A 72,089-nucleotide genomic window follows, 5' to 3' on the forward strand; every position below is an offset into this window, starting at 1 on the left:
ATGTTGACATCATAGAAGAAATTCTTTACAATAAAGAGGATACTGAATCTTGGATTCGAAGATCAAACATTGAGGTTCCTCATTACTACCCACTTTTAGTGTTAAAAATGGTAATGATGGTTGCTTTAGCTTGTCTGCAAGAGCCGGATTATTCTAGAGTTCTGTTTAATTTGCTCACGTGAAGCAACAATGTTGCTAGTTTGCTACCAGAGAAGTTTGTGAACCATCTTTTAAGCAAAAAGAAGGGTCACAACTTGCATTTATGTCCACAGATGGTTGCAGAAGCATTTTTGAGCGTAGAAGATCCTCTCTTTATTGCGAGTTCAGGAAAACTGGATCAAGAAATTAATGCTCCTGATGCTATATTTGTAGACGTTAAGAAATCCAAAGAGGAGATAGTGAGTGTATTGTTCCCAAGGAAAGCTGCAGTTTTCTATCGATTTCCTTCACACAACGATGAATGTGGGGCGATTCTTGAGGCACCATCTTCTTCTAACACATCACCAAATGCAGACGTTCATGCAAATCCCATTGGTGAAAGCAAAGAGGTATTGCAAAAAACAATTGAAAAGTTCTTGTAGAAATTTTTTAATCTATAAACGGGAATAAAGAAGTCGCATAGTGTAAGAAGGGCACTAATGCATTAATAGGTGATGCATCAGTGACCTTTTTTTTTTATATAATATTGGATTGTGGATGTTAGTTTTATTGTCATTGATCTGACTTTGATGCCTTCTGGTTGTTTGTCAAAAAAAGTCGGATGACAACGACGAATGTGGGATGATTGTTGAGGCAACTTCTTCTTCTTCCAATTCATCACCAAATGCAAACGATCCTGCAAATCCAAACATCAATGCTCATTTTACTATAAAACTTGACAGTAAGTCAGATGACCAGAAGAAATTACTTATGAGCTTTTTAGAACAATTAAAACCACCCTCTGCGGTTGAGGAACTAAAGAAGTTGCTGTTTGACACCAGGTTAGCAATTAGCATTACACGGTTGTGCTCAGTTCCATTTGACTTTGAATGAGATGGTTGTAGAAATCATAAACCCAAACTGAAATCCAGATCGGAAAATACATATCCTTCTGTGTGATGTTCATTTGACTTATTTATATACGTCCATTTAAATTCCATCTAAGGATCATTTGGTGGTTTGGCTATCATTTTCAGTGAACCTGAAGTGAAGAATCCACCTGTCAAGGGTGGAAAAATGAAGGTTGTGCAACCGGTTACTATGAGTGGAGCGAGGAAGAAGGATAAGCAAGCGGCACGGGAGAAGAGGCTGATGAATGAGGCATTTGTAGAAAATGTATCTAAGACGTTTTCGGGGGAAGGGAGCAGCAAGACAAGTGAGGTTGACGAGGAAGAAAAAGGCGTTCAGGATGCAAATAACACGAAAGGGAAGGGAAAGAGCAAGAAAAAGAAGAGTAAAAAGAACAAAAATAGGAAGAATTAACTTGGTGAATCAAATAGATAGTGTAGTAATGTTGGCTTATAGGTTTTAGTGTAAGTGAAAAAGTCCTTGTTGAATTGCTTTGCAACTATTCTGCAATTTTTGGAATTAATGGGTTTGCATCTCTGATTGTTACAAGCATCTTGGTTGTTCATTATATCTGACAAGTTTGTAATATTTATAAATTTTAAATGTCTATCAATCATTTAATCTAATGGACTTAACAAGTCATGCCAGGTTTGTGCGCCTGCACTTCGTACAATATAAAAAAGTACCGACATCGATCTTGTCAAGAAATGACAGCCGCGTAGCCTTAAAGATCTAGCTGCTGCTCGTCTGCTCTTAAGGATGGAAAATCCTTTGCTGGAGGAGATACAGGGTGCTTTCTTCTATTGCATTTGATATGAGGTTAGACTCGGTGCATTGTAAAATTTGAAGTGCTAGTTTATTGTTTAAGCCAATTTAAACTGAAATGTGTATCACAAAACTGTTTCTTTCATCAGATTTGATGTGTTACATACTTTATTATAATATATACATTAAGATACTTGCAGTATTAAAGATTTGATGTGGTGAATGGTGATGCTGCAAAGTAGTAGGACAAAGATGCATGATTTCTTGAAGCAGGGTGTAGCCAAAGAGGTACAATCTGCAGATTTTGAATAAAGCAAATGAGACTCGTATGATGGTATCTAAGAAATTTCTTACATTGTTTAGGGGGGAAAACATGGCCCATTTGATGATGTTCCTATAGTCCCTTGCAATTCTCAAATCTCCTAAACCTCATCGATCCCTTTTAGTTACTTTCTTTATGTTTTTTTTTTTATTGTAGGAATGTAACATGAACCCTGCATATAAAGGATTGTGGAATCTGTTAGATGCATTTGAAGTCTTGACATTTGTTGGCATTTCCTCTTCTGGAGCTCTAATGTCCACACGAGAAAACCGCTGGGTCTTAGCGATCACTGTCTGCTTACGCTTTAGCCTTTAAGGTATATTTAATAACTATATGTATTTTTTTCAAAAAAATGCAGATACCAGACATGTATATTGTTGTAACAAGATTCTTTATGAAAGATAGTATCTGCAATTTAGATAAAATAGTTAGGTGGTTGTGTTCATCCATCGACTGTGTGCATAAAATGACATATAACAAGATTTTAGATAAAATAGTTAGGAGGTTGTAGTTATATTCGTCGGAGATTATAATTCGACTGTGTTATTACTTATTTCCTACTTTTATGAAAGATATCAGTACAACTTTTGGGAAGTGATTGGCGCTGCAAGACCAACTAGATAGGGAGATCATCGATGCCTCAATGGTGCTAAACTTGATGGCATTATTAGACCATCCCCATGAGGAATTATTAGGGGGTGTTTTGGTACAATGGAATGGAAATGGTGGAAATGGAATGAGAAAAACTTCTCATGTTTGGTGACAATAGAGAATGAGAAAGAGAATCGATTTCATTCCTTTCAATTATCTATAAAATGTAGAGTGGATGGGAATGGAATTTTTTTTTTTTTTGGTTTTAGTGATGTTATAAGTATTCAATTTAATTATTATTTAAAATTTTTTATTTTTTATATATTCATTCTCTGCTTGTACCAAACGACGGAATCTATTCCCTTTCCAAATACTCATTCTTTTTCCCACTATATTCATTCTCTATTACATTTTCATTCCATTTGATTCACTTTTACCAAACACCCCTTTAATGTGGTCGGTCACAATATTTAGGTGGGCCCCATCTAAAACTTCACCAACTTGTTCGTTCGGTCCAACATAAGTCGGCCCATATTCTATTAATTTTGTTAGGTACTTTATGCACTGTTCCATGTAATCTTGTCTCATTTTCCAAGGATGTGAGTTTGTATTTGTAAATGGAAATTAATTAATCTTCCTAGTTTATTCTTTTAAAAAATTCTCTTAAAAATATAATCATGACACATAGCACGGATAGTGTAGTCAAATAGGGTTGGCAAGCTCCGCTGAAAGTATTAAGCTTATAAGTTTTACTATGATCTTGGTGTATAAAGTAATTAACCCATAAAATTTGATTATGAACAAAAACATTGAAACAAATATTTGGCTTCGTCTATGTGTGAAATCCCAAAGGATAGTATAGTCGCCAGTTAACAATTCTATTCAGCATGTTACTTGTCAATTTCTTCAAAATAGTAATAAAACTGGTAAAATCCCATATCACAAAAAAAATCGTCAAACTTTGCAATAACTTTGTTGATGATGTGAAACCTCGACAGTTTTTTTTGTTAGATTGTGAAAATGTGTCTAGTATTTGACACTCAAAAGTCATTTGTCAGCATTTAAATATACACTTCTGGAACATATATCTATTAGAAAAACAGAATCCAAATAACGTTTTTTAATGTATATAAGTTTAAGAAAATGAAATCCCGTTTCCACTTTGAGTTCAAGATTGCTGACTGGCGTGCTTAACTAAAGCTTCCAAAACATCGCTATACCTTTAATTTCGGCTTTCCGTCTATTTCCTACTTTCACCTCTTGGCGCGTAGCATGCACTCGTGCAAAAAGTTTTCACGTATGACAAAATAACTCATCATTTTTTCTTGCATATATTTTCGTTTGGATTTTTCTTGTTTATTATGGGTCAAAAATTTCAGCATGGTAGGTGCCCTTTTACTCTTTTACAACTTTGTTTAATCATACTTAATTTAATGATTAGGGAGTAATCCAATCCTTGATAACCAATGGTATCTTATCTATACAAGCTCTTATTGCAAATTTTAGCTTTTATTTTTATAAAAGACGATAATACTATGCATAAGTTAGTTATGTTTTTAGCATAAAATTTATGTTTTTAATATGCAAGTTATAAGTTTTTTATGTATGTTTGAATAGCTTTTTTTAAACATATTTTGCAGACCTCACGTGACAACTAAAGAGATTGAGTCGCTCTTTTTAAAAAAATGTATTTTTGAATATCAACATAGCAATATGTAACGTTGATGTTAAATAGTTTAATTGACATACATCTATAAACATCTTATATTTATATCAATCATCAAAATGTTGCATATAATTAATATGAATTAAGATATTATAAAGTTGTTTAAATATTTTGGATCCGAGCTTAAGATATATATATTTTTTGAAAAGTACGGAACGAATATCACAACAAAGAGTATAGATTATGTTATCTTAATCGGGTTCGCGCTAGCAAGACCCCTTTCCCAATACTTAATATGATGAAAACCTCTTAATAGTTCGCCCAAAGACATGACAATATGTTAGGTGAAAACCTTTTTTTCTAAGACTTAAACCTATGTGTCCCAAAATCAAACCTTCCATGCTTTTCACTTTCCCTCTTTCAGTTTATAGAAAAAAACAAGTTTTTGACTCGCGATTATGCAAATAGGACATTCTTGTAATAATTTTTAAACCTTTTCGTATGTTTACCAAATGAGATATGAATTTGAGAAACTTTTTGCAAAATTAAAAAGTTCTAACTAATAGTTACACAATATAAATATATAATGAATAATATAATGAACAATCCATTTTAAGAAAATTTTGATTCATTAGACTATTGGAGACTTTGGAGTACCTGAAGCATTCCCACAAAGGTTCGCACGCCAAGTGGCGTCACCAGATTTTTTTTTAGGGCAAAATTAGAAAATTTATCAAATATAAATTTAAAAGGGAACAAAATGTTAGAAACTTATAAAAAAAATTTAAAAATTCATAAAAAAATTTTTAAAATATATGACAAAATCTAAATTTAGAAGGAGGCATTACCTCCCTTGCCCCAATGTAGTACCGCTTCTACTTTTAAGTATGAGTCTCCATATATGATTGGTTGTTGCACACTGAAAATTAAAAAAATACATTGTTGGAGGGGTGGCGATCTCAAGAGGGCGCCCCATGTCATTTTGAAGGTCCAAGGCACCTATGTAAATTAATGATATTGATGGCGTCTTTGAGCCGTTCAAAAAGAGGAGACGCCTTATTTTGCGTAGTCTTAATGAGATATAAAAAGTTAATTAGTTTAGTTAGTAAAGTAGTTTTTAAAGTGTCTTTTTTTTTCTCTTTTATTAAAAAGAAAAAAAGAAAATGGAAGTGGCAAATTTATATTTAATATTTATTATCAAAATTGAAATAAGAAATATGATATGATGGGATGTGATGAGCCTTCATATGTTTTGAAACCAGAGGGATACCCGCGCGTTGCAGCGGCACATGTGAAAAAAGAAAGGGGGTTAAATACGGGGGTATCATGAACAAAAAACAATGGGCTATATTGAATAGAAATACACGTGATGCAGCTAATAATTTTAATCAAATATAGAAATTAAACTGAGATCTTGTTTTTTACATCAACTAACTCTTATCAAACCAGCGTTATAAAGATTTAAAATAAAATTGAAAAAAAACTACTTTCAATCTACATGACTATACATAGTGAACAACCTGCAAACATCAATATACCACAATATCCATTACCTAAACGCACAAACATCTCTATTCCAAAAAAAATGAATGATAGATACGTAGATGCATAGGATTTTTCTAAGGGTATTTTAGGAAGTTCAAGAATAAAGTGTTTGGGAAAGTATAAATTATAAGGGTAAAATAGGAAATTTAAAGGTAGAGTGTTTAATTTGAGGAGGGGGTAGTTTATTTATATAGGGAATATAGATGTCAGAGAAGTCGACAAACAATAATAGACGATCGAAGTCCTTATAACCAAACACGCAAAAACACCAAAATTTTACATGGAAAACTTTTATGGGAAAAAAACATTGACACACCAGAAGATTTCACTATATGGGAAAGATATATATGAGAAGGTAATTTAGGAGCTAGGAATTTATGAATGAGTGTGTGCCTAAACAACCATAGGACTATAGAAGGTATCTTAATATATATTAAAAAACAACTGACCTAACCTCAATTAACCAATCACAACTCTCAATTTCTCTAAATTAAAATTTTAAACATGTGACTAATTTATATTATTTTATAAAGATTTAAAAAAAAAATAGTCAAACAATACTTGATCAAATATAAATATAAACTTTTATATTTATCCCTTTGAAACTCTCGGTCGAATCCTAATTTAATTCTTTTAGAATAATAAATGTTATTAATTGGGGCTACAACAAACAAAGAAAACCATAACAATTCTTTGCGTCGCTTTTATCCGATTCGAACGACTAGGAACAGAGGTTTTGAGTCGAATATGCCACAAATATAGCAATACGCAAGCAATTCTACAAACTGAAACACCATCAAAATTTGACATGATATTCACGACAAGCTTTTCACATTTTTTAACTTTAACAACATACTTTAAATATCAATTTATCGGTTTTTTCTTTCATATTATTTACATTTTATTTACAAGGTTTTTAATTACATAAATTTAAATTTATCTTGAATATATCGTAAGTAACCCATGTATTTGAAACGAGATATTAAAAATAATTCATTTACATTTTTGGTTTTGCATCACCAATTTACATTCTCACCTAATTTAAAAATAATTAATTTACATTTTTCGATTTTTCATCACCAATTTACACTTTAATCCAACTTAAATATAGTTAATACTTTATTACATAATGGCTATCTAATAACAAAATATAAATAAAACTTAGAGATGTTACAACATTTGAATTTAATACGATTTAATTTTTATATCATTATTTTATTTTATATATTTTTATTGTAAGGTTTATCGACATTAATGAGAACTCAGTCAATTGTGTAATCAAGGTTAAGATATTGCTTTTCTGGAAGAGTTTGTATAAAAGAAACCATGCTACACCATTTAGCGTTGATATGATTTAGCATTCAATATTTATATTTGAATACTTCAATTCTACTTTAAGTATATTTTTACATTTTAACGTACAAGTAATTTTTTGTTCCATATAATAATTTTTATATTAATCATGTTATAAAACTCGTGTATTTGACACGGGTCTAAAATCTAGTTTATAAATATATATAATAATATGGAAGTACGTTTTTTAACTAATCAATGCTTAATCTTAACACACATTATCAACTTTTTGCTAATTGGTCACTTGTTGAATGTTTAACGGCTTATTGATAAAAAACGATCAAAGAGTCGAAAAGAAAAGGAAGTTAGATGATGTACGCTTGTGTCGATGGGTTGATAGCCCGGTGGAATTACATACCTCCAATAAAAGTTTGTTTTTCAAGTAACCATAGTTCGAATCCAACGGGGCACAAGTTTTACCTCAAATGACATTCAATGTCGTAGGTACGGTGTTGTGCCGTTTGACAATCTAGCCGAAGGTTTTCCCTGTGAATTACCACGATAACATCCTACCAATGGGTATACAGACCACATTTGTGATAAACAAGTTTTGACTAAAAAAGAATGTTCAAAAAAAGAAAGATAATATGCTCTTTCTTTACATACATTCAGCACGTGAGTCCTTGCTGAATTTTTATAAAATTTATCTTGTTTTATTAACTAATCAAAACAATTTCCTAAGGCTATATTCAATGCCAGCTACCACATTATATTCTCACAAATCTTTATACATTCTTATAAATCCTTCAAATCCTATAATTTTATCTCTAACCATATAAACATCCTTACATATCATTTTACCTCTAACTAAAAACAAAAATATATTAGCCTAATAAAAGTTATATAAGTTATACTATTCTTATAATTGTATTACTTGTAATTAGCTAATCTAATAAAATTGTTTTTCTAAAAAAATTTTATGATATATATATATAATAAATATATATACTCGTCGTCGACTGAAAATCGAGAGTTTGGCTTATTGAGTTAATTTGACCAAAGGTGCCATAGTCACGGTCGTACAATGGCTCGACCATAGTGCCACTCTCTCCATGATCTAACTTCCCTTTTCTTCTCAATTCTTCATTTTTGATTCGTGTTTAACTTTGTCTATCCAAAATTAAAAAGAATAAATGAAAACCTTTGGCTAGCTAGTTATATCGATCAATTCCCCTTTGCAAAAGTTTTGGTCAAAAATATACGCACATATATTGTTTTTCTTTGCAAGCTGAAATATATAAAAGAATATAGAGACTTGAGATGGTGAGAGTCAAAAGAATACAAAGGAACACTCGTATAGAACACCGAATATGTTGATCATAACCATATTACATATTTTTTTAAAGACAAAAGAGCTGACAACACCTCTTGAATTTGATGAACCCATTTCAAATTCGAATTCTAATAATGTCTTATTATTAGAATGGATTATGGATGTAACCATATTATATATCGCAAACCATATTATATTTCATCCACTTCTACATTTTAGCAGTGTGTTTCTGAGTTTCGTTGATGATAGAAAGGAAAAGAATACAAGTAATTCTAAAATAAATTGTATTCTTGAGTTTTTTTAACAATTAAAAGGAAATGAAATGATAAGATTTGAGAAGATTTTTTATTTGATTTTGTTTAAAAAATTTTTCTCCTATATTTAGGATGATTTGAAATGATTGAATCTCTTCTATTCTTATTCTAATCTTATCATTTTTTTTCTTTTTTATTAAAAAAATACCTAAGAACATAGTGCAAGGTCTTGATCTTGAGTCTGGTGAATGTGTCTTTCTTTTTAAATGTGTATGAATGTTACACGTGTATTTATATAAATAGTTTATTATCACCACCTCGATTTTTTGGTCATAAATAGTTTATTATGACTTTCTCCGATTCTCTGTTGATTCTTTTGCTTTGTAAAGTATAATGAAAATTTCATCCATTTCAAAGAAGCCTATTTTATACTGTAATTAATCTAGGTCCAAAAATTTGAATAAAAAGTATTCTAACATAATTTTTCATATACCTATATAAGAAAATATTCATTTTAACTTAAGTTCATGAATCTATTTTATATGCATATAGAACCACTCGATCTTGTATTTAGTATATTTTAAGTTCAAGATTTATTATTCATTATCTATACTTACATTAATCTTAGAGTAAGTTATAATCAACGATAATCTTAAAGGTCCTCGTAAGCAAGGCCCGCTCAACCTTTTTGGAGGTTATAAGCGAAATCAAATTTTGGGGGTGTTTTTACGATATTCAATCGAAACTCTAACCCTCAACTCTGTTTGAGATTCACAAACGATAAACTAAAAAACTTATAAATGTGAGTAATAATCACTCGTTTAGAACATACATGAAAGTAAAGCATAAAACTAAAATAAATCTTCACATTTAAAGATATTATGATTAGTCACAAAACTGATATGGTGACTATTCATATGTGTCTTTTTATGTGTTTGTGTGTATACCAATGGACAAATGGATTACAATAGCAACTATCGTGAATTTGAAAGAAAAAAAAATATAGTAGAATATTGATAAAACAACTTATTTGAAAATCTCTTTAAATAAAGAGTTGTGATCACGGATTATGGAATCATGGAGTGGAGTGTGGCCTAGGAGGGTTTTTTTAATCTATTTTGCTCTATGTTTATTTTTTAAGCTTAGTAAAGATTTTAAGTGGGTTCAGCTTAAAAGTAAACTTATATTAAAAGGTTCACGGTAATTAAAAAGATAGTTACAACTTAAAGTGGAGTCCTAATAATTGGGGGCCTTAAACAATGGCCTAGCCGTTGCTCATAAGACGTGTTTGGTTGAGGCTATTAGAGGAAAGGGATGATAATGGTAACAATTTATGATACTCCATGATTTATGTTATGAGTCATTACTCCAAATGAATAGTAAGGCACAAACCAAAAAATTAAGAGAAAATCGCGACAGTAGCCAAATTTCGTTGTGATTATACCAAAATAGCCAAGTTTTTTCGGATTATCACAAAATAGCCATATAAATCGCAATATTTCTGGAAAATCGCATAAAGAGTCACAAAATCGCAATAAGATTATAAAAAATCGCAATATCGCAATGCTGAAATCGCAAGATCGCAATGCGAGTTGGAAGAATCACAATGTGAAATGGAAGATCACAATGCGAGAGAAAGATCGCTATGCGATTATGCTTTCACCATTACAGTGTATTCAATCATCGCTTATAGCAAGTATACTAGTATACTACTACAAAATTAAATAAAGCATTCTTTTTCACTCTTACATTAACTTGTCGGCTTGTTGCATTCTATCACACCACATGATTCTCATATGCCCATTCACATTGAAGCTTCTACCAATTAATCTCGTCCATATGTACACATTACTATATATACACGTGTTGGTAGTAACAACTAAAATATATTACTGATAACAACTAAAATATATATGTTGGACTCACGTAGTTGTGACCTTCACCGATCATATATCAGTCCGATATGATAATTGACAAATAAATGAAATCCTTATGTCGGTAAATATACGATGGGCGTATTTACCATTAATGACATAATATAGGGTTTCTCATTAGGTGATTGGAATTATAGAGAGTTATATTGCACACTCATGAAACACCAGGGGGCTAAAGTGTAAATGTTCCATTTATAAATAGAACCTAATTACACTTCATTAAAAAACTTAATCACTTCCTAATCTCTCTTAATTGTGTGCTTATGCTATCTTAATCACGGCCTAATTACCTAGCCGTATAACACCCCATCAAATATACAATCACCTTAATTTGGAAACCAATCTCAATGGCAAGAATGCTGAATCAACTAACAGGTTCCTCAGGATCTTCAGGTTAGTAATCTTAATCATGTTTTCATTATATTTATAATACGAATCATTATTTTTCCAACAATATACACGTAAGGGTACATATAGTTAATGAGAACGGTACTTATCAAACTCCCAAATTAGTGGGAAAAAAAACACAAAATACAAAATCGCAATATCTAGCATAATCGCATAGCGATCTTTCTCTCGCATTGCGATCTTCCATTTCGCATTGCGATTCTTCCAACTCGCATTGCAATCTTGCGATTTCAGCATTGCGATATTGCGATTCTTGATAATCTTATTGCGATTTTGTGCCTCTTTATGCGATTTTCCAGAAATATTACGATTTATATGGCTATTTTGTGATAATCCGAAAAAACTTGGCTATTTTAGTACAATCACAACGAAATTTGGCTACTATCACGATTTTCTCAAAAATTAAAAGTAAATTATAACGATAAACATTATCTCTAATTTCTTTTTAACTTGAGGAATTTAAGTTTTTTTTTTAATATTCAGTCGGTATACGACATTTAGAAAATCTCACTGTAAAATGATGAAGTCTTGCACGTACTCTAAACAACGAGATATTTACCATGAGCCGTTACATGTATTGAGAGAGAAAAATCCCAATGTTTGGTCATCCCTAAGGATCGAACTCAAAACTTTGGATAAAACTGAGAGTATCTTTGGCCTAAGAATTATTATTTTCCAACTTAACTAGTATAAATCTAAGAAAATCCCCATCCTATAATGGTATTAATCAAAATTACCAATTTGACATATGTGAAAACTAAAACAATATCACCAAATTGTTGTATTTGAAACAAAGTTATCTTTCTAACAAGCTCAAAATGAGAAGTTGAAGTGTTAAATGACATTTTTTCTTTTTTCTTTTTTATTTTTTTTTTTTTTTTTTTGTTGTGGATTCGTAATACGAGTAATAAATTTTGTGTGTCGTAGCCACTATGGTTGATATACGCTAATTATCTGATGTACTTTTACAATTTGACATTTCATTTTTAATTTGTTGAATGCCTTGCGATTTTTTAGATGTCAGTTGTAGTTCAAAAAAAACCTGTACTAAATTATTACATAAAAGTTACCTGCATATAAAGACACTGATAATACACGCACATAACAACTAAAAAAACCTATTAATTATAGATATACATGAATAGAGATGGCAAACAAACTCGTACCGATGGAGAACACCAAAACCCGACATTTGGGCCGGGTATGCGGGTCTAGGACCGGGTATGGGGATGATTTTAATTTTTTTTAGCGGGTTCGGGTCCGGAGACGGTTGTAAATGAAAACCCGCATACCCGACCCGTATACCCAGCCCATATATATTATATCACCTAAAAATAATAACTTGGATACATCTAAAGCATACTCTTAGTTCTTCGAGTAAATCGGTGGTTTTTGCATTATTACAAATCTAGAGTGAATGGTAAGATTGTATTGTACTTTACAATTGATATTTTCCTTCGAGTCAGTCATTTGTCCACCACTTTTAGTGTGACTTGTCTGTAGTTAATATAATTCAGTGTTTAGATTATATGCAATTTGTATCTTGCCATAAGTGCAGATCATAAATATGGATAACCAACAATATATTTTTCTGCATATATGTTTCTTTTCTATCATAATAATGCATAAGTTCATATATATATCATAATTCTGGAGTTGTAATGTATGTTGAGTTATAATGTCATGACTAATTCAGATTTCAAAAAAATAATACTTCTAATGGATCCCCGATTACCCGCGGGGAAACCCGTAACCCGACAGTTAGTAAGTAAACGGGGACTCGTCGGGTCCGAATCTGGGTATGGGACGGTGATTTATAATCAGGTCCGGTTCCGGGATTAGCTAAACCCGACCCATACTCGGTCCGTTGTCATCCCTATACATGAGTAATGTAACTCAGGTATAATTTGACTATTCTTACAACTAGAGAAGAATATGATAATATTAAGAGTGATCAACACGAATCGTCCTTGTGGTTTTGTCCTTTAACTTTAAAACTATCTGATATCATCCTTTATAAATTGAAAATGATCACGTTTCATCCTTTTCAAAAACGACGTTAACTTAAATCCATTAATCCCTTCACGTGCATTCCACGTGAGAGTACTTAGTTCATTTCCTATCTTTAAAGGACAAAATTGGACTTTTGAGGCAAACCACAAGGATGATTCGTTTCGATCAATCTATAAGTATATAACTACTTATTCTCTCTCTCCCCCCCCCCCCCCCTCTCTCTCTCTCCCAATCCGGCCACAAACCCGTCGGAAAAATGTAACCACCACATCCATTTAACCATATCAAACCCCAAACACCCCCATCACTTTGTATATTGCAAAACTAACAAAACAACACAAGCACCATCGCCCACCACCCACTGCCGCCACCGTGACAGCCCCCATTCGCCAGAAAACATCACCAGCGGCGTCCCACTTTCACACCTTTCTCTCAACCGTCGCTTTATCCACCCTCTCTCTTTCTCAAAAAACCCTAATAGGTTTTTCTCTCTCTCTCCCTTCTTTCGGGTTTTTGGCCAGCCAAAGACAGCCGCTAAGCCGCCGCCACCATGCCACCACCAGGGAACCACCGCGAGATCACTCTTCAACATCACCATCTCATCAACAAAAACCAAAATTCTCTCTTTTCTTATCATTATTTTCGAATTAACGTACACAATACCCACCAAAAGCATCCATTTGGAAACTTTCAAAAAAACCCATTGATTTTGTTATACAAATACATAGATCGAGAAACAAGAACCGAAAGTCTCTTTTGTTCCTCTTTTGAATTCATCCATATTCAAAAACCCACAAAACACACCCATTTTCATTTCTTCGAGATCTAGCATTGGTGGTGGGGAGAAAGATAGGGATTTATGAGTTTTTTAAGTGTATTGGTTTGATCCGAAAATGATTTTTTTGGATGAGTTGTGCCTCTTTTGAATTCATCCATATTCAAAAATCCATAAAACACACCCATTTTCATTTCTTTGAGATCTAGTATTGGTGGTGGGGAAAAAGATAGGGATTGATGAGTTTTTTAAGTGTGTTGGTTTGATCCGAAAAGGATTTGTTTTGGATTAGTATCCATGTTATGTTTTTGTGGTTGATGAGTTTTATTGCATTTTGTGGTTTTTGATTTATTGAAGGGATGAACAATGTGTGTATGTAATAATGTATACACTAATTGTATATGTATTTGTCTGTGAAACTTATAGATTGATAGACACGAATTGTCCTTGTGGTTTGCCCAAAAAGTCTGATTTTGTCTTTTAAAAGTAAGAAATGACCAAAGTACCCTCACGTGGAATACACGTGAGGGGGTTAACGGATTCAAGTTAACGTCCGCTTTTGAAAAGGATGAAACATGATCATTTTTCATCTATAAAGAATGATATTAGACAGTTTTAAAATTAAAGGACGAAACTAAACTTTATGGGTAAACCATTAGGACGATTCGTGTCGATCACTCTAATATTAATCATTATATATATATATATGAGGTTGTTTTTTATTTAAATTTAGATAAAGAACTCCTCATATATCAATATTTTATTATTTGTCATATAATAAATAAAAATATAGAACACCTGAATTTTAATAAATTAAACTATTGATATATGAAAAATTTCTTATTTAATTTAAAATAATGAACAACCTATCTCGTATTCAATTTTTCCCAAAAACTTATAAAAATGTCTTTAGTCATCATGTATATAACACATTAACTCCCTTGTAGGAAAGTAAGAGGAACCCAATATTTTCTACTTACGTTAACGTATCAACCATTTCCATATATATAATCAAATATATTTCTCTTATTCACCTACACACTAATACTTCAAGAGATCGACGATATAATTAAAAACACACACAGATATATAGAGAAAGCGAGTGATCATAAAGAGTTCGAGAGATACTATTATACATAGATATGTGCCTTTAATGTGAAACATCTATAGAAGATTGCAAAAATCTCATGAACAACATTAGAGGAACAATCGTGTTGGGTTTCTATTGTTGGGATTGGGAATTCTTAACTGCCCTTCTTCTATTCTCCTTCTAATTCTAATTTTAATTCTAATCAGCTTTAATTTTGTCTCTTTTTCCTCCTACTCATTTCTCCAATTAAGTTATATATATTATTATGATGATGTCCAAGAAAGATGATGGAGACTTGGTCGTTAATTTTGTCACAAAGTCATCACCATCTCCATTTCTACTAAAAACTTACATGTTGGTTGATGATCCGGCTACCGATGACGTTGTGTCGTGGAACTCGGATGGGACCGGGTTCGTGGTGTGGCAGCCGGCCGAGTTTTCGAGAGATTTGCTTCCAACTCTCTTCAAACATAGCAACTTTTCTAGCTTTGTTCGCCAACTTAACACTTACGTATGTCTTCTTCTTTCTTTCTATCTTTGTTCACACTTTATACATTTTTTTTTCTTTCTTTGTAGTCTTGGTGTTTAATCATATTCATTAATTAACTAGAGTTAGCTAGTTAACTAGTCTTAGTTAATTTCTAGTTTAATTACTTCCAAAGTTAATTAGCTTCAATATTTTTGAACTTTAATTAAACCGGCCTGCTTCTTTTTCATATGAGTATATTTTAAGCGTTTTTCAATATGTGCCTGTAAAACACATGTTTACATGTTTAAATGTATTTAATAAATTTAAATGTTTGGAAAATATAATGAAAATTTCGACTTAAATTATGGATATGTTTAGCAAAAGTAGATGTATTTTTAGTTAGAGCTATAAGCTGTAGCTTTTAAGCAAAACTGTTAACTAGAATTTTTATTTTTTAGAAATGTTTGGTATGGTAGCAGAAGCTGCAACTTCAAGCGTTATTTGTGTAATTTTTAAAGATTAAAACCTTTATTAAAAATCTAAAGTTCCTGGAACACTACTTCAACTAGCGTTTCATTTTGAAGCTTTTTCTTTCAGATAAAAGCTAAAGTTAGTTGCATCCAGACAAAGGTTTTAACACAATTGAAGTTTTTTGTTTAAAATTAAAAGTTAAAGCTCTTGAAAAACTCCTGGCAAACATGCCACCACATTTTTAAAAAACAAAACTTTAAAGTACATAGTACTTGATTAATCTGTTAGTTTTAAATTTAATTCGATCCGCAAACAATTACTTATGGTTATTTTTAGAATTAATCATCACACGTGCTTAGTGACGGAGCTAGAATATTCATTCAGGGTCATAGTTTTCATGATACTAAAATATAAAATTAAACTACTAAATTAAATTACATCATTTTGGGTTTAACAATTATCTTTAAAACTGAATAAATATATATTGATCACCACATAACTCTGTTATTGCACGTACTTATACTCCAGATATATAAAATAATCAGTGTACGTAGTATACTTAACTATTTTCTTTATTACAATGGTAGTTGCTTAATTTGTTAGTATGTCAACACTGTATTATCTTTTAGGATTAATAGCTTCATACATATATATTTTTTAGTATATATATATATATAACAAATTTCATTAATTAGTCACTATACTAGTTTCTTAATTAATATAGATATATTATGAAGGGGGTGAGGTACAATTTTCAATCCGATAAAACTAGAATTTCTCTGACTTTTGGTGAGCTTAGAATAAGAGTGGTTGTTGAGTTGTAAAATCAAATCAAAATAGGATATAGACGTGGAAGTTATATATATCATATCAATACCTTTTATAGATATGCTTTTCTACATGTTAAGTTTTAACCAATCATTGTAATTGTAATTGTAATTGTAATGTTTATATATAGATCCCAAAAATATATCTTTTCAATTTTAATAATCTTCACATATCCTTATCAACTATCTTCTGTTCTTTGTCCATATCTTTGCTAGAAATGAATTGAATTTAGTGGTTAACATTTCTAAAATAGTTACCTTAGCAATTTATCATAGATATTATTATAACAAGAAGGTAAACATGAGTACGTAATTTAATTGAATAGTGTCCCACTTCAAAGGAATAAACAATGATATGTATCCAATTTCAAAGAAGTTAGATTTTATAATCTTATAGTATGTAAAATCAAAACAAGTTGGTATCATATGTATTTTATTAGTTATACATGACAAAATGATATTAGATCATTGGAATGTCATATATGATGCAAATATATGTGTACTTCATATTTGACACAAAATTTTAGATAAGTGTTATAGATAGTTAATAGCATATCATGTTCAAATTACTTCGTGTTATGTGTCTGTAAATTCCTAGCTAGCTTTCTTAAGTTTTTATTTACAACCTATCACTAATTGAAGGGCTTATACTAATTATTAACACTATTATGCATATAGGGTTTTCGAAAAGTTGCAACAAGTCGATGGGAATTCTGCAATGAGAGGTTTCACAAAGGTCATAAAGAGCTACTATGTCAAATTCGACGAAGAAAATCATGGGCCAACAAGCCCCAACTAGTCACCCGAACTTTAAAAGAACAAGATGAAGATCAAAGATCTTCATCTACTAATTCTTTATCCTCTGGGTACAACATTCTCATGGATGAGAACCAAAAACTCAAGAAGGAAAATAAGGTCTTACGTTCGGAGCTTTTAAACACAAAAAAGAAGTGCAAGGAGCTCATTGACTTGGTTGGCATGTACACTAATAACACAAACATAGACGAAGAGGATGATCAAAGGCCAAAGTTGTTTGGGGTTAGGTTGGAAGTACATGGTGATGAGGAAAGAAAAAGGAAAAGGATTGAAGAGGTCAGTGAAAATGCAAGAATAATTAGTTTTACTTTCAATCAATGCAAACAAGTAGATAGCAAGGTATACATACACAATTGATCACTTTGATCAATTAATTTAGCACTTTGAAAGAGAAAAAAAAAAAAAAAACTTTCAAAGTCTCTTTATGCATGTATAGGAGTTGAGAAAGTGTATTATGAATGAGTCATCCAATGTAGTTCCAAATTGCAAAATTTGGAAGCATAAAAAAGATTATGTTACATTAGTAATTAATGGCTCAATATATCTTTTCAAAAAGTTCTATATATCGTCTAAGAAGAAACCGTATTATATGACACACATGCTGGATGATGATATAGTCAACTACTTTCTGTGAAAACAAAACAAATTAAAGGGAAATGTCACAATCATCTCAAAAGACACAATAAACAAAGAACATGGAACAATCTATACGGGGCAATGGTATAGTCGGCTTGTTTTAACGGTAAAAACCTCGTCAAGCATCGGCTAATCGGCTACACTATAGCATTTCCATCGGCTTGTATTAGCAAGTTTAATCGACTAGTTTTGGCAATATATATCAGCATGTTTTGGCCGATCCTTGTAAACGTTGAGAGCGTGTACTTGTGACCGTTTTTTTTTTGTTTTTGTGCCAATCTTCTTCGACATCGCCAGAAACCTAAAAATTTATTTGGTGGTTTTCGATTTTGAGGCTAGATCTACGTTTTTCTTGGCTTCCATTGCCGGAATACTTGCCGATGCTCCTAACGTTATATAGCACCCTTTTCCGGTGAGATTCGAAACCCCTTTTGGGGTTTCCGATCGTTGCCGGCCAAAAACGTTCACTTTCATTAGGCCAAAACATATTTTGGTTTGTGCAAGGGTGTAGTTGGCTATTGACTACTTGAAACTCGGTTTTCCGGCGACCCCTTTTTGGGGGTTTCCGGTTTAATCGATATACTATTGCTTTGTTGGTTGGTTCGGTTTTCCGGCGAGCCCTTTCTTGGGTTTTCCGGTGAGACTGCTGCTGCTCCTTTTACTGCTGCTACGGTGGCTGTGGTTTTCCGGCGAGCCTTTCTTGGGCTTCCCGTTAACTGCTGCTGCTCCTCCTCTTTTTACGGAGGTTAGTTTTCCGGCGACCCTTTTCTTGGGTTTTCCGGTACTACTGTTGCTGTATATTTATCTTTTTACATTGTCGTTAATTGCTTGTTTGTAATTAGCTTGGTAGTGTTAGCGGTAGCGTTGTAGGATTTTTAAAGCAATAGGTAGCCGGAAAAAGTAGTTTTTTAGCCGATGATGATATCGTTGAATAGTTTTTTAGGTTGACGGTTAAATGGGCGATGATGATACAAATGTTCGTAAAAATGTGACTCGGACGATCCGAGGCGTATCTTGGCGGGGTAACCCTTCGGGTTAGCAACCATGGCGTCTCCGACTTCTGAAATTTCCGAACCCCAAATTCTGAGCCCAAGTTTCATTTTATAAAAAAAAAAGGTCACATTTTTAGTTTTCCGGCAAGTTTGATTATAATTCTGGTTACCTTTGCTATGTTATCAAATTGGTTAAATTGACAAGTTTTTTATCACTACACCACCACTTTTGGCAAGTTTTGGCTTGTTTTTAGCTAGGTTTTAACAACGACATATGGTGGCTTGTGATTCGTCGATAATTTGCCAATTTGCTAATCTTTTGGCACTACACTCTTGCCCCTAATAAACCAAGAATAATGAACAATCTTAATATGTTAGAAAACGTACGGAAAATAATGGAAATCATGTGCCACAATAGATCATCTGCTACTTGCCGGCCAATGTTTTTTTTTTTTTTTTTTCCTCACGACAAGTTTCAATAAGTCAATTCAACAACTATAAAGTATCATCCCAAATTACTGTTTTCGTCGAGGTTTGAACCTTATACCGATTTTATAGAAACAAAACCCGAAACTTTTCACCTTTCTTTTGAACCACTAGATCAAACCTGACAATGGTTAAAGATCATATTTGTTTTATGTGAACACCGTGACTTCTAATACCCTTGGTTTATTTTGACTAAAATGAATATATTGGTAGACCATTTTTCTATTCAAAATAACTAGGTAACTGATAAATGCATATTGGATCAAAGTCAAGTGATGTTAGTTAAATTTTCAAGTTGTAGAATTTTTAGATCATGTGAGATATATATAAAATGATTAAAATTGCATGTATTGTTTTGACCCGTTCGTGCATAATAAAATTAATAGGTTTGGACTCATTCCTTTGTGTGGATAACCCTATAATTCCTTAATTAATAGTTTTCTTACATGTACTTTCTTCGTTCACATATATTCTATATATCCTTTTAAAAATTAATTAATGAAAATCACCATCGTACGTACATTTAACTAATCTTTATACTAAGGTACGTACATGATTATACTTTTATAATAATATCAAGTACATTATAGTTATGCAGTTATAACCTTCACTAACTTGAAAAGTCAATCTTGAAAGAAGATGGGAATTTGGAAAGATATATATAACAATTATTATTTAATACTTGAGTAGTGACGCCATACTAACTTTAGACTAAAATGCATCATTACAAACAGGAGTAACGGAGTAACGTACACTGAACCCTCTATAAATTAATAGTATTGGGATTAATATATTTTATTAATTTAGCGAGTTATTAATTTACCAAGTATTGATTTCCACTAATCTTTTAAGTGGATCTGAACAAATTATTAATTTTATCAAAATATTAATTTATAGATTATCAATATATAGAGGTTTGAGTGTATTTAGCACAAGTCTATCCACTTCGAAAAGATTGGAGATTTTTAAAATTATTCCAAGTTGGGTCTTCAGCTTGAACTAGATTTTAGACCCGTGTCTGACACTGGACACGGGGTTCACGATATTATTAATATTAGATCTTCATACATTTAATTTATAAAATCTTATAACCTTTGAAGATATACGGTTCTAAATGTTATAATGTGCAAGTTGTAGTACAATAATCGCATGTTCATCACTATCATTATTAGCTAAGACATATTGATATAATTGTTTGACGTAGTTATTCCACAAGGCACATGCTATAATAATTTCCCTACTATAGAAGTTTTTGAAACCAGTTATACTCATAATGTAGTATTATTATGAAAATATAATTAAGAATTAAAACATAACTATACTTGTGATCTTGTACTTGACATTCAAGTATATGTATGTGGTCATGATGCAGGCTCATTTTCAATTATATGTTTTATGATAATTAGATAACAATTATGATTGTTTTTTAATTTCTTTAATAACAATCAGGACACTTGATTTGGGTGACAATTGTAACTTAAAAAAATTAAGTATAAATACTTTTTGTAACTTTTTTAGAAAATTTTATAAAAATCATCTCAAGTTGATGGTTAAAAATAAATATAAATTAAGTATTGAGGGCTAAAAAGTAAAAATTGTTGATGGAAAATAAAAAAGTGTAAGTTAATTAGACTTTTTCTATAAATTAATATAAATATTAATATAATAATATATTTGGATAATCATTATTAGGATTTTTAATTTATGATTTATCTAAATGATGACATAAGCGAGAGTCAATTTGATAAAATTGAGCGATTTGATTGGTTAATAAGTCATTAGTTCAACTGTCTTATAGTATATATTAAGAGAGTCAATTTGATAAAATTGAGCGATTTGATTGGTTAATAAGTCATTAGTTCAATTGTCTTATAATATATATTAAGATATAAGATTAATATTAAAAGTTAAGATTCAAAAATCATTTTTCAATCTTGACCTTTAATTTTAATTTAAATGTTACGATCACCCTAACTTTAATAGGAAACTTGTCTCAACTTTAGAGGATCTCTATCATTTTAAAAATTACACGTCGGCGTCCTTTTGCACGATTAGATCAAAAACAAATATCAATTTTGAGACATTTTAATGAATTTTTTTTCATGCTGGATAAAAGCTGAGGCGATGAACGAGTCTAACTATAGGTTCCTTGAATTCAATTTTTTTTTCACAAGGCATACTAATAGCTAAAATACACAAAAGTGAAAATCTGAATTCAAATTCGGTCTAGTTATGATTTTTCCCAAACATCGATAGTTCTAATTGTTTGAGAAAGAAAGATTAAATAAATTTAATTGAAGAGAAATCAAGAGTAGTATTTCAGGAGGAATAAAAGAGCACACATCTAGCTACGTCGAAATATATATCCATTACGCTATCATAAAAAGAAAAACTAAAAAATTGTGATAGGTTAAGCTTTATTTGTTTGTTATACTAGGTAACTAGGGCACTAGGCTACTAGCACAAACCAGGCCCATGTAACTAGTTGGGGCTCGGCCCAGTTTTGAATTTATCCACTTGTAACTTTGTAAGTTGTATCGTTGTAATTACTAATTAGAGTGTGTAAGAATGTGAGGATCATGAAATTTTTGAGAAAATAATAGGTACAGCATGCAGTTTTGTGAAGAAAGTCAGAAAGCAATGTTTTGTTATAAAGAATTGGAGACCAAGTTGAAATAATATATTATATGCACATGCTCAATCCATTAAGTTTTATTTCTTATGTTTCTTCAAATATTTTAAGTATAATATCTCGTTGACAATTTAATTTTGATAGTTTTAAGTGAAGAATTAAGAAAGCTAGTGGGAACAAATATTAAATCTATCAGCTCAGGAATCTTGTCATAATACATTGTTAATTATATGCACTCCAGATCTGGTCCTTATACATTTGTGTTTATATGTCATGTAGTACAAGTCCATAAACCATTCTTCTACACCTTGGTGATTACACATTAACTGAAAGATGATTATAGAGAAGCTCTTCATCAGATTAGGAAGAAGGAAATTTCACACCATTATATCTCGAGAAATAATCAAGCCCTCATCTCCAACCCCTTCTCATTTACAAACTTATAATCTTTCCATCCTTGATCAAACCGGACGACCATCAATATATTCGCCATTGATTCTTTTCTACCCGAACAATGGCATTACTCAACGTTTTACTTTGGAAGACAAGGTCAAGTTGTTGAAGAAGTCGTTGTCGCAAAGCCTAGAACAATACTATCCTTTTGCTGGCAGGTTACATACACACACTACACCGTACGTTGATTGCAACGATGAGGGAATAGTATTTCTTGAAGCTAGAAACGATAGCCACATGGAATCGTTCCAAAATATTAAGGAACATGATGAAAGTTTGGATCGGCTTTTTGCTGATAATATGGTTTGTTTTAACTCTCCTGGTAACACAAGTCTTCTTGGGGTTCAAGTTAATCACTTTGCTTGTGGTGGATTAGGGGTGGCCGTGTCTATGTCACACGCTATTGGTGACGCTTGTACTCTAGGCTCATTCGTTAGTTATTGGGCTTCCATGGCACGTTATAACTCCAATGACCATGAAGAGGTACGACCCCTTAACCCTCATTTCATTCGTCACCCGCGTAAGATAGTAGATTCTGAGCCAGAATATCGGGATATCAATCAAGGGTATGAAATTTGTGTCACGAGAAAATTCATGTTTTCTAATACAAAACTAAGTGATCTTAAGAACAAGGTGGCAGATGAATCATCACCACGTATAATTAATCCTACACGAGTCGAAGTATTGACATCTCTACTTTACAAAACGGCGGTAGCAGCAGCCACCGCAAAATCTGGTAGCTTTAAGCCATCTTATTTGTCAATGCCTGTTAATTTACGTAACACATTTGTTCCAAAGCTTCCACAAACTACCGTGGGTAACATTTTCACGCATATAATGGTAATGAGTACACCTACAAATGAAACTTCATTAAGTGTAGTAGTTGATGAGATACAGAAAGAGAAGGTGCAAGTTGAACGAGTCCAAAGTTTTCCACAGGCTGCTGAAAGACATGAATCGTTGTTGTCGAAGTTGAGAAACGAAGAATTGGATTTCAGATCATATTGGTGTTCGAGCGTATGTGGGTTGTCTTATAACAAAGTTGATTTTGGATGGGGAAACGCCATGGGTGCCACATTTGCAATTAGATCGATGTCGATGAGGGGTTTTCTGCTGGGGGATACTCCTGATGGCAATGGTATCGAAGCACTTGTCATTTTGGAAAAAGAAGACATGGACATATTTGAAAATGACAAAGAGATGCTTTCATTTTGCCAAATTAAGCAGGTTTAAATCTTTTTGTTGTTCTAAAATATATGGAATATTTGTTTATGTATCAATGGAAACACATACAGATAGGAATGAATTTTAAGACTTGTTTTGTTTTTTTCTTTTACTTTTTATTAATCTGAAATTACAAGCCCAATTGCTTATCTATCCTGACTTGATTTGATTTATTAATATTTCTATCTTTTCTTTTATCCGTTTTTCTAAAGAACGTGGGATATCACGTGAAGTATTATGGATTATTATGAGGTTCAGTGTAGTGCGGTTACTCTAACAAGGACAAACAAGCTTAAGTCCTCGTCATCCTGTGACAAACGATATCGAGATACCAGCCAAACATCAACCAGTACCCATCTATCCGACGATGGGAACAAGGTGGTTCCACCCACTACATGTTGTTCGGATTCACTTTCTTTTTTTTTCTTTTTTTCTCGATTATTAGTTATGTTGGGGAACGTGGGGTATTACATACCGTATCTAGTATCTAGGGCTGTTAACGAGCCGAGCTTTTATCAAGCTCGAACTCGAACTCGAGGTCGATCGAGTCGAACTATTATCGAACTCGAGCCATAAAATCAAGCTCGAAATAATTATCGAGTCGAGCTCGAGCTTTACATAGCTCGACTCGAATACTTATCGAACTTTTCGAGCTTTTAATATATTATTTATTTATATGTATCTATAATACTTTAGTAGTCAAGTCCCGTCAAGCTTTCTGAGATTTTAGAGTTTCGAGCTGAGTTCGATCCATATTTATTGACATAACAAGCTAAGGTCGAGGCTTTTTCGAGCTTGTCGAGCCGAGCTCGGGCCATATTTTACTATACCGAGTCAAGCTCGAGCCTACATACTGAAAACTCGTCGAGCTATCGAGCTGAGCTCGAGCCTACCAGTTTCTCTTCGAGCCGAGCTCGAGCTCCTCGGTAACACCCCTAACCGTATCACAAGATAAAAACATGAACTGTTGCGAGCAGAGAATTTGTATAGAGCGCATGTCACTTCGGGTCAGAACACGTTTGTACTTACATGGGACTACGGGTCAAAAAGATATCCAGCCATGAAGGTTTACCCGTCAACACATTGCACGAGGACTTCTCTTAATCAATACGTTTAAACAAGATCGCAGCAAGAAAAACATGCACAGGCATGGCTCATAGCAACCATTATGGTGTTTCTAGGGAAATTGTAGTCTCAATGCCAGACTATTTATATACATTTTTCGTATGTGTACGCATCAAACTCTAGGAAATTCTATTGACTAACTCACTATGTTGGTCAGATGACCAAGTTTGGAAAATAAAATGGTTAGCACCTCCCCTTATCGTCAATGTTGAAAATTTTTTGTAAGGCTCATGGATTGGCAGCAAAATGGCTGAAAATGGTTTCAAGTGTTGATTGGCTTATGCTATATTCTGCAATCCCTAGTCGATTTCTGCATGAAATGAAATTTAGCCAGAGAAGGTGATGTCAAAAAGAAAATTTAGATATAGGAAACTATAAGATGACCTGTTTTGCTCTATGAGTCCAAAAACATCAGCAAGTGAGAAATCTTCACCACGTGGCAACTGCAATATACGAAGAGTGAGTAACACTTGCTGTATAATATAATGACTTAATGAGTGCTACATGAACTTGTATTAGATATTGAATCTTCTTTGTCTTCTCAACTCAGAAGATTTAGAAAATTTAGATTGACAACATGAGAATAGAAGAGCAAACTGCACAGGAAAAATATTCAACTTTACACCACCTGCTATACAACGTATTGGGATCTATAAAACTGACATGGTTTTTTTATTCCGAAATATTACCACCCCTCGCCTCTCCTAAACCTGCAACCTCATTTAATCACATGGAGCACCAACACAATGAAAACCAACATCTAAACTCACAACTCATAATGATGGTATTTTTGGGTGAGAGATGGGGGAGGGCCAGGGGGTGAGAGGGCTTGAGATCACAGGTGCAGTGGCCGGCGAATAAAAGTCAGAGACCATATTCGTGAAGGTTACTGATATACAACAGATGCCGCATAAACATCGGCCTGATATCAGGTCATCCATCACATTAAATAGTAACAAGTTAAATACAAAAAAAGGACGCCTTTATGTGCAAAAGATGTAGAGTTGAATCTGAGTTGAATACGTTCCTGTGTACTTCAAAAATAAGTAGGAAATGAGAAAAGGGAATTGTCACAAAAGTAATGAATATATGGTACTGATATGATCCCACATCGGCCAAGTATGGGATTGGTTGGTGGTTTATAAGCCTAGGTGTCCCCTCCTCCTTTGAGCTAGCTTTTGGGAGTGAGTTCTACACCTAGCTTATGACATGATACGAGCCTATTATGGGATGGGTTCGTATCAATTGGTATCAGAGCTAGCCCTACCTTTCGAGGTTCTAACGCTCGGAGTGGTGGCCTATGGACTGGTGGCTTGGACCCAAGGAGAAGGGTGCCAACCGTGACCAACATAGCCGTGACCAACGAGGACGTTGGCTCTTCAAAGGGTGGGGTATTGATATGATCCCACATCGGCCAAGTATGGGATTGGTTGGTGGTTTATAAGCCTAGGTGTCCCCTCCTCCTTTGAGCTAGCTTTTGGGAGTGAGTTCTACACCTAGCTTATGACATGATACGAGCCTATTATGGAATGGGTTCATATCAGGTACCTGATATTTAACACTTAATCCATTGCAACCTTGAGAAGTTGCTCCAGGAAATGAAGCTACAACAAATGAATCTATCATTGAGAATTTCTCTTTTGCTAACCACCATTCTGAGAATATTGGTAGCGGCAAACCACCTACATGTGTCAACCAGCAGCTAGTCATTTTTGAGATCCATAGAAATAAACAAAAGATATAATTCAAAATGAATTACCACCAAAACCTTGATTAAGAAACACCATAATCTAATAAAGCAATACAAGTAATAGATATAGTGTGTGTGTGTGTGTGTGTGTATTAGAAAGTACCATCACGGGCCAACTGCTCAGTTAATTGCTCGTTAGAAGAACCACCAGACCCATGGTTATTTGTAAGGGTCCTTATACTTTCCTCATTGCCAAGCCAGCGTCCAATCAAAATTATCATATCTCTTGACAAACTAATCTCTGTGGCTAAGGCATCTTCAGATGTTATGGAATCATCCCCCCGAATACAAACTTCAAGGTCACCAAATATACTCCTTGGATGAGAAGGAAAGTCAAATAGCCTTTCTTGAATCATTTGACAAAAATTTTCCAAGTCAACAGAGCTAACGTCAGTAGGTTTAACCTAAGGATCACAAATAATGATGGTAGTTTAAAACACAAACACGAATACCATAAGAACACAATAATCATGATTCAATCATGAATTACGTACCTCTAATTCAAGATGATTCCCAAATCGTGTTTTTAGATGCTGTGGACTGCCGATACATCTTAGCTTCCCCCCAACCTTAATGCATATCAAATGGGATTAGTAGATGCAGGCATTTAAAACCATAGATGTCAAATAAAATAAAAGATTACTACCATTATTCCAATTCTTGTGCAAAGTGCTTGAGCTTCATTCATGCTATGAGTAGTTAGAATAACAGCTGTCTTTCCACTTCTAGTTGATAAACGAGATATAACTTCCCACATAAAACGTTTTGCAATCGGATCCATTCCTAGAAATCATCATACATGTCAAACCGTAAACACAAAACTCCTATATCTATAACATGTAACACGTAGAAATGGAATTATGCAAGAGTATCAAGTACCTGTAGAGGGCTCATCCAAGAATACAATAGGAGGATCTCCAATCATTGCAATTGCAACAGATAACTTGCGTTTGTTACCCCCACTTAAAGTAAACGATTGTTTAGAGGCATGCCTTAACAAGTCAAACTCTAATAACTTATCCATTACGACCTGCCAAGTGTGTACCAAATGTAACGTCTCAATCAAATAAACCAATAATTTGACCAAGAATTGTGATTTTTATGGAACAACCAGGTAACGCGTACATTATCTAGCAGGTAATCTGGGACACCTTTTATTCTCGCATAAAGCTCAAGATGTTCTTGGACAGTCAAAAATTCTAGCAGCGCATCAAACTGTGGACAATACCCAATCTGAAATACAATTTATTCAGCAATGATTATAAGTACAATCTCAGACTCTATATATGAAGTCTGATACTGAAAAGAAGTGAGAATACAATTGACGTACAAGCTGGCTAGCAGCTTTGGGGTTTAGTCGCATATCTTGACCAAAAATGAATGCAGTTCCAGCACTCGGACATACTTCTCCTGCAAATAATGATGCACATATTTACCGAAAGAGGCTAATTATCAGTAAATATGTAAAATACCCAGTGGGGTAAGAATATACAAGATACTTGTCAACCAAAATCGTTGCCATTTTAACTTGTACCTGATAGCATAGATAGAGTAGTGGTCTTCCCAGCTCCATTTGTTCCCAAAAAGCCAAAACATTCACCTTCTTGCACTGAGAAAGTAAGTGAATGGACAGCCACTTTCTTACCATGGTTCCTCCCTCCAGGGAAGACCTAGTATACAAGATACATCAGCAAACTGATTGCATATTTTCAATATAATATAATAAAGTAAAAGTACCTTCCTAAGATTACGTAGGTAGATGATGGCTTTATCGATGGAACCTGAAAGAACCCTACTTCTTTCAGTTCGGACATCTATATCTTCATCAAGATCAATAGCAGCACTTTCTGTTGAAGATCTCAAAAGGGGTTCAGAATAGGCATCAGAAAAAGTTGGACTAGTTCTTCTGAAACTTCTTAGGAAGTCTTTTATAGCAAAAAAACTTAATTTGTGTGGGGGGAAAATCTCGAGCCCAAGTGTCAAGAGAAAATAAATGATGCCCTGTCACGTTATACGAAAACACATATGTAAGGTGATTTCAATCTACATCAAACGAAACTAATGTGGCATCAATGACATTTAGCTCGAAAAGTAGCAAAATACTAAAGGTCCTTAGTCAAGAAATCATAAATGCACCTCCGCAGCAAGATAACAAATAGATCCACCAGATACATTCCACCCAAAATATCCGTTATTTGATCCAACTTTCATTCCTTGGCGTAGCAGAGCTAATGAAGCTAGTCCATCAGCAAAGCAAAAGGATGGAGATAATCTGAAGAAATTCTGGTCGAATAATTTTTATAAAATTGTCAGAGAAACTAATTCACTATGTGCTACGGAGTATTTTATTTACTGGCAAATTATATGGTACTGAGAATGATATGTACTGAAAAATTACAATGCATTCCAACCTTGAGAAAGGAATTCAAGTCTTGAGTTGCGGGTATCAATCCCATAATGAATGACATTACCATAAGAATGATCCCCGTGAAAAAGTGAGCCAAGAGTACCACATTCTGCAAATATAACAACAAAACAAGTCAGTATGAACAAAAAAATATTCACAATGTCATGCAAAGATTTTAAAGAAGCATACCTGTGCCATGCTGTGTTCCGAAAAGAAGAAGGTTAGACAGTATGTTGAAGATGCAATTGCAGCACCATATTCCAACAGAATGAGGACTGTAGGCAATAGAGAACCACTTCCAATGAACTGTTCTAAGCCTACAAAAACAAAAATTTATAGATTTGGGATTAGAATAGCTATTATATGCACAAATACTACTGATATATATATATATATATATATATACTTACAATATGCTTTATAAATGCCGAAATGGTACATCAAATGAGAATATGGAGACTTACCAAAGATGTAAAAGAGAACCATAGCAAAAGAGGAAGGGACTAAGAAACTTATGAAATCCCAAATATATGTTGATATCCAATAAGATAATATAGATACCTGAATGTTAGTAACGTTGACCAAGTTAAAGATTAAATTGTAAATCACTAATTGCTATTGCAAATGATCTGTTAACTAAAGAGGAGTTAAGAAAACAAACATACCCCACTGATCAATTGCTGATGCTTTGCTTTTATTTCACGTTCCTGTATAAGACATTTTACCCGAAGAATAAATCCCATAAAACTTTCTTTTAAATGATAAAGAGGAAAAGACATAGAAGACGTTTGGAGAATGACATACCTTCACAATAGGAACAGCAAATGAAGCAGGAATGAAAGAGAAGGCGATACTCACAATAATAGCCGCAGAAAATGCATCCAGGTCCTACAAGAATCATAGAATTAAGAGCTCAAGTACTCAACGCACACTTTAAAAATATATTTTATAAATTATATTTGTAAGAAAGATTCAATATACTTGACGTTGCAGACGCTGGCTTTCTGTCATTGGCAGTGGATGATTACGTGTTTGTATGGTCATGTTTTTATCAAGTGTAGCCAGCCTAAGAATTGCTGCATTCATTAAATTGATAAAGGTTGGAGCAGCATGCTGACACGTGCTATTGTGAAGAACGGTGTAACCTATACTACCATCATCCTTCTGAGGGTGCATTACAATGGCCCCATATCTGCACCAAGATTACCATAGTGATGTTAAGTGTTAGCAATATGGTACTATCAATCTACAATGCTTCCTAACTCCAAAAACTTATAACTTATAGAAATGTCGTAATAGCATCATAAATTATGATAAACCCTGATATATCCCAAATGTTTCTCTTGGAAAAAGTAGAAATGAGTTGTGGTACTAAACAAACTCAAACTCAATGAAAGAATGATACAATTTAAATTACTGTACCTTGACTCATAGGATTCATTGAAGCTGGACATCAGGTATTCACTCATAGAAAGCAGGATCGGGCCCAAAGTGGGCCCTGCTGCCTCAATAGCATCTTCTAATGTTGTATTAGGATCAGGAAACCTATATGAGCTCTCTTTAAAAATCTGGATCCAGCCCCCTTCTATATAATGCGAAACCTGTTTCCAATAGCACACACAATAAAATGATTACTATTATTATTCCACAACCAAAAAGATACAAAACTTTGAGCAAAAATTAAAGGATACATAAAATAACAAAAAAAAAGGATACCTCCCGTGCTATAGGCAATGATAGATCAAAAGGAATAGGACCACCACCACCTTCACCACTAAGTAGTGGATTAAAGTTGGAAGTTGTGAAGGTTATGGAGGGTTGATCAGGATGTGACTTTAGTTCGAGAAGAAGAAGACCAATAAACAAAAAAAGAGCGGGAATTAACAGCTGAAAAACAATTGTTTTTCTGTCTCTCCTTGCAGATATCCATCTCTTTATAAGCAACGCTTTTGAATGTTTCCAGAATGTTGATCTTGTAATGAAGGAAGGGCAACAGCAATGCATGCTCAAAAAATTTAACAAGCTCAAGGCTGCATCAAGGAAAAGAGTACAAGCTCTGCCAACCATTGAAAACAGTATCCCGAAGATAACTATATAACTTCCAAAAAGTTTGGACTTTGATGTTTTTTCTTCAACATAATCATCAGATGTTTGAGCAGGAGTAGAGTTGGGCAAAACACTTCCCTCCATGCCATCTACTTCACTAATGTCACATCCTGCAACTCTTAAGAAAACCTCCTCTAAAGTCGTGACAGATATTCCATAACTTTCTATACCAAAGTCACTGGGGCCTTCATGTTCCAAGCTTGCTATATGTGGATCTGACTTTGATATGCAGCTTTCAATTTCCCTAAACATGTTCTCAAAAGAAGCGGATGATACTAGAGGAAGCTTGAATGAAATCTCGGTGCCAACCTGTACAAAAACCAAGCTAACTAATCCAGATCAGCATGAACAACCATAACATCTCATCTCATACTGTATATATTAGGAAATAAAATCTGAGAAATACCTCGCTCACGCATGTTGCTGATGGAATATGCTTGTAAACAATATCAGCAGCTGCAGAGGCCCCGGGTGAAGTCTGAAATAATATACACACACCAAATTTAATAATGTGAAAAATTAGTATATTGAAACTGATCCCCAATTAGGAAACTGAAATAAAGCACCTTCACCAAAGTAAGAGTATAGCCAACCCCATATTGGTGCTTCAAAAAGAGAGAACTGCACAAAAAAAAGAAAAAAAAAGTATTCTAAAACTTCAGATTTAAATCCTACTAATTCCTGTATTTCACATTAATTATTAAAAAAGTAAAACTAAAAGAGGAAAAAGGAAAGAAGAAGGGTGAGAGAAACCTTCCACAGCATTTCAAAGAACCATTGGCCATAATAGCTATCCGGTCTCCAAGTATATCTGCTTCATCCATCGAGTGTGTGGTTAATAATATTATTCTGCCTTTCTTTATTCTTTTTATGAGCTGCCATGTCAACCGCATTGAATATGGATCCATTCCACTGGTTGGCTCATCAAGAATAACAACCTAAAGATGAAAAGAATAATAGCAAACGAGTGAAAAACAAGATAGCAAAAATACACCTCACCTTGTTTCCCACACCTTACCTTACTATCTCCAATCAATGCTATGCCAAGGGACAACTTCCTTTTCATGCCTCCAGAAAGAGCACTTACAACAGCATTAAGCTTATCTGCCAAACCCACCTAATAGCCAAAGATTTTGAATACAACTATACATGGATTATGGATATTTTACACTATGATGAAAAGAAACTACCTAAGCAGATGATGAGATTGTAATCTTTTATCAAGGGAAACGAAATAAAATAGCATTGGAAATAAGGGGATAATGTATCTTAGTATAGTTCAGATACTAACTTCATCAGCCATTTCAGTTACAATGTGCTCCAGAGATTCCTCATTCACTCCTTTTATATTAGCAAAAATTTCCAAATGTTCCTTCACCTGGCATAAGAAAAAACTCAAGTCAAGTAACGCCCATAAGAAAATCATATATAAAATATCATGTGGATTTGAATATACCAAACAATGCCCATAACCATAAGGTACTAAATAAGCCGCTATCTGGTATATATAGTGTTGAACATAATAGTTGGAGGCACATGCCTTGCACGTGGTTATAAGCAATCTCTATACTATATTGGGAACATCACTTGTGATGGAAGTTGATAATAAACTTAAGTTTATTTATTACTTAGTTGGAGAGATAGCTTCTTGAGATTAAATACATAGTTATTCATTCTTTAACTCTACCTGTGTCGTATTTTCCTACAGTTATGTTGAGCACACTTCGGCACTTGACTGGCTTCTTGTGAAGAGTTCAACCCATTTTATTAGCTTAGAGTCATGAATGTATCCAATGAATGACAGATAGGGGATTGGAACAATTTCTTGATTGACTTAGTGTGACAGAATAAAATTTTCAAAGTTTCTAGCTTTCAAGACAGAAATCCATAACGAGGAGCTTACAGCTATAACTTTCATCATCTTTTAGACATTTAAGTAAGAAGCTAAGCAGTGACCTACAAATTCACTAAATGTAATAGCTATTACTCCTATTAATGTTACCTAAGCTTGCTTTTTCTATCTTCAATAATTTCACACACTCATTCATATAATTTGATTTACACTAGTCATTCAATAAATTGCATGAAAAATTATTAGTAGGCATATCCCTACCTAAAAGCTAATCAATAGTTGAAAGAAATTTTCGAGAACTAACGACAGGAGTTTGGTTACCGTCAACTCTGGGAAAAGGATGTCATACTGGGGGCAAACACCTAAATTCTTCCTTATGTCCTTCTGCAAAAACAGAAAATAGATAACAGAATAATAATTAATTAATTAATTTTAATAATAATAATAGTAACAGTCGCTTGAACATTAAATATGACATAATTTTCAACAAATCCTATTTATTTATTTTACTTTGTAAATGTAATTGTAATAATATGAAGCAAAATGTTTACCATGTCCGTTAAGATACTTTTGCCAAAAACTAAAGCATCTCCAGAAGTCGGAGCAAGAAGGCCAACAAGCATGGAGATTGTGGTACTCTTGCCAGCACCATTATGTCCTGCAAAACCAATGTGGAATATACATAAATATCTCAAGCAGGCCTAATATTTTGTGTATATCATCTAATATGAGGTGGGCAAGAAGTAAAAAGCAATGAAGCTACCGAGAAGTGCAAGTATCTGGTTTTCATATAATGTAAGCTGTAGAGAATCAACAGCACAACACTCTCCCTTGTTGCTACGATATACCTTGTGCAGATTCCTAACTTGGATGCATCTGCAACAAAAAACTAGGATGTAAAAAAGTTGCTCTCCCAAAAACCATGGATGCAAGAAAATTACCAACCTGCCATCCACCTCTTGTTGTTTCATATCTAAGCTTATTGCTTCCATTGTTGATCGAGAAGAACACTTTTCTTGAGAATGCTCATCACTGTTACTTTCTAAGCTGGAAAAAAATTGTCTACTGGTACTTTTTTTCCTCCAAAAGCCTTTTGGGAAGATGAAGTTCCATGGGTACACAAACCCATTCTCCTTGTGAAGAACCTAATAAAGTACATCTGTACATGTTAAAAACTATCCCTTAACACACTCTAATGCATTAATAATTTCCCCACAAGTACTCTTGATGAGATGCTGATCTTATATTGGTAGCTACAGCTTCCATTGCAATTGATATGAAATGCTAAAAATATACCTTGTTCAGATAAAGGCCAATTGCAAAATACAATATAGAGTCGAAAATCATCATAACGAGACAGACTAAAAAGCACACTCCAGAAGACGCCTACAGGGTACAAACAGTGTCAAATTACATATGCAAAATGCAATGAACACAACTTATTGAAGTGGAAAACATATAGAAGATACCCGCCAAATGTTGCTCCAACGAAGTCCAACATGTGCACGCTCATAATCAGCAAAATTGACGGAGCCTAAAGCAAATGCTGTAGGTGAAAGCAAAGAAGCTACTATCTTTACAACCCTAAAGGCAAACAAAAATACCATGAACATATACATCATTGAAAAAACCATTGCCCTGATTTCATTTCTCAACGACTTACATAGAAACAGCTTCATCATTCACTGTGTAGTAGGGAAAGAAAGCGCCAAGAAAAGTAAGAGTTCCAACTGCTACAGCTGATTTTGCTCGTGTGAAGAAAGTAGAGATCAGAAATGATAGCATTATGGCACTGAACCCGAACAGAAAGAAATACATGAACACCAATGACTTATCACTGTACTGAAAGAGTGTGCCTATTGTACAAACAGTGATGATTGCTGCTGAAAGTGCAAACTGTCAAAAATAAATAGATAAATAAAAAACAGATGGCAATCTTTTATAATGGAATAACAAACCCTTTGGATAATAAAAGAATCACCTGTACAGCATATGTAATAAACCACGAAAGATAGAATATCTCATCCTTCAGTCCCATCATGTAAAGCCCTTCCTGTATTTTCTGCTCCTGAGGTATTCCAGTGCAAATCAAACTAAGTTTAGAACATTCTGAAGCAACAAATATACATATAAAATTAAGGTGGCAAGATAGGCTAGCAGCTAGGTTTGATAACAGGTCAGAATGGGTAATGTTTGAAACAGGATGGGTCGGGTTGATTCATAGACTCCTTTTTGTCCAGCTGTTTTAGAAAAACCTTATAGATAATTAAGGTAGTACTTGTGATAATAAAAGCAATATTATAGCAATAATAACAAAAACTATCCAATAAAACAATTTAAGAGAGTCTATACAATTGAAGCCAGACTTTGGACAACTGTTAACATGTTCAGCCCATTTGACGAGTTTCCCGTTTAGACATGGGTTTATTTGAACCATTTAAGATTAAACAAGACCCTATCAACCCATATATAAGACCTTTAATATATAACAAAGTGGAATTAAATAGGCATATACAGTTAACATAGAAATAATTATCAATATATCCAACCTTCTCAAAAACCGAATAGCTTATCAGGCGAGAAACTGGAAAAAGAAACCCTAATAAGTACCTATCATAACAAACAATGTCAATTAGAAAAAAAGATCTTTCTGGTAGAGCCTAAAATATCAACTAGAATAATATTATTAATACAAGTTCATGGAATCAAACATAAAGTAAAGATACATACAGGACCCCCATCACCTCCTTGATGATGGACTGGAACTCATCATCAGTATATTCACGAGTTGGAAATGGAGCTATCGTTATGGTTGATGGTGTGAATTGACTCCATGGTGTCTTGAGTGGGTCTATTGCATTCTCACTTACTAAATTAGTTTCCTTTTGTTGGGCATAAAAAATAATATACGAATCCATAACCTGTTGGAGCTGCAAAAAGAGATTTATAAGCTATTAGAGCAACATAAACCTCATTAAGCAATATCCTCATCTAGCATAGTAGCATGTAAGTGTGTAAGTCAACTAACAGAGTTCACTTACAGTTAAAAACCCGCTGTAGCCATACTGCAAAATTGGTATCTGATTAAGGCCCAATTCCAAGTCATTAAGATACGGGCCATTTATATCCATGATGCTTTTTACATCCGGAAATCCTGAAAAAGCCCATGTGTGGTTGAGCCGAATGCTATAGTCATATAAGTAAGGACCTTGTCCATGAAACACTATTGCTCCTTTGATTTTTGGATGTGAACAATTCCTATATAAAGTGTAAATATAACTCTTAAGTTACCATATATCCAGTGAGGAGAGCTAATTTATATTCAATCACACTTTACGTTTGAGCCAGAATATGCAAACAAGACAGAAAGAAGGATTTACTCACTTTACTTCACTGCAATCAGCATAGGTATTTGATTTTAGATACATCTCCAGCTCTAGTTCATCTTTGTATAGTTTTGTAACCAGCTGCAAATACGACAAAGTAGCCAAACGTAAGAACCACCTTATCACCATTAACATAAATTTTACTTATAACTCTTTCCACAAAAAAAACGATTAAACATATAATTCCTTTGATATGGTAAAAGACCTCGAGGCACACAATTTTAGACAGTCCCAAAAAAAATTTGCCAAAAACTTATTTACTGGATACGAAACCAAATCTACAAACAGAACAGAATATGTAACCAACCAAGGTTTGAAAGATAAGAACATTTAACATTCAATTAACATTGAGTAATTCAAAGGCATATGAAATCAGCGAAGTCGTAACAAGATCATGAAGATGTAAGTGAAGGTAGATAACAAATTTCAAAAACGGAAGTATCAGACCAGCATACCTTCATCAATGGGAATTTATATGACAAAACGTTTATCATTGTCCTTGTATCACTCGTGTTAGGGGCAAAAGCCAAATATTCACCATTAGCAAACAATGATTCCAGCACTTGATTAAAAGTTGGGGAGATATCACTCTTCCCGACTTCCACATATGTATCTTTCTTAATGTACCTATAAATATTTTCAAAATAACCTCAATCACAGAGAACCCGAAAACGGCGATATTTTAAGAATGTTAATATTATTTCACTTAGTTAATTTCCAATCATCTTCCTCAACGGCTCAACTAACCTAAATGGATGTATATTAATAATCAGTTTACACAAAAAAAAAAAAAAAAAAACCCACAAATAGTAGCAATTAAAAAACAGTAACAATGGCAGAACTTTTGATTCTTCCGTGATTACTTATTGAGGGCACTATTTAAACAACAATTATAAGTATTCAAATATCTATGTATGCTTTAGAATGAAAGAGATATCGGGGTTGAGGCACATAAAAAAGTAACGAAGACTGTCAACACATACGATTGAGCAGGATGGATCTTCGTGTCAACTTGTGTCCTTACGGCTATTAACATCAGCATCACCACTACAGGAAGCAGAATCTGACCACAGAAGAGAATACAATATGTCACTTTACAGTTCTACTTAATATATAGACATGTCCCAATCCCAGCCATGAAAAACAGTCTAAGATAAAAAAGCATATTAACTATTCACTCAAGCATCATCAGCTTTTTACTTTGGCATCCAAATGACTTGCCCGAATAATACCTCACGAATTTTGAAATCAACATTCTTTCAAATTCATAAAATCATATTCATGTTTCCAATAAATCTAAAAGCTAATACCTACCATTATAATCTATCATTGTTATCAATATCCATACTACGGAATATCATATAAAGCAAAACCCACACCCCTGTTCTAAGATTACATAAAATCAAAACAAAAGTGCCACATTGCTCATTTTCCCAAACCCATAAATAAAAAAATGTTGCATGAAGCTCTCTCTAACACCACCACCTGCTATCCACCGCTGCCAGAACTTTTTATGAAATATTTAACTTAGAGTTTTCAAGTAGAGAAACTGCCAAAAACTGTCTGCCACCATATACCGCCGGTATAATTCTAATTATTCTAATTCTAATTAATTAATTAATACGGAAGTTATAATAATAATGAGCTTTACTTGCAAATTAAATGCAAATCAGCCGTCTCTATCAAATGGTAGATAACAATAAATGGACACCGAAATAATCTTACAACCAAAGTCATCTTTTCCTTCTTTTCTTTTTTTATGAGGACACCGTATTTATGCAACAATTTCACCTCTATACAGGACATTTCGTATAACTGATGATCAAAAAAAGATCGATATTCTAAAACGGAAAAACTATATCAAAATGTATCAAACTATACACATTTTAGTACTGCATGTCTCGTTCTTCAGAAACTTACCTTTTTTGATGTAACAAACTTTCAATTATTAACATTTTCCGATGTTACATCGGAAAAAACTACTCTTTGAAACTCCGTTGTATCGAAAAAGGTAAGTTTTTGAAAAACGATACATACAGTACTGAAACATGTATAGTTCGATACATTTCGATATCGTTTTTCCGTTTCTAGAATATCGAACTTTTTCTGATCATCAGTTAAACCAAAAGTCCTTTATTAACTCAAATTATCAATAAATTATATGGATGTGTTTGTGTGTGAAATAATGAAAGTGATCAATAATTTAACGCAGAGAATATTATTACTATTATTATATTCACTTTTTTTATTATATTTTTAAAAAATATAAAGCAAAATGAAAAAAGGAAAATGATGAAGAAAAAAGAAAACCTCAGAGAGAGTGATGTAAGGATGACGAATTTTAAGAAGCCAGTTTTTGCGGAGCATAGTTTTGAGCTGCCTTCCAGAAGAACTGGTATTGCTGCTACTGTTATTCATTTTCTTTTCTTCCATTTTTTAGAGCCCTAAAATTAATTAATTGAAATTTGAATTTAGGACTGCATGATGATGATGATGATGAAGATGAGTTTGTGTAAATATTTAGTGAAAGTGTGTGTGTGAGAGAGAAAAAGTGGTGAGAAGAAAACAAGGGAGTCTGTGTGAGTGTGGAAGGAAAGAAGAAGAAAAAGAAGTTGGAATTTTATTATGTTTTTTGGAAGGTGGTGTTTACTGACGGAGTAAAGTCTACGGCTCTACGCAGTATGTAATAATAAAATAAAATTTTAATCACTAATTTATTTTTATTTTTTTTTTAAGAAAGCAACCGATAAATGATAAACTCTTTATACGGATGGTCTATTCTAGTTCGACTTTGCAATTATAAAGTTTTTGTTCCCTTTGTGTTAGGTGAATATAATGTTATTGAAATCCCTCACGACATTTTCATGTAATAAAATTTGAACCTAAAAATTTTACTATATTATGAAAAATTCTCATACTAACACCCCAATGACTTCTAAAGTTCTAATCACTAGTTAACAAGCTTTTCTAGTTTGTACATGATTTATAATTGCATGAATTCTTGACCAATCAAGAGATCAGGGTGTTGGCATCACATTATTCAACTCCTCGATTACCATTCACTTTTAATCAAACCTCTTATGTCATCTCATTTACCCCAATTCACTTTTTCATTTTTTCATTGGCAGCTCACCATTCACCCATCACTCACTATAAGTTTATTTTAATTTAAAACTAGAATTTTAAAAAAATCTAAATAAAACACATACTTCATTAAAAATTAAAAGCTTACATTAATAATTAAAATTACAAAACCCAAAAAACATTGTTTAATGTCAATCCAATTGAGAATCGATAAAATATATGACACTGTCTCCATCATTGCAATGGATATATTCATAGTGTTCAGGCAACCGGCCAGCCTAGTCGTCTTGAGTTGGTCAGTTTGGTAACCTTCGGGACTGACCACCATCGGCACTGCCTTGCCAATATTTCCCGTGTTCAAGTGTGGTGGTTAATGTGGAAGCGACATAGGTAAGCCTGACAAGGATTTGATCTTATGTTGAAAATAAGTAACATAATTGGGTTTGAGTGAAACGACTCAACCCGAAAAAGATAGACCATTTTTTTTTTTTTCAGATGAAGAAAATTCACAACCAAGATGAAGTAAATTTATACCCAAGATGAAGTTCAGATCCAAGATGAAGAAAATCCAGAACCAAGATGAAGACAAATTTCAGAACCAAGATGAATAAAATCCAGAACCAAGATGAAGAAAAATTTCCATAACCAAGATGAATAAAATTTCAAGAACCAAGATGAATACTTAAAAGACTTGAAATCTTTCACCAATTATTATTGTACTTCAAAAATAGAGTTTAGACACATTAATGAATCAAACATTCAAAATAAACAAGTAATACACAGAACAATTTTCAAAAGTTTACAATTTATCAAATGTACGTTTCATAACAAAACGGGTCATTTACCCATATTGTCTAACAACCCAAACCTTCATTTTGTTACTAAATTCACCATGACCATGATACAAATCTGGAAGTACACAAATTACACATATTTATCAAGTTCCAAATATACCAACTTTTGTACCAAGAGCCATATGCCTATATGAGGTGGGATATCTAAGTGTCTATACCAAAAACACCATACATCCAAGTATGGGCAAACCTTCTACCTTTTTCCCAAAAGCAACTTCTATCACTTCAAGCTTTGTGTCCACAACTAGTTCCTTCTTCCGGAACCTCCTATAAGAAAATATGAACAACTAAAATATAAGCAAAGGCTTAGTGAATATACTTGCATACATTTATGAACACGAAGGAGGGCAAAGTACAAGGACTATTACATGTAACCTATGACACCGTCATGCCACATTTACATGCTCACCTTGCACACTAAACGCTATACATGGATCCATATAAGCTAAACAATCATAAACAATCTCAACTATCAGGATTCTTAGGCCCCGGAGGTTCTTAGGCATAATAACAAATCAACTATCGGGATTCTTAGGCCCCGGAGGTTCTTAGGCCTCATAAACACTATGCCCCAAAATGGGCCTGACGCCAAATCAATTACCAAACATGGATAAACAAACTTTAACATAATATGGTCAATTGACCCAACGTATACACAAAGGTATGCAAATATACTCACCTCCTCCGCAACTTGGACAATGACTTGATAAAAAGATAAAGCACACAACAAGCTTCAACCTATGATCATAACATACAATGTATAAGCTTACATACACAACTTGACTAGCTCAACCTAGTCATACTCAATCACTAGCCTTTCTAAACCCAAACTCAACCATTTGTCATTGAGTTTCTTTTATTCTCAACAATAACACTAGGTAGTTCAACCTACCATTTTCATCAACTTTTTAATAACTAGTAAAAACTCATCTTTTCTCATAAACTAGAATTATCACATTAGCTTATCAATTTCTTAGCCAAACTCAATACATAACTCAATGACAAACTAAGTTATCTAAGGAATTGGGGAAAAATCATTCATAAATCAATTTCTAGCAAAACCCCCAAATTTGGGTTACTCCAAGAACCTTAATTTCAAAAGAAAGATGAAAACTAAGTTAGGGGAAATCAATACCTCAACAATAATAAGCTAATTCAAGATTTTAATTTGGAAATTCTTCTTCCCCTCTTTTCTCTTTGAAATTCGGCCACCACCACCTTCCACCACAAACCCTAACTTTTCAATTTCTTATATAATTGGAGATGATTAATGGTATTGTTCTTGAATGAATTACTAGGAAATGTTTGATTGCATGGAAGAGTTAGGATTGATCTTTGAAAAATGATAAGAGAAGGTTTGAGAAGAAGAGGATTGAGTGAGTGGAAGCATGACTCACAAGGAAGAGAGTTGGCTGGCACAACATGGGCTTGCCACGCCCCTGACTAAAATTTGTGGGTATTTTACCCGCTATCCGCTAAAGTTTCAACTAAATTAACCCCATAACCAAAATAAAATACTAGAAAATTAATTTAATGTCAAAACTATAAAAGGGGTTAATTTCTTTTACCTTAAAATATTTGGGGTGTTACATTGAGGATGTTAGGATGGCACCCCAAAGCTTGAAGTTGTTTGATTTTGGCCATGTAAGTCGGCCTCTTGTTCCTTATGATGTGAATAACAACCACAACCTCCGATCTATGTGTATAGATGAATATGTGTGTATGTAGATATAGATGAATATGTGTGTATGTAGTATAGATGATTAAGTGAAAGACATGTGTGAATTTTAGCTAAATGGATGTATACATATAAAATTTATACATAACTCAAGACTAAAACTGCCACTTATAAAATTTGTTATATTTAACAAAACAAAAAAAGTAGTCGTTGGAGGGGGATTAGGCCTCCAACGGTCGTGTATCCCTCACTTAACACGTACGGGTTTCAACCCCTTATTTCCACATCACGACAGGTGAAAGAGGATCGGTAGCGGTGTGGCGTAACACCAACCATTCGCCTACCACCCACATATGATGCCAACACTCTCACTTAAATAACAGTGATGTACAAATTAAAATATATTTGTAGATAAATACATATCAACATAAAAGTTTATGATAAAATCATATAGTCACTATATACGCGGAAAATTATCTAATAATACGGAGCTGATAGAATAAGTTTTTTCATTAATAGTTCGTTTTTATATATATTATATATTATATAATACAAATTCATGTATGAAAAAAAGTTGTGTAATTTCAAGATAAACAAATTAGCTTAAATTTACATGTAATCAGTACTAGAATAAAAAAAACTAAAGTTCAAAATAATTAAGGCTCTAGCATACTAGCATCTTGCAGTTTGGAGTTTCCCCCTATTCTTTTCCCTCACTAGTCGGTTTCTTTATTCTTTTTTCGTTTTTATTATTAAATTGAGAACAATTATATTTTTTGGGTTTTCTATTGTTTGATGGCTTTTTTAAGTTCTTGCAACAGAAAATCTAGTACTCAAGACTCAAGAGTATTAAAATGGAAGCTAATACATCCTCATCATGATCTTTTTCAGCAAAACATTCAATAGCTGGTTATTAAAATCTAGAAACAAAGCTACACTTGTACGTAGATTGTCAAGATGATTGAAAAATAAAACGTTTCATCTTACATATTTTCAGATCAAGTGAGGCAAACTCATTGATGCAATATTGGGTTACCAGGGCGGACGTGATCATTTTAAATATATTTGCCCATTTGAGTTCTTTTGTATCAAACAAAAATTTTCTAATCATTGCAACTAATGTATATTTAAAAGGTTAAATAGGTGGTCTTTTTTGGTATCAAACAAAAATATTTTAATTATTGCAACTATATAAGTAGCTGCATCTGCTGATGTTCACATTGCACAATATTATTTTGCCCTAATGTGCTTATATGTTTCCTGGTTTGATAATGAATTCTGTTTTTAGGTCTTTAACTTTTGTGAGCTTTTGGTGTTTCAACTTGTCCGATTGCATTCAGGTTCAATGGTCATGGTTCGTAATTAAACACTCACGTGGATTGAGGAATCGTGATTATAGATGTGAGCTATCCATGTAGGGATGAGCAAAAATCCAAAAATTCCAATACTGAACCGATACTTGTACCGATTGATATCAACAAAACATAAATCTGAAAAAGCCATTAAAGTGTAAAAGCAATTCGGGTTTCTAGTTGAAATACATACAAGAGCTCAAAACAGAGCGAATTGGCTTCGAGTTACCAGAAACTGTAGAATTCTTTTCTTGGTTCGCATTGTGTTAATACATCTGATCAAATGTTGGCTAAAATTTTAGGTCATGTATGTGGTTTCAAAACATAATGTAGATAGATTGATGACTTTCTTTGAGCTATTTGAGATTGTTTTTATTAATTTTTAGCGCTCCTAAAGATTTACAAGTTATCCTAGCAATGAAATTGAATCTAGGTGAAACTCAAGCCTACATTAAGGCTCGCTGAGAATTCAAGCTTTCCCCTACGAGTTTGGCTGTTTCAGTTGAAAGACTTCCAAACAGATTCGAAAAACTTTGGACATTTTCCCTTTACTTCATATCGCTGTGTACTCTTTATAAATACAACTTCTATGGTAATAACAGATTTACTATTAAACATCTACTTACACATATATATATTTCCACAACTTTCTCTGTAACAAAACTTACCTAACACAGCAAGTGCGTATCATGACATTTTCCTGTCCTAAGGCTGTATGGGACTGTCATTCTCGGCTATCTGGATATCACATAAATGCAGTTTTCCCAAGATAAATTGGACAAACAACACACCTCTTAGTTTTGATCATGGAGGTAGCAAGTCTTCTTGTTGGAAGAAACAATAATCTGAAGTACTCTCTGTCTTTGTTGCCTGATAAACATTCAATATTAAAAGAGTTAGTTTGCTTTAACAAGTTATGAGGTAGAAAGGAAACACCCTTTATATTTTATATACGTATCAGATGGCAATATTTATACTAGAACACTGAAAAACCTAATTCGCCATAGATGGGTGGTGTTGTCATATTCATTCAAGAAGGATCATAAACTAAAATATAAGTACATCTCACGTCTTAAAGATACCAGAGGAAGGTCATATGAAGTCTATATAGCTGTATGTACATAGATGTTTAGCTAAAAGGGAAATGGGTTGAAAGTCACCCAAAGTAAAAAAAAAAGAACAAAGTAACACCCCATTCTGTCTTCCACGGGTTTTGGGTCCCAATACCACGACAGTGTATGAGGGAGGTTGAGATGTAAATGGTGAAGAGAGATTGCTTTCAGGTTCTAAGATAGAAAAGGACCTCCGGCCTTGCAAGGCATGAGGATAGAACCCTTGACCTCCGTCTCCAGAGGCAAGAGTGTTAACCACTTGATCCAACCTTGCAAGTCACCCAAAGTGTTAATAAAATATCTCAATAAATGAAAAAGAAAAGAAAGTTTTCAAATGTCAATCCGATCTACTCGACCTGTTCTGCACATACTAAAAATGGCCCATTTTAAAGCAAACTTCATTATCACCCGTTACTAAACCCCCTGCCATGCTTATCTTGCCACCCTCATAAAAAACGATCAAAGCCCAGCATTCATTCCATACTTACAACATGAAACAGAACAGGCACATATATACATTTCCAATCCAAAGGTACTAACCTCCATGGGCTGTGAAGATCTGGTGCGGAGAGAAGGGACAAGGGATGACCAAAGAATCGGGTCTGTCAATGGGTCAATAGTATTGTAGTTGGTCAGAAGTGGTGCCGACAAAAAAGGAGCCAAGGGGTATGTATTTCTCTGAAGAGGGACTCCTCCACTTTCCAACCCTTGTGAAGCTTCAAATCCTTCACTTGCCTCAACCGGACTTGATTTTTCTACTGTCTTACCATAATCCATTCTGTTGATGTTATTTTTGTTTTCATTTTCATCATTCTCGATGTCTTTTTCTTCCTTCTTAGACGCTTTCTCTTGTAAGCTTTTGTAGGCTGCAGATCGTGATAATATACTCATGGCAGATACTGATGACCTTTTGTGTTGTTGTCCTTCAGGGGACACACCCAAACGAGGTAGTTGATAGGGCTCGGTGGATTGAGTTACCCACTCTGGCGTTTTAAGGTCACTTCCAATGTCCTCGGAACTACCTTGGTTCGTGTCCTCTGATGATTTCGCATGAGATTCGGATTGACGGAGCTTGTTGGGTCCCCACCACTTTATGTAAGGTGTAAGATCAATTTTCCTATCCATACAAAATCCACTCACATATTCGCTCTCAATAGTTGCATCATCACCTGCAGTGTAGTAAGTTCGATGAACAAGTACTTTAGAAATGGACCCTTAGGGCTGAGGTGGCCAATGGATAGGGGTAGTTCATGGGTCAAACAGAATCTTTGACAGGTCGAATAGGGTAGACCTGAAACATCTTTTCTCCATAAATCAGAGAACATAATTATATTATATTCCAATAATATTCTAAATGTTTTAACTAGTTGATTTAGCAGGTTTTATGCAGTGACGTTCGACCCATTTAAACACAATAAAAATTATATTTAATAATGTTCTCAAAATTTTAATAAAACGACTTACGAGGTTATATGCCTTCAAAAAAATCTAGGTGACTATGAACCCGTTAGACTCATCTAACTCATTTTCTTTATAACCATTTTTAACCCTTTCGACCATTCGAGATGAAACCTTAATCAACTAGTCATAACTCATAAAAAAATAGGGTCCAATTTACTGTTTTATGGTCTACTCACGAAAAGTTAAGTATATTTAGTTATTTGAGCCTAGAATTACTTGAAATCTATATACTTGTTAATTATATCTTACCATGCTGTGTGCTACTTTGGTAATCAGCTCCAGAAATACGTCCCAACGGTGAGTCCCATCTGGTACTGATTTATAGGACAACGAAATACGAAAAATATTATAGACAATACAGAACATTAATTATGGGATGGTAGCAATTGATTGGCAAATCTACACTGTTTGTAATCATAATTAGCAGGTACTGATTATGATTCACAATAAAGAACTATGTCAACAACCCTCGAGGATATACCAATACTTATTGCTTTGTTGAGAAGACATTCTGAATGGTTAGTTCTCTAGGTATAATGAGCACATACCTGGAAACTCCACGACATTTAGAGGTTCCCCTTGAAAAGCCACTACCTTTTCTGCAGAGTTCATGTAGGAAATCAGGGTAAGAGATCAGGCAGAGAACATTTTGCACATGCATGTATTAGTTGCATTGGATACCTTCGGAGTGATGCAAGATAGTCCTCTCTTGATAAATTTTGCATTTCTTCAAGGTCTCTTGTGTAGTCTGTGACCTGAGAATAAATGTATATTTAGTGCGAGGAGATAGTGACAAACCACCACAAATATATGACATTAAAATTTCAATACCCTGAAGTAACATATGGAATCAAGATATATTTCGTGAGTTAAAGTAGGAAGTTTATTAAACTTTTTATTCTATAGCTCAATAACACAGCACCTAAGAAGTCGGTACAAAGCTCTGGCACCATATGTGAAATTTCATATGAAAAGTTCTAACCGGGAAATTAATGAGTGTCCCAGGACCCCAATACTTTAAGGCAGCAAGATCATATGCTCTAGCAGCAGCTTCCTCATCATCATATGCACCTAAAGACATAAATTTAAGTGAAAGTAGACATTTTTTATTCAAAGAATTAGGTCCAAAGAATATAGCGAAGTAAGATCCATACCTAGGTAAACTGTTGAAATAGATGCCAACAACGGTGCGCATAACCCATAAATAAGAGAATAGGAATTATGTTAGGAGCTGTAACACTTTATTTGTGCATTGGATAAGGAGAAAAATATTTTTTTTTATCACACGTTAGCAAAGGAACAGACAAACACAACTATACAAACAAACAAAGATAGGAATAGACCTTGCTTGCCCTTCTTATTCTGATTTTGATTCCAAGTACTTTTATCCCATAGATGTGCTTCATAACGACCAGTCCATCTATGCCTAGTATCATTCAATAATGTTAGCAACACATGAATCAGAACTCTGAAAAAGAGAACTTATGTATAAAATTTTGGCAGGGCCAGATGTGGCTGTAGCAGAAATGAATAGATAGGCTATAGTAACTAGCACAACAAAAAGAGTAGAATACGGTTGTTTTATTATTTTCTTCAAATTATAAAAAAGATGAGTTGCTTTATTTGATCATTGACATTGAGGTCCTGCTAATGGGATGAGACGCCGGGGCAATACTGCATGTGATGATTTAATTGTCTGCGGCGTAGGCCTTCAAATGAGCCAGGTAAAACAGAACTAGGTTATTAGAATATATATTCCCGTCCGTTAGGAGTAACAGGGGTAGATTCTGATAAAAGATTTAAATCATTGATAAACTTTACATGTGTTAGCATTAGATAGCGGTGTGTGTAAGGATACTATACTGATCTCCAAGGTTATGATGGTTGGATCCACACAATCTTACAATTTATCTTGGTTTTACTTTTGGCTTACCCCAAATACTTAAAATGTCAATGATTTAGAAATAGTGATTCACATTTGGTTTCACATCTATTCATTCATTGAAGAGTAGTTCACTCTATGTATTCATAACTTGTCTACACTCATTAAAACATTTTCTATACCTAGACAAATTACAACATACCATCCCAACACCTATCAAGCTTCTACCAAAAAAAAGCCCCATTAAATTACGGACGCAAATGAGTCAAGCTTTTATCAAGCACTTCGAGATTAAATTCATTTCGATCTCCATCAATCCAAACTTTTTCATATTCAAATTCAACATCAAGCTTTTCAAACCCTAGATTAAGGTGTTTAAACTAGTAGGAACTATTAAATCCGAGCTCGAGATTCTCCTAAATTAACAAGCATTTACACAAACTTAATCCATACAATTCAACAATCTAAAACTATACATATAGAACCTAATACAAACCTACATATATATATACACAATATATATATATATATACCTAGTAACGCCGCGATAAATGGAGCTACGTTTTCCGGCAGCACAAGGAGGCATTTTACTAATCCGTTCTTTAGCAGTACAACCTCTACTATCCTTTTTCAATTTCTTCATTCCTTTATACTTTACCATCAACTGCTGCTGCTGATAACTATTCATCTTACCTACCGGCGCCGTCGCCGTCGCCGCCGTGGCAGTCATCGCCGCCGCCGCATCGGAAGTCTCGCCGCTTCCTTCCGATTTCATAACCGGATCAGAACTCGAAGCAGTCGCCATTTAGGGTTTGAATAACTGTTTTTTTTGTGTGTGTGAGAGAGAGAGTGAAGTAAATAGTAGTGAGAACAGTGAGGGGAGAAGATGAGAGTGAGATTGGAAATGACGGAAATGCCCTTTGGTTTTGTGAAGAAATGATGTGTAACGGCTAGAGGGGGTAAGAAGGTAATTTTAAGTGAGTGATTTTAAATTGAAAAAATATATATAATGTGTGTGAGTGTCAGGTGGGTTGATGTGGCGTCAGCAGAACACGTGGATTGTGAAAGTTTCATAAAACTCTGACATTGGGAATCTTATTTTGGTGGAGTTTTGACTGTTGAAAACGAGAAAGGATTAGTTGTCGGTACATAAAACGATAAAAAACTATTACCTCAAATTTTTCAATTTTTTCATTGTCGGTGTCGGACGGAGTCGGAGAATTCAATAATGTGTCGAGTAGGGTTTAAAAGGTCACCTCCCACTTCCTTTTTTACCACTCAATTCTAACTAATCACCTTATGTCACATCAACTCAACCACTCACTTATAACTCATTTAAATTTTATTGGCATCCGACCACTTACTTCACCACACACTACTATTTAAAAAAAAGTAACTTAAAAACAAAACAAAAAGTCAAATCACATGTTAATGATTGGAAAAAATGGATGGTCGACCGCATGGTCACACCACGCATTTCATGCCACCGCTCATTTTTCTTATGTTGGTGGCGGTGTTGAGTGGTGATGTCACATCAATAATGCGTCCATCTTCCATCCGATGTCAACCCCCTTATAAATCAAAACTATTTGTAAGAAAATCACAATCTTCAAGTATAATATTAGATTCCACTAAAAATAGACTATTTATAAATAATAATTAGTTCAACCGGTTAACTGTATCGTTTATGTAGTTTTTTTTAATAGTGAATTAATAGTTACTGGTACTCCGTATTAGTTATTAATTAGCATTCGAGATTAATTGGACAATATGAAAAGCTCAAATCACGCATGCATGAAATTAAACTCAGGATTTTCGAAAACCCCGTCAATAATACACTTTCTACAAATGAGAAGCCGCTTGTTATTAGAACAAACCTTCATGGTCACAAAGGGTATTTTTTGAACTTAAAACTTTTAGATGTTTTCATTAGTAAGACATCAAATCAGTAACATTAGACCATCATCTGTGTGGTCAAGTCCCAAATTATAAATTTAACTTTTCATTTTGAAATATCCTAAAGATGTCCATTCTTTATTTTTAACCAATCAAAAGATTTTAGTAGGTATAGATTATATTGTCAACGAACATCGTGATGTTGTATAAGTTTATTTTGAAAGTGAAAATTTTCTTGAAATGAAGGAGCATACGACATTGAGCACGTATAAGAATGCGGAATACAAGGATTTGTATTTTTTTTACTTATATTCTCAATATTTTAACTTTTTATAAAACAATTTTTTTTCAACCATTCAGTTTTTGATATACCCAATTTATCTTTGATGAATTGTCGGCCTATAATTATGAACCTACTAAATACTCTAAAATACCCTAGTCTAACTCCAAACGCACAAAATACAAAAAACAAAGTGTATTTTCACACACGAACTAATAACCCCAAATTGCTTCTATCTTTTTATTTACGAATATAAATATAAATATATTCACCTAATATATACCTATAATATTCTTGATAAAATTATATACAACACATGTCTCTCAACCCTTAAAACACTTTTTTTACATTAAAAATTATTGTATTATTAATCACACTGCCACCTCCGCCACCCCCCATCACCACCACCACGGCATCACCCGTTGCCGCTACCACTATCGTATAACGCGGAGACCCCTTTAGTATAAGTAATGATACATAAAACTAAAATATAAATACATCATCAATTTAGATATTAATATATGAATTCTATTTTTTTTTATTTTTAATGTTAATCTTGTCATACATTTTTTGTTATCTCCATTAGTTTAGTTTTTTAAAATCTTCAGAAATTCCTAGTTAAGAAATTTTTTTTCTCAATCATTGGAGTACACTCATTTTTAGAAATCCTTAAAGAAGAAATTTTTAACTAAAAATATGTTCTTACGAAATCTTTACATTTTATTTTCTTTTTGTATATGAAAGAGGTGTGACGATATTGAAAATGTAAGGATATATATATAGTCGAAGTTAAATTTAAGAGATTTAAGGATTTGTAAGGATTTTAAGGATATGATGTTATATAAGTAAAAGATTTCTTGATCATTGGAGAAGATGTTATATATTTTTTCAGGCACAAACATATTCACCAACTTTCGTCACGTGACCTAATTAGTAATTACATTGAATAGGATCTTATGTCATGCGTTTAGAAAAAAGTTAAGACATTGATCATGATAGCTACTTTATGGCAGTGTGTGTTAAACATCGGGCCCGTGTGTTTACTATGATTACAACACCCACACGAAATTTGCGTCTAAAACTCGTAGTTTTATCCACTCAATTTTAATCGCACTTTTGATCCCCCTCTATCCAATTCTTGCTCTTTTTTCTTCTTCAAATGAGGAAAAGCCCCCCGTGCATTGTTATTGGCTTTTCCAACTTAATAAACTTTTTATTTATCAATAACTACAGTATATGTTAACATGAAATAAGGATAATTTACATAGCCTGTATGTCAAATTGTTATATATATTGTCACGTACATAAAGATATAACAATCATTTACAAACAAAGTGCATATATTCTTCCCTTTTCACATAACTACAAGTCTACAAGCTACCTATATATTTTTCCCTTTTCGCGGCTATTGATAGCCATTAGTTAAACCAATGGCTTCTCTTAGCCGAACCAACTAGAATTTAACTAATCAAGTCGTAACTCACATGGACTTTATAAACTGAAATTTTCTTTCTGGCCACCCCTTTATCCCATCTTTCTTATCAGTGTTACTGCTCCTGAAAACGGTCTCTAAAAACAAACAAAATGTAACGTTTCACTCCATCAGCTATTTTAGCAGCATTACCATCAATGCCTTGGCTTTAGCCTCTGACTGAAGGAAGAAGGCTAGGTGCTGTTGTGCACTAACCATCTGCTCGTTGGACGCTTGGGCTCATTCACATGCTTATTAATCGACATATAGCAATATATAAAGTATCTATGTTAAAGAATCAACGATTTTATCAATTATATTTATTCCAGGATAGACATTAGCCACCAACTAAACCATTATGGTAGCAACAGACTGCCGTTAAACGAAATGAGGCTAACCCCTATATGAGGTCCAGGTTCTTCAAAAATTTTAGGATTTGACTAGCGAGTATAATCCTAGAATTATACAAATTTACATGACTTAATTCGGGGCCAACTCACACTACAGCTGTATCATAGACATTGTAGTCTTTGTCTTAGGCTTTCCATATTCTCTGAACACACTCGCACCCAGTACGCCAAACATCCATCAAGTAACTAGGTCCGCATCCTGATGTCTCCAGTCTCACTTTTACACGTCACAAGGTCAAGGGTTCAGAGAATTTATATAGGTTCCCCGACTTGCACCTTCTATCATTCAATGATCCAGGTTCCGGTTGTGTAAGACAATTTCAGCAATTCTTGTTGAATCATGGCCGCACAAGGTTGCAAGACGAGAAGCATCAGTTGACCTTATTTGTTGCAACCTTTATACGCATGATTTTCTTCTCAAGCACTCTGCCAAATTCACAAAAAAGATCCTTAGGCATTGTATTTATGTACACCAAATATAGTACAAACGAATACAGAGTTCGCATTGTAGACAATGTAGACAATCCAAGGTAATATCCTGCCATCTCGCCACAATGCAACCCGTTGGAGTCACAATTAAGTAGCCATCAGAGTTTAGGAAGGTAATTTGAAGGAAAAAGAACTAGATAACAGCTTTAAGGTAGATGGGCAATTTCAACCCATTTACTTATGAAGGAATCGATTTTGTTTTTTGTTTTATATCTAACGGGTTCAATGGCTAAAGTCAATATAACTTGCCAAAAAATAAACGAGCAGAACGAGTCAAAGATAGCCAAATCTAATTAACTGGTTGACCCGGTCTGTTTTGACCCATTACCCAACCTCCCTCCCTATTTTGGCAATCAATTCACCACCTCTAAACTAAATACATAAAAGCAAGAAGCATACCAACTCTATCTTGGATGATAACAGAAAAGTCACGGCCACTGCTTTGTGAAAATGCAAGTATACTTTGATACATTTCATTTGAAGGCTGAACTCCAGAATCTTCCATCCATTCCATTACCTATTATACCCCAAGAATGATATATAAATTCTTAAATAGTTTACTAACAATAGTAAGCGTTTCAAGGTGGGTGCGTCAATCAACAGGTTGTGGGTTCCTGACCCATGATGCATATAATGTAGATGTCTTTGGAATACTTGCCTTTTGAAAACACTTTCACAATTTTAAATTAATGAACATTGCATAGGCAGTTTCCAGTACATGTTAGAATTTAGATAAAGTTTGAGGAGCTTACCTCAAGGTACTTTCTCCAACTTCCAGCAGCTAAAAGATTCTTTAGCAACACTGAATAAGTAGAAAGATTGATTTCAGCACCTGTTGCAACTATTTTAAAGAACATCTGCATACATTATCAGGAGAAAGGAATTATGAAATGGATAGCCTACTGATTATGATGCTATTAAGTTACTTAAATTGTTAGTGTAAAAGGCAATCACCTTCATCATGGTCTCGGTCTTCCCCAATTTTCCAATTGAATGCAAAAGCTGATTCAGAAGTCCAACAGACATTACATTGAAGGACGGCTCCATCATCTCAGTTAGTTCTATCGTTTTCCTCCAATCTCGCAGACTAAAATCAGATAGGAATATTACTTATGGTGAATAAGGAGGAACATTTGACTCCAAGAAAAATAACCCAAAAAAAAAAGGCACTTGGACAGTTGGACCCATTTAATGATGAAAGGGTTGATTGGGGTAATCTTTATCACTAGTGAGTTAAATGGGTGGGATTTAAAATGGTCAAATGACACCCATAATGTAGCATCAATGCAAAAAACTTGTAAATCATTTTATTAACAACATAAGAGAATCATCAAAAAACCACTCCCTCCAATTATTGGTAAATACAAGTAAGCAAAAAGTGTTTCGGGTCAAAATACCCTGACCCATACCATAAACGTTACCAGTTCCAATCCCAACCCAGTTTGGCACATTAACCAGCCCAAATAATTTGCCAATCTAGCCACCTCTAGAAGGTACAACCTTCCATAGTTCATGTTTTTCACACCCTAATATGTTTTCTGATTGCATATAGAACTTACATACTACATGCAGACAACATCTCAAAGTAGATGGTGTCATTCATTGGTATCTTCCTCTCCTGCATAAATTCAGATATGATGAGAACTTTAGCAGGTTGGTTCCCTTTATTACAAGCTCTCATTAATGCTGAACAAGCTATAAGATCTGGCTGAACACCATTCATCTCCATTTCTTGGAACAATGCAAATGCTTTATCCCATTTCTCTGCAATATAACATATGCCTTAACAACTTTCTTCTCCATACCCTGTGTCTTTTAGAATGTGCACATTGGAAGTGATCATCTTATGATTATGACTTCAAATTCTAGTGTTCAGGTACCCTAATTCTGCCTATGATAAAGTAATTACTTAGGGTCAATTAAAAAGCCTCGAAAAATTGGTTTTATGCTACCTGCAACACTAATTATCAAACAATTGAGCAAAATAACTTGTATACCAAAGGGACTTTGGTCTAGTGGTATCAACTATCGAGGTGACCTAACAACCAAGAGATTGTGAGCGTTCTGCCTGGGACAATGTTATAAAAAGTGTTAATAATTTCCTTTTAATAATAGGAAAAGGCATACATGCCCTTGTATTGTCTATTACTTAAGTACTCAAAACTTATCAGACTCTAAACCGTGATAATTACAATTCAAAACATGCAAAAATATATTCTAGGATTACTCAATATCACAAAATCACTTTCAAAACGCCCCTTTACAAAAGGTGTGGTTTAAATGTAAGAACATTACCTGCAGCACTATACGCATGTAGCATTGTTGTATATGCAACAACATCAGGACTACCATGTGTCATCTTCATTTTTGAGAACAATGACTCTGCTTCGGAAAGTTGGCCCTGATTAAAAACATGTGAATTATGAGATGGTTCAGTAACTTGGTTAAGATGATAATCTAAAATAAAGGCATAACTTTTCAAAGGACTTGCCTGTTTACTATAGACAGAAATTGCAGATGAATAAACCTCATTGGACAAGGAGATTTTCAAATCCACCATTTCATTAAGAAACTCAAGAGCTTCAGTGTATTTTGACATCTTAGAACAACCACTAATCAGAACATTATAGGTAACCGAGTCAGGTTTAACATTATTTTCCCTCATGGACTTATATAAAGCTACTGCTTTATCATAGTCTCCTATGTTCATATAACTCCCAATAGCAGAATTATATGCGACGGTATTCAAGGAAATTCTGCGTGAATCAGCAGCAGCAAGTATGGAGTCGATTTTGACCTTCTGACCATAACGACCACAACACGCTAATAAGGTGCTAATTGAGACAATATTTGGTTGCACACCGTTTGTTTCCATTTCATGCAGCATATTCACAGCTTCTGGCAAAAAACCATTGGATCCAAATGCATCAATCAGAGCATTATAAGTGACTACATTTGGCTTCAATTTATTCCTTTTCATCAAGTTAAATACTTCCATGGCCTTTTCGGGTTGCTGTGATCTTCCATAAGCATTGAGTAAAGATGTATAAGATACAACATCTGGGCGAAACCCATTTTTCTTTATATCATTAAAAACCAATAATGCTTCTTTACTCATCCCACAAGAAGCATATGCACCTAAAAGTGCATTATAAGATATAATGTTGGGTTTAAATCCTTCAGCAATCATTGTGTTGAAAACAGCCTTGCAGTTTTCAATTTGACCTGAAACCGAGTACAAATGCATGATGCTAGTGAAGGTCACGATATCTGGATCACATTGGGCTCTCTTCTCCCTCATTGAGTGGAAAATTTCAATTGCTTTTCCAAATTGTCCCAGTTTTACAAGGCAATGGATCACAATGTTTAAAGTGGTGGTATCAGGTCTAATCTTTGTTCCTTTCATTAATTCAAAATAAGAGAGTGCTTTTGAATATTGAGCTCCAGTTTTGAAGGCAGATAATACTATATTGTGAGTTACGAGATCCGGTCCAACCCCGTTTTCTGTCATTTTCTTGGAAACTTTCAGAGCCTCTCTCCAGTTTCCACTTGATCCACATGCATGGATTAAATTGTTATATGTTGAGCGAGTTGGAGGAACCTACAATACAAACATATTGCATAATGATCCAGTTAACAGTGAAACATCTCACTTAAAGTGTGGATTATGAATAAAGGTAACAAGGTGAGTTGGTCAGTTTGGGTAACGCTTATTTTGGTACGGTGCAGGCTGGCTTGGGTTGACCTGAAACACTATATATCCATATATTTTGAATTGTAACAAATATATAAATAGCATATCTGTATGACTGTTTCATTTATTATTACAAAAATTATATCATACACACTAACATAATGTTGGGTAGGTTAGTACGTTTTTCGCATTATAATTTAAATAAACAAAAATGGGTATCATTCGATCTATATCACTTGTTTGACCAGTTTCTTACAACTTAGAGATAAAATGTAACACGAATTGACATATTCATTCGTGAATGGATTCACAATGCCACCTCTATATTTGACTAATAACAACAAAGAAACACTCCAGTTAACTATTTTAAAACATTGCAGGTTGCATTCTGATAATGGAAAATAAGTTCGTGTAGGGTTAAATTGTGATAGCCTTAAGCTTTTTTGGGCAAAATACCATATGGTTTTCAAGAAAAAGGAAAGAAGCTCATGCAATATATAAAGATTGCTTATAATAGAAGAATACAAATACGCACAGCTGCACGTAGCATGTCTTCCATGATATTTGTTGCCCAACGCCATTGCCCAGCTCGTCCATGTGCACTTATGAGAGCATTGTAAGTTTCAGCATCTGGCTTGCACCTAAAACAAGAAGAAAAATTCGAAGCAATGTCAGTAACATCAATTTACAAGAAGAAACAGCATAAACTAGTAAGTTACCACACAAAAAAAAAATAATAAAACATTTTACAAAACAGTAAAGAATGACAACAAAATCATGCCTCCACTTTTGCATCTCGAAAAACAATCCACGTGCCTGGTCTGTTAGATTATGCCTTGCATGTAACCTGATCATCATATTGTATATATCATTGCGTGCACAATAATTCTTTTGATTCTTCATCCACTTGAAAACATGGTTGCTATGCTCAATAGAACCTGTCTGGCTAATTTCCTACACTACCAAATTAACAAACACAAGCATAAGATGAGGCTTCACATATGACCACATCCACCAAAAGTGATCATTCACACTCATCGATAATTATCCTCGATGTATCATACAATGTTAACAAGTCGATATCAACTATGTCAAACGGACAAACAGTACCTAAAAGATAAGAACCGGGATATACAAATACAACGCGTCACGAACCAAATTAATAACATGATGAAAAACTGTGAAAAAAAATCCATTCCAATATTTTCTATGCTTTTTAGCATTTAATACCAAAGTACATTTTCATCTGTCCCTTATTTAGTTATAGTACTATTACAAAACATGAAAACATCTAAGCCAAGATGCTGTTTCATCCTGTCTGGGTCATTTTGTAATCACTAAATACATCAGTATATATAAAATGTAAAAATTATCATATACTTCGTTAAAGTTGTCCTTTTTATAGCGGTATACAAAATCATCTTTCAATGCCTACAACATATGACTAACAAAACAGAGTATATCATTAATCTATGGAAAATCCTTCTGCTGTTTACTATAAATCCTTAAATACCACACACTAGTAACTCATATGTCCCATACTAACCAATCAACCTCAAACGTTCTACATATTATAAACATGGTTTTTTACCCAGTATATTGACCAAAATATGAGAAAAACTTGCACATAAACGCTAATGTCGCCATATAACCACCACATCCTCATTTTTATCCAATCATTTTGGTAAATAGTTGCCTCAAATGAAATGCATATTACTCCATTTTAAGTATTTACAGCTTGAAAGCAATGCCGGCTTATAAAATGGTGCATTTTCCTTAACAAATAAGCTAAAATCACCTACTATCCAAACACTTCAAACTTCATTGTGGTTTAAACCACAATAAACTACACCTACGTATAACACTCACCCCCAAACACCCTCTACAAACCATCTTGTTTATTCGGACAAATACATTGTTTTCGGGATTTAACACCGAAAAACAAAACAAAAAAATCATCTATTTTTCTATTTAAATTTCATATATTACTATCATAAGGTCTTATAGCTACCAAAACCTCCAAAAGTATTCAAACTCATATCAACTCTAAAGTTAAAATATTTCACAAATTCTCTCTAAAATTGACCATGAAACCTGTTTAGCAATTCCAACAAACAAAAACACAAAAATATCAAAATCCCAACAAAAAAACAGAATAAAGATAGAACCTTGATAAGAATAGGATAATTCTTGTGAGCAAATCTACCAACCCAAGAATTAAGCAAGCCATCAATATCCTCAAAATTATCAAGATTAAAAATCTTGGAAACAAGTTGTGAAATAGTCCAATCTTTTTGAAACTTGTCATTTTGAAGTTTGAGTCTTTGGTGTTTGGGTAAGTCTGATTTTTTGAAACCTGGGACATGTACAGAGACTTGGTGTTGTCCTTTGTTGTAATCTATGAAACCCACTTTCTGCTGTTTTGGGGGGTTTGGGTTTGAGTGACATTTTGGTTTGAATGGAATGGGTTTTGAGTTTTGGGTGTTTGGGATTACAGGGTGAGAGTGGAGGAGTTCCATGAGTGTGGAGTTTGGAAGATATTGTTGATGAGATTTTGATATTTAAATCAGTTTATTTTTATGTATCTAAAAAAAATATAAAAAATTACACTGATGTTTTTTTCTGGAAATTTTTTTTTACACTGATGTTTTTTTTTGGAAAATTTTTTTTCCACTGATGTGTTATTTTATTGGTAAATAACTAAACACGGACTATTAATTTATCAAACAAAAGTATCTAAGTAATGTTTGAAGTTAGAATTATTAATATTGTAAAAAATATTAATTTTATATAAAAAAAAATATGATTTCAATTATCCATATAAATTTTACTAACAAAAGTTGTCCGCATATAGCGTGGAGATGTCCCTACTTTTGTGTTTTTTACTCCGAAGTTTGAGATATGTGATTAACTCTGAAGAGACTAAAAATGTTATAAATTTGGTGAACTCTTTAAATTCTCCAAGATACAAAAGAATGAAGAGTAGTTCTCATTTTAGCTCAGTGGTTGAGCACCAGCTTTTCATGCTGGAGGTCTCGAGACATGGGAAGAACATTTGAAGAAATTTCACAATAAAGTCCTCCAGTGAAACAGGTTTGAGTCCTACAGATGGAGCAAGGATTTGTCTCAATTAAATATCGTGTCGTCGGGTGGTTTAGTTGATAATTTATACTCCTACTAGGTATTAAGGGTGATGGGCTCTATAGCACGGACCCGGTTAAGACAACGTAAACTATATTTCCTATTATGAGCAAATGATCAACACCTATCAAAAAAGAAAAGAATGAGGAGAGAGAGAGGAGAAATATGAAAGAACGATATTGCCTTTTATTCTCTCTTTATTTTTATATCAACATATTCTTGTTGAATGGAATACAAATGTAAAGGGAATTGTGAGTGGATAATTTGTCATGTTATTGACTATACTATTTTTTTTGTGTGTGTTATATTTTAAAAATGTGTTAAATGATCATATTGTCTTTAATACAATAGGAGAATTAATGGTCTTGATTTACTCCGTATTATGCTAAAGATCGTGTCTAAACTTAAAAGTAGAAAGTTTTACAAATTTTAGAGAGGTAAACAATATGCTTTATATACGAGTATGGATAGATATAGATTTCATCGAAAACCTCTAAAAAAAATTTTCAAATTAAAGTTAGAACGAGGTTTGTCACTCGGGTGATACCCTATGAAACATAACATGTAAATCGTGACATTGATTTTTCTAACACTCCATATGTTAAGATCTCCACTCATACTTGTACTTTTAAGGTTAACAAAATCAAAATTCATTTAAACAAAATAACTCATAAAATTATATTGTAAGTAATGAAATTACACAGAATAAAATTATATTACTAATGTTATAAAAATAAAAAATATATTAAAAAAAATTCAGTATATATTAAGTGTGCATGTATTAATAACCAGTAAAATAAATAAAAGTAAAAAATTTATGATAAATGCGTCGTAAATGCTAAAAAAGAGGTTCACCGGAAGTATAAAACACAGATTAAAAAAAATGGACATGTTAACATAAGCCATGGTTGCTTAAGGTTTCTATATGAATCATTAATTAACTCTAATAAGTAACATTTCTATGCAAATCATAAATACATATTTTCATATTTATGAAAAGCGTGATCGTTAAATAGTAGGCTTCGGGCACAACATAGCATCTCTTGTTATGAAAGTTGACAGTTTCTCCACCCAAATAAACCTTATACACTATATTCTCGAGTTTAAAGTAAAAAGAAAAGATAGGGAAAGAATAGAAATGATAAAAAAAAAAAATGAGTAGAAATTGTATATGTAAATGCATTCTTGAGTTGAAAAGAAAAGAGAAGAAAATAAATAAATAAAATGAAAATTTAAATATAAATTTACAATTATGTACATCCCATTTTCATAACTGCATCTGAATACCAAAGTAATGTAAAACAGAAAGAAAAAGTATCAATTTCAATTTGGATGTTAGCTAAAAGTTTAAAACTATCCGCTTCTCTAGATTTAGGAATCCAAATCAACACATGGAGCATCCCAAAAATGGGTTAAAGATATTGCTTTCCACTTGCACTTAGGGGGTTGGCAACGGATGGATGGTGGATGGATTATGGGCGTGGCACCACCACTCAACATTGCCGCCAACACACGACCACGCGTCGTGGCATGAAACTGCGTGGTGTGACCACGCACTTGACCACTCAAATGATGCATGAATTTGTGTGTTCCAACGGTTGGATTTTGAATGTTTTAGCCGTTTGGTTTTTTTTTTTTTTATCTTTTACCTTTTCACCTTGCTTATATATACTACATACTACATATTTACATACACAACTCTCAAATTTTAAATACTTTCTCCTAAATACAAATCTCATTTTACCACAATCTACCTTCTTCATGGCTAACAGTCCAATGAATCTTCGTGATGTTAAAATGGCGATCCAAATCCACCTGAATTACGCCTCCAGCCACCGCACTGGAGTAAACAACGTCATTCAGAGCGTGTCTGAAAACAAGGTGGCTTACCAAGCCCAGATCGACTGATTGGCGGCTCCCAATAGGGTTCTTAACCGCAACGAAAGTCAGTATCTCGTGTATCTTCGTGAGAAGATGGATTTCCTTAATCAAGTTATTTTTCAGCTTACCACCGCCTCTACGACTTTGACCACCACGCTTGACCACGGGGTGTTCTAGCAAGGCAGTGTCGGTGATGGTGAGGATGTATTTTACTACTCTAACCCGGGGGTGGAGTACGTATCTCCTCTACCTAGCGACGTTGCCGGGTCAACTGAAACATACCGCTACATTCATCGTAACGACGGCGATAGTACTGTGGACTCGGACTATTCGGAGTGTTAGTATTTATGTATATTAAAATTATTATGTTAGTTATGTTTTTATTTATTATGTAATGTTTTCGTAATGTTTTTTAAGTATTATGTATGTTTTAATTTTATTTATTATGTAATGTTTTTAATTTAATGAAATGTTTAAATAAAATGAAAATTGTAAAATGAGTAGTGAAGTGAGTGGTCGGATGCCAACAAAATTTGAATGAGTGGTGAATGAGTGGTGGAGTTGAGGTGGCATGTTGTGATTGGTTAAAAGTGAGTAGTGAAAAAGGAAATGAGAGGTGGGTTGCCAACCCTCTTATTATTGATCTTCCTTTCACACAATTATTTTATAACGAAAAACCCTTCATTATTCAAAATCATTATACAATAGAAAAGCAAAACCCAAAAAAGATCACCGCAACCAGTGAGGAAGAAAGGGTTTGTTAAGGGGTATATCTGTAATTAACAATAGAACAGTAATCTTTCCATCCAAATCAGGCCATATATGGCTGAAAATTTTTAAGCTCCAAAACACTTAAATTATCCGATCCATTCTATTCTTTTCCATTGTAAAAAAAAATCAAGAATGCAAAAATAACAAATTTCTTATCATTCCTTTCTTTTTCTTGGTAAAAAAAACTCAAAAATGTAGAGCTTTGCTCAAAATTATGAAAGTCGTTAATATATCGGCATATTGCTCTCAAACCTGCTAAGCATTTTGTGATAGAAGTAAAGCCACACACGACACACCATATACTTCTAGTTGGTTTCTGGTGTCCCTAAATTCACATATTATGATAATGACTTGATTGATATTTCAAAAAACAGAATAAGATGTTTCTAGTCGTAAATATTGTTTCTTTTGTGAACTATGTGTAAATTAGTACTAAATTAGTACAAACCATGAAGAATATTGTTGACATTCCTCATATACATGTACATTTGCAAGTAAACATGGTCAGAGACATCGTAGTAACTAGATGATCCTTCTCACCATGAACATCTTTAAACTCAACTCCGAACAGGACCATCAGCAACTTAACATGTGAAAATGTGGATATTAAGTTGCTCGACCTGATATCGTTGTGTACATGTAGCGATATCGGGGACTTTCAAGTATTAAACTCTTCTTTTACATCAAATGGCTTTTCAAGTGACTGATGCTTTTCTCGTGCTTTCTTTTGACCACTGCTTCTGTCTCTTAGCACCTGAACTTTTATCCTTTTTGAAATTTGTGTTTTTTCTTTTGCCACCTTGTGATGGGTTCTCTGCAGATTTAGCATGATCGACATGTTTTACTTCTTTCTTTCTATGAACACTTTTTTCCCCGGGTGAAAATTTACGAGGCTCATGGCTAGGTTTATCATCCCTCTTTCTCTTCCGGGTATCTGTTGAATATTCTTTCTTGGAGAAACTCCCGGTGGCCATAGTTTTCCTTCTTTCCCTCCTGATGAAAACATTAGAAGTAATGTGTTACAGTACACGTATAAACTAGAAGTGGCAGGAAACACGAGTTAAACAGGTTGTGTTACGGTGAATTTTGTTAAATTGCAAACCCTTTTGTTACCCTTCCTTTGGAGAAATAATTCATGCATGAATACCAGATCCAAAAACAAACCATCAACCAACTCTTTCCAAAAACACCTTAACAGGTTGTATGCATCAGAAACAGATTTTTTTAAGACTTTCAACCTGTTTAACCAGTACCCTTTTAGCAAAATTCTTTCATTCAACCAGTTTCAGGTAGAACACAACCCAAATAACCCATTCAAAAGTATATAAATCGAAATTGCCACATCTAGTACAAAACTGTCAAGAATAACAAGTTTAGCTAACGAGATCAGACCCTTTGGGATTTGTATCCAATGATACTGCTTCTTTTTCAGTTGTATCAGCTTCCTGGGAAGTAGTCTTGCCTTGACGGTTCTGTAATATAAACAACAGTGATGAGATAGAATCAAATGGATCCAAATCCATTGCATATCTATTGCTATGGAAACAAGAAGTACCATCCCCTTGCTTAAACTGATAATCCAACACATAAAAAAAATCAGAAGCAGAAACCAATTTTTTTTCCTTCCAAATATTTAGAATTAACCATTGTAACAATAATCAATTTCAAAATGCAAATCCAAACACCAGTACACCTTCCATTCTAATTCTGAAGGGTAAACAAATACAAGGTGTGACGAAAAATTATTTTTATCACTATAAAGAGAGACATGAAAGAGGGATCTGCAACGATTGGCAGGGTTGGAGATGCTTTTACCGCTAGGTTATCATTATTGTAACTAACATCGAAAATGAATATTTGGGATTGTAATCATTGGCAGTTTGGTATATTTCATAGTCAAAAACCTAGATAGCTTTTACATAGAAAATATAAAAGGATAGAGAGGTCGAATACCTCCAAGACATTCTTAACAAAATCTCGGTATTTCTCAGGCACTAGAGATTTCACTGATGCAGAACCACACTTCCTCATCATGATCTCCAGGATAACTGTTACCTGCAATGACAAAATTTCGTATGAGTAAATGGGAACAGACTTATAAAAGATTCCAGTTGCAGATTTACTATAAACAATGGCTGACAACACATGATACCAGTTATATCCAAACGAACATGAATGTATAACATACTTTTGTTTTAAAATGATGCCGAGAAACAGATGACCATGGCAGAAGTCCACTAAGGATATCAGACAAGAAATTCTGCAAATCTTTCACTTGAAGGCTCAGAACTAATACCTTGAGAAAACCTAAAACAGCCTGGCAAGAGAAAACAAATAACCTTATGTTAATAGTTTGAATTAATGCATGAAACACAACTAAGATGAACATAAAAACACCTTTATAACTTCTATGGCTTTACTATGCAGCAACTCCAAGATCGATGGCACGAGATCAGGCATCAAATTGCATACTTTTGAGTCGTTATATATCACTAAAGATAGCGCAGAGACTGCACCACTCTTTATGTGAGGAGAAGATCCAGAAAGATACCCCATTATCTGAGTATTTGCACATAGAAAGTTAACGATAGAAAGACAAGTGACTAAATAAACCAAACAAGTTCATAACTTTCATGCCTATCACACTTTATATAGAGGGAAAAAAAACATATCGTTTGAGCTGCTATATATCAGTTGAGCTAGAGTGAGTAATACCATGCTGATGAAGTCATAATAAGGTCCTTTCTCAAGTGAGGACGGCATTTTTTGCAAGGTAGAGCTCATCCCCAGGAGGATATCGTAAGCCACTTTTCTACTTTCTTCTTTGGCCTGGTAGTCAAATATAGATTATATCAAACAGATATTATAATATGCAGAGATGATAAAGCAAGTCATAGAATTAATGATTGATACATTAGGAATTGTATAAGTGGCGTGCTCTAAGGCAATATATGTTAAAATTCACCTAGTTCAATATTTCAATAGTGCATACAGCACTATGTACCAAAAGATGAAGTCCATGTGCCAAAATATTCTCTATTAACTTCTTGGATCGCATCCACGACAATATAGATATGTGGATGTGATGGTATTTTTCGATCAGAAGAAAATGATGAAAACTACAACAATAAATGAAAACAATAAAGACATAAGTTATTTGAATGTTGATCTTACATCTTTTAATGTCACTATAACTTCGTTCAGCATACGAAAACCATAGGCGTTCTCTCCATCCAAACTTATCTACAGAAAGTTATTAGTAAATCAAACTGTTAAAAGAAAATTTCACATGATTGATCATTGTCAGAAGCCTATATCATATATATATATATATATATATATGTATACTAAAAATGGAAATACATAAATAGACAACAAGACAGCAATAAAAGAGTCCATAAGATCAGCAATGTCACATAAGATAATTACCACACATCCAACATTTTAAGTGCTAAAAAGATAGATAAAAAATACTCCCTCTGTTGACTGAATTGGCATTGAAAGTCAAACAACTTTAAGTACAGAATTGGCTTCAATAAACTTACCTTTTGATGGGAAAAATAGATAAATGAATCAGAAGATACAATACACACCATGCATTTGGAACGGATTCTTACAAGTTTAATATATCAAAAATGATTATAACCATGCAATATAGATATCCGAAGTAAGCTTAAGTAGGACAACTAATACAGGATAAAGGGACCGGGTGATCAAATCGTCTAAGAAAGCCAGCACAAACTATATTCTGCAGATTCCTTGGGAATCTAAGAATGGTGCTAAACCATTTTTGTTAAAATAAAAAGATGTATATGTTTAAAAAATGGGCCGACTCAAAATCAATAGCAAGTGGATATGATCCATACTTATATGGTGATAAGTATTTGAGTCACATAAGCTCAATGTCTAAAAGCAAATCATTAAGAACATATATAACTTCAATAGGACGAAAAAATAACCTCAATTGAATGAATTAACAAGTTCCTGAAGCACGAAAAGCGCCATCTAACTGAAACAACATCTTCAGGAGACTTCAAACCAAGTAATAAGTCCATCAGTTCCTCAAACTTTGAAGAGCGGAATTCAGGAGATTTCTGAAAAATTGAAAAGAAACAGATGTAAGACAGATCTAGTGGATACCATCTGAAAGTAATATATTGTTTACCTCTAAGATTCCATACAGAGTGGCATATGCTTCCCTCTGGATGTTTCCATCCTCTTCCTACAACAAAAGTATAGTATTTGCGGGGTTTCTTAAATTTATAATACAGATTAAAAAATAAAAAAGCATTCTAAAGGAGGGCTAATTTGTATGTAGCATACCTCTAAACATTCTTATGTGTGTATTGAGTTTTCAATTGTTGCTACTATATGTATCTATGACATCTTCATTAGGTAATCAGTAATTTTACAAATTTGTAACATTTCACCGATTCGGCACACATATAAGATGCCATATCATCATAATCAGCATTGGCTCAATGTTATTGTACAAACTGAAGGAGGTCAAGTGCAAATAATAGCAGAAAATGAAAGGTTTTAACACACATAATAATGGACAGGGTACCTTACAGATTTACAGGCCTAACACAACCATAACATATGATAGTTCGGATAAATTTTCGAGCACTTTTACAAAAACAAATTAAAAATTTTAAGGTCATTAGCACACCTGCAAACTCTGCTTGATAAAGTTGTATATGAGATCAATAAGATCCATACTAGCTGCACCAACAACAGATGATGCTAGCTCAAGTATCAGGCACCTGAACAAGTGTAAATTGTAAAAAATGTCATAACGTATTACAAGTCATCCCTCATCACCCTTGATTTGGAAGAAATGTGTCAGCAGACAGTATCCAAATTTGACCACAACTTCTAAAAAACGACCTTAATGCCTGTTGAAAAGAAAGGTATGTTCCATTTGGAAAATTTTCATACCAAATATATCATAAGCTGTTTACATACTGTACACAAAAGGTCCATAATAAATAGAATGATGAATAAACTTAAACATATTTCAGAGGGTTTCCAGTCCATCTGTCATCCTCCTAACCAGCATCACAGAAAATGCCAGATTATAATGTGTTCAAGTAGTTAAGAATCCACCATGGTTCAATAAATGAAATGATTAAAATGGTTTAAACTGTAGGGATCAGCTAGAACCATATATCCATAGACAAAACAACGCAGTTAAGCAGTAAGCATAGATATACACCTTTTTGCATTTACTTTATCTACAGGAACATTCCGCTCCAATCTTTTAAGTGCTGAAAGAAAAATTGTCTTAATAGCCGAAGAATCGGTGATGAGTGCCAAACATCCAATGGTATCCTGAAAATTAAAATGTATATATCAAGTGAGAAGACAAGAAACAGAAAAAAGTTATGAAGATATAGCATATAACTCCACAACTCGCTGAAGCTTCCAAACAAGTTGAGTCGTCTTAATTGTTAGAGCATTAAGAACAGTTCAAAGACAAGTATCTTCCCTTTCAATTCCTCTCCTATTGGCTAGATCTTATGGGGAGGTATTACGAGAAAAATCTAGGAATCTAAGCATGTTAAGGAAATGTCATTATAAAAGTGTCGCACCAAGAATTATTAGCTGGCATACTATATTGGAATCAAATATAATTAAGTTTGAGACTTTGGTCTGTAATTACAAATTAAAGTTAAATTAATAGTCCGTAAATTGTAGATACAAACAATAGGCAAAAGAACATACCCCCAAAGCACCCAAAACACGAGTTTGACAAGGGTTGGAAGCAATGAAGTAGTAGCTACTAACAAATAACAATAACTAACTTAATGAAAGTTCCTAAATTAACCAAATCATGGTCCATAGACAAAACATATACCTTAATACATATAATTAAAAACTATGAATTAAATAAAATAGAAGAAAGGAGAAATGATAACAACCTTTAAAAAACCACGTTTCTTGAGTGAAACATATACCTTAATACATATAATTAAAAACTATGAATTAAATAAAATAAAAGAAAGGAGAAATGATAACAACCTTTAAAAAACCACGTTTCTTGAGTGACACTTTAAAGAAAACTTTGGTAAAAGCCTTAAGCAAATCCTCTGAACATGATGCCAACACCTTGATGTTTTTAGTAGCAACTCTCTTTGAGTAACTCATCTTTGGAAGTTTGGAGGCCCCGTCGTCACACTGATCAGCACCAGTGAAACTCCTGTTTTGCTTCAGAAGAAGCTAAAATAAAGACAAGCATGCATAAAGACAACGCTAGTTAAAAAAATACCAAAAATAATGGATTTTACACAATAATTAATAGAGGCATTACCTGCAAAGCAATGGCAATATTCTCAAGCATAAAAGCATCCTTTCTAATGCATGGAATAAGAAGTTCCGCCAAAGATTGAAATTTTTTATGTGTGTCATTCGGATAGCGACAAAAGGCTGGCAATAATCCCCAACAGCCACTGGCATGAGCCTGCAGTTCTTCTCGAATTACTGATTTTTTAACTGGAAGAAAGGACATGATGATTCCAAGGAGTTATATTCCAGATACAATTACTTAATACCCTTCAAGGATGTTATGTAAGGAAAGGACTTTCATAGTAAACCATAATCCCTATCTATAGAGCTATATTACTTATGGATATAATATGGTAACTACATTACCATAGTACTATGGCCATATATTCTGACCTATCTAATTAGGTTATTGTTATTTTCATGTGTGGCTTTACATTTTTCCCCCAAATCAATATATCAAAAACACCATCGCTTACAAGAATCTAGAACCATTGTACATTTAAACTAAGGAGCTACCTTTTTGGCATGCATCTTGAAAGGAATAAGCTAGAGGCACTATAGTCTCTATAAAGAACCCCAAAGATGATCCAACAACGTAATCTTTCAAAATAGGTATCAACCAGGTATTTGAGCAGGTTTGATCATTGATGTCAAGAGAAATAGGTAAAATAGCAAGTAATTTCTCTGGCCCCATAGCAATTACAGCAGAACCCAAACAATCCTGAAGCTGTAACACCATAGAACAACAGAAACAACATTATGTTAATACAATGGCATCTATACCTTAAATATACTAAATCCGAGAAGCTTAGTACATGCGCAGCATATTCAAAGCCTCGAGCATCACACAAAATACTTTTTGATAAATCTTGGCAATCAAAATTATAAACATAGAGGTTATAATACCTTCAATTCTAAGTATATCACTTTCCAGGAAATGGAAACAAAATTGAGCTATAGAACTTACATGCTTTACATCAGGGGTAGTTCCGGATGCAGTTGTCATAACATTGGAAAGCTTCAGAAGTATGCTCCCCATGTAAGTGTCAGAATTCTTCCCTATGTATCACAGTTATTAACAAAAACTTATGTCAAGTGCTTATAAAATTGATGAGTGTACATACAGCTACATCTGATGCAATCATGAAGAAAAGATAGGCATTATCTGATTTATAAGGTAATGTCAAGATAGACTATGAATGCTCATGATCATTATGCTTTTTCACCAAGTTTCATTTACAATAGGTATGTACAGAATTTTCTAAAAGCGCGATAACTGGTAACTGGACATACCAAGTTTGAGAAATAAAGCAGAGATGACAACCAAAGTATGCTCATTTGGTATTCCCCGGGTATTGAGAACTTTAAGAAGAGAATCACATAAAGATTTCACTATTTGTGATTCCTTTGATTCACCATCATTCTCATCTGCAGGTGTCTCTGAACTCAAAAGGATCTCTACGTCAACATGACGGCTAATCATTTCTTTTAATATATTTGAAGCCTTTGCAGCCGTAGCTTCGGATGTCAGTAGACCTAAAAGTACATGCACATAGTTAGTACTGCTGCACAATTGCATACAGCTGGGTGAGTACCATATACCATCAATACCTGGTATTTGCAACAAAAGTGCCATATAGAACTTACTAAACACCATTCTCAACAATACAGTTATCGGCGGGTAAGAATTGGAAAGTGAGAATAAAACGACTTTAATTTGGAATGTGTCAAATATACATGCAAATACTATATTATTTCGATAAGAATATATAATTTATCTTAAGATATGACTTACAAGGCTTAATGAATTTTAGGGTACACTTTGGTCAGCTTTCACTCTGTTTGGCACATTTGAACCATTCCAGTTTTAAGGTAAGACATCTAACTTACTCGTTTTACCCGTTCAAGATCCAACATAACCACATCAACCCATTCACGAATAAATACGTTGAAATTGCCACCATTATATTGAGATCATGCAAGTATATTTAGTTCGATACTGGTTGTTTTGCACCTTATCTGACAAGCTTTTATAAGCTCATAGCACACATTATATGCTGAAATTTAGAAATCTAACACTTGAGTGTACCTATCATTAGTTCATTACTCAATTAACAATAGAATATATAGTCATATAACAAATTTATTAAGGAAAGACATATAACACTTGAGTCTACCTGCTATAGACCCGATGATTAAAGAATAATGGCTGTTCCACTTGTTTGGGTCTCCAACTTGAAATTTTGTAAGAAAATTCTCAAGTAAAGCTGCTGCAGAAAAAAGTGTGTCTACTGGATTCTGTCTCGTAGATATATACTTAGAAAGTGTTGTGACTATCTTTTCAGTATCTGGAATTGTAGATCTGGCTTCCAGAAATCGAAGTATCTCTTCCATTACATCAAAAACATGTCTTGTTAATACTGAGAACTTTGAATTGATAGCTGTTTGTAGTTCTATAACGACTTTTGATATCTCTTTGCTTGACAAACAAGGGACCAGACATTTCAATAAATTTAACATATGAAGAACCTCCAAGTGTTCACCTTTTGACATATTATCATCTTTCGATCCATCTGCAGATCTTGAGGAAACTGTTTTAACAGCCGATGTCATATAAGTTTTAAATGATTTTAACACCAATTTGCTTGCAGTTTTCTTGACACTATCTGATTGAAAAGACTTGAAGACATTCACAACACAGTCTTGAGCACATTTTCTGACCTGCACCATGTAGACATATCACTGAGTCATCTAACGATAGCCACATCAATCTAATATTCAATTTATCAATTATCATATAAAAAACCATATAAGTATATGTTTGTAAGCATATATTCCAAATGTTTTAATTGCAAAGTTACACTTTTCTTACATTTTGAAGGTAAAATTTAAAAGATACCATGATACTCAATTAGGCAAGAGCACGAAATACCATCAAACCTAACATTTTCAGTAAACTGTCTTCTAACACCTTTGATAAAAGAAGTTGTGGAGTGTGAACAATCTAATAGACATAAAGTTTAGGACTTGACTTATGCAGTATTATAACACAACATCAAAGTTATCATGATTATTACGAGTATATAAGAATAAGAAAAAGTTAGCATGTGTTTGAAATTGCTTATTTAAATGCTCATCTCCTAACTACACATTTTTCCATTAACTAAATAATAACAAACACAATCTAAAAACTACCAATCTGCTTAATTTTTAATCAGATAAGCACTTTAAACTAAGCAATTCCAAACACCCTCTTAGTCAAATTACAATGCACCTTCGTACAAATATCATTCGTGTTACCGTAACCTAAATTACGCATTCCATGTTTCACAGGCATGCTAACTCTGTACACAAGCTACTAACTTTATACAGCACAAGTTATTGGTTTAATGTGGCATTGTAGTAAAACAAAAGGTTATTTTAGTCTAGAATTTAATCAACTAATTAAAAACTACTTCTCTCGATAACGTATGACTTCACAAATGATTGCATAACACTAGTTTAAAACGGAACGAAAAGCAATGTATAAAGCTACAAAACTACAATGCACCTTCGGCCGCTTATCAACCGAATATTTAACGAGCATACGAAACCCCAACTCAACCGAACCCCAATCCTCCAAATTACAAAACCCCAACAAAACCCCTAAACACTTAACCAAACCCTTAACACTCGAA

At 33.7% G+C, this 72,089-nt stretch overlaps 6 protein-coding genes across 7 annotated transcripts in view; 2 read left to right on the forward strand and 4 right to left on the reverse strand.

Annotated features, from left to right (window-relative positions):
• The first annotated feature begins 14,991 nt into the window (after nt 1-14,991).
• Nucleotides 14,992-18,049, forward strand: LOC122608505 (heat stress transcription factor B-3). Its single transcript, XM_043781609.1, has 2 exons — nt 14,992-15,547; nt 17,482-18,049. The coding sequence occupies exons 1-2, from the start codon at nt 15,302-15,304 to the stop codon at nt 17,974-17,976; spliced, it is 741 nt and encodes a 246-aa protein (XP_043637544.1). The 5' UTR covers nt 14,992-15,301; the 3' UTR covers nt 17,977-18,049.
• Nucleotides 18,050-22,698: 4,649 nt separating this feature from the next.
• LOC122606564 (acylsugar acyltransferase 3-like) lies at nt 22,699-24,051 on the forward strand. Its single transcript, XM_043779405.1, has one exon. The coding sequence runs from the start codon at nt 22,699-22,701 to the stop codon at nt 24,049-24,051; it is 1,353 nt and encodes a 450-aa protein (XP_043635340.1).
• A 1,086-nt stretch (nt 24,052-25,137) lies between these two features.
• Nucleotides 25,138-39,139, reverse strand: LOC122606638 (ABC transporter A family member 1). The gene is made up of 40 exons (XM_043779475.1): nt 38,979-39,139; nt 37,652-37,731; nt 37,124-37,295; nt 36,667-36,749; nt 36,324-36,540; nt 36,013-36,212; nt 35,832-35,892; nt 35,264-35,350; nt 34,946-35,178; nt 34,752-34,866; nt 34,579-34,668; nt 34,228-34,427; nt 34,046-34,158; nt 33,834-33,940; nt 33,604-33,666; nt 32,722-32,808; nt 32,449-32,547; nt 32,184-32,368; nt 31,997-32,051; nt 31,837-31,908; nt 31,041-31,739; nt 30,747-30,925; nt 30,306-30,516; nt 30,129-30,212; nt 29,990-30,031; nt 29,789-29,885; nt 29,514-29,641; nt 29,329-29,433; nt 29,054-29,200; nt 28,655-28,918; nt 28,452-28,587; nt 28,248-28,327; nt 28,043-28,150; nt 27,797-27,947; nt 27,564-27,700; nt 27,412-27,486; nt 27,021-27,321; nt 26,716-26,849; nt 25,552-25,610; nt 25,138-25,477 (listed from the first exon to the last, which is right to left on the reverse strand). Exons 1-40 carry the CDS (start codon nt 39,099-39,101, stop codon nt 25,396-25,398), a joined length of 5,661 nt encoding a protein of 1,886 aa, XP_043635410.1. The 5' UTR covers nt 39,102-39,139; the 3' UTR covers nt 25,138-25,395.
• Nucleotides 39,140-44,158: 5,019 nt separating this feature from the next.
• LOC122607484 (AP2-like ethylene-responsive transcription factor At2g41710) lies at nt 44,159-48,917 on the reverse strand. Its single transcript, XM_043780460.1, has 9 exons — nt 48,625-48,917; nt 47,553-47,635; nt 47,364-47,372; nt 47,192-47,280; nt 46,891-46,964; nt 46,758-46,808; nt 46,459-46,523; nt 45,289-45,917; nt 44,159-44,506 (listed from the first exon to the last, which is right to left on the reverse strand). Exons 1-9 carry the CDS (start codon nt 48,894-48,896, stop codon nt 44,441-44,443), a joined length of 1,338 nt encoding a protein of 445 aa, XP_043636395.1. The 5' UTR covers nt 48,897-48,917; the 3' UTR covers nt 44,159-44,440.
• A 3,107-nt stretch (nt 48,918-52,024) lies between these two features.
• LOC122608476 (pentatricopeptide repeat-containing protein At2g41720) lies at nt 52,025-58,847 on the reverse strand. Of its 2 annotated transcripts, none has more exons than XM_043781582.1 (10): nt 58,500-58,847; nt 57,113-57,285; nt 56,867-56,972; nt 55,129-56,238; nt 54,933-55,038; nt 54,197-54,401; nt 53,592-53,724; nt 53,390-53,494; nt 53,037-53,154; nt 52,025-52,574 (listed from the first exon to the last, which is right to left on the reverse strand). In XM_043781582.1, exons 2-10 carry the CDS (start codon nt 57,232-57,234, stop codon nt 52,546-52,548), a joined length of 2,034 nt encoding a protein of 677 aa, XP_043637517.1. In that variant the 5' UTR covers nt 57,235-57,285; nt 58,500-58,847; the 3' UTR covers nt 52,025-52,545. The 2 variants fall into 2 exon arrangements, with proteins under 2 accessions (XP_043637517.1, XP_043637516.1); XM_043781581.1 differs by having other exon boundaries at nt 57,113-57,290; nt 58,500-58,583.
• Nucleotides 58,848-62,446: 3,599 nt separating this feature from the next.
• Nucleotides 62,447-72,089, reverse strand: part of LOC122606463 (RRP12-like protein) — a 10,057-nt gene continuing 414 nt past the window's right edge. Inside the window, exons 1-18 of the mRNA XM_043779312.1 lie at nt 71,963-72,089; nt 70,590-71,133; nt 69,706-69,948; nt 69,380-69,471; nt 68,929-69,139; nt 68,438-68,619; nt 68,149-68,346; nt 67,343-67,458; nt 66,797-66,890; nt 66,290-66,346; nt 66,084-66,218; nt 65,299-65,367; nt 64,840-64,953; nt 64,522-64,683; nt 64,313-64,441; nt 64,078-64,179; nt 63,517-63,596; nt 62,447-63,117 (exon numbers count right to left, since the gene is read on the reverse strand). The exon at nt 71,963-72,089 is cut by the window's right edge and continues 414 nt beyond it. Of these exons, the coding sequence (XP_043635247.1) occupies nt 62,820-63,117; nt 63,517-63,596; nt 64,078-64,179; nt 64,313-64,441; nt 64,522-64,683; nt 64,840-64,953; nt 65,299-65,367; nt 66,084-66,218; nt 66,290-66,346; nt 66,797-66,890; nt 67,343-67,458; nt 68,149-68,346; nt 68,438-68,619; nt 68,929-69,139; nt 69,380-69,471; nt 69,706-69,948; nt 70,590-71,133; nt 71,963-72,089 (2,953 nt within the window). The 3' untranslated portion in view covers nt 62,447-62,819. The remainder of the gene's footprint in view (nt 63,118-63,516; nt 63,597-64,077; nt 64,180-64,312; nt 64,442-64,521; nt 64,684-64,839; nt 64,954-65,298; nt 65,368-66,083; nt 66,219-66,289; nt 66,347-66,796; nt 66,891-67,342; nt 67,459-68,148; nt 68,347-68,437; nt 68,620-68,928; nt 69,140-69,379; nt 69,472-69,705; nt 69,949-70,589; nt 71,134-71,962) is intronic.

The sequence above is a fragment of the Erigeron canadensis genome, chromosome 7 (assembly GCF_010389155.1).
Source record: "Erigeron canadensis isolate Cc75 chromosome 7, C_canadensis_v1, whole genome shotgun sequence".
Taxonomy (NCBI): domain Eukaryota; kingdom Viridiplantae; phylum Streptophyta; class Magnoliopsida; order Asterales; family Asteraceae; genus Erigeron; species Erigeron canadensis.

Coding starts and splice junctions, on each gene's coding strand:
- LOC122608505 (XM_043781609.1), top strand. CDS start 15,302: ATGATGATGTCCAAGAAAGATGATGGAGACTTGGTCGTTAATTTTGTC. Junction 15,548..17,481: donor TTCGCCAACTTAACACTTAC/GTATGTCTTCTT, acceptor TTATGCATATAG/GGTTTTCGAAAAGTTGCAAC.
- LOC122606564 (XM_043779405.1), top strand. CDS start 22,699: ATGATTATAGAGAAGCTCTTCATCAGATTAGGAAGAAGGAAATTTCAC.
- LOC122606638 (XM_043779475.1), bottom strand. CDS start 39,101: ATGGAAGAAAAGAAAATGAATAACAGTAGCAGCAATACCAGTTCTTCT. Junction 29,642..29,788: donor GGTTCTCTTTTACATCTTTG/GTAAGTCTCCAT, acceptor TTGTTTTTGTAG/GCTTAGAACAGTTCATTGGA. Junction 28,919..29,053: donor TTTGTTATCTTGCTGCGGAG/GTGCATTTATGA, acceptor ATAACGTGACAG/GGCATCATTTATTTTCTCTT.
- LOC122607484 (XM_043780460.1), bottom strand. CDS start 48,896: ATGGCGACTGCTTCGAGTTCTGATCCGGTTATGAAATCGGAAGGAAGC. Junction 47,636..48,624: donor ATTTATCGCGGCGTTACTAG/GTATATATATAT, acceptor GAATGATACTAG/GCATAGATGGACTGGTCGTT. Junction 46,809..46,890: donor TATCTTGCATCACTCCGAAG/GTATCCAATGCA, acceptor TGAACTCTGCAG/AAAAGGTAGTGGCTTTTCAA.
- LOC122608476 (XM_043781582.1), bottom strand. CDS start 57,234: ATGAAGAATCAAAAGAATTATTGTGCACGCAATGATATATACAATATG. Junction 56,239..56,866: donor AAGACATGCTACGTGCAGCT/GTGCGTATTTGT, acceptor TTTGTATTGTAG/GTTCCTCCAACTCGCTCAAC. Junction 52,575..53,036: donor TATCATCCAAGATAGAGTTG/GTATGCTTCTTG, acceptor TGAATTTGGCAG/AGTGCTTGAGAAGAAAATCA.